Source organism: Vitis riparia, unplaced genomic scaffold (genome assembly GCF_004353265.1).
Source record: "Vitis riparia cultivar Riparia Gloire de Montpellier isolate 1030 unplaced genomic scaffold, EGFV_Vit.rip_1.0 scaffold818_pilon_pilon, whole genome shotgun sequence".
Classification (NCBI taxonomy): Eukaryota; Viridiplantae; Streptophyta; class Magnoliopsida; order Vitales; family Vitaceae; genus Vitis; species Vitis riparia.
The window spans coordinates 6,475-78,563 of record NW_023269797.1 but is presented as its reverse complement, the minus strand read 5'-3'; the positions used below and the strand labels follow the sequence as shown (position 1 = coordinate 78,563).

General features: G+C 30.5%; 2 protein-coding genes and 1 long non-coding RNA gene across 4 annotated transcripts; all 3 read right to left on the bottom strand.

Annotated features, from left to right (window-relative positions):
* Nucleotides 1-13,792: 13,792 nt before the first annotated feature.
* Nucleotides 13,793-14,427, bottom strand: LOC117910688. Its single transcript, XR_004650735.1, has 2 exons — nucleotides 14,180-14,427; nucleotides 13,793-14,061 (listed from the first exon to the last, which is right to left on the bottom strand). It is a non-coding gene; the product is annotated as an uncharacterized LOC117910688 (long non-coding RNA).
* Nucleotides 14,428-14,881: 454 nt separating this feature from the next.
* On the bottom strand, nucleotides 14,882-66,303 carry LOC117910684 (disease resistance protein RPV1-like). 2 transcript variants are annotated; one of them, XM_034824798.1, is made up of 9 exons: nucleotides 65,671-66,303; nucleotides 63,620-64,718; nucleotides 63,192-63,473; nucleotides 62,999-63,101; nucleotides 43,345-44,123; nucleotides 31,305-32,753; nucleotides 30,870-31,232; nucleotides 15,747-16,607; nucleotides 14,882-15,676 (listed from the first exon to the last, which is right to left on the bottom strand). In XM_034824798.1, the coding sequence occupies exons 1-8, from the start codon at nucleotides 66,174-66,176 to the stop codon at nucleotides 16,251-16,253; spliced, it is 4,938 nt and encodes a 1,645-aa protein (XP_034680689.1). In that variant the 5' UTR covers nucleotides 66,177-66,303; the 3' UTR covers nucleotides 14,882-15,676; nucleotides 15,747-16,250. The 2 variants fall into 2 exon arrangements, with proteins under 2 accessions (XP_034680689.1, XP_034680690.1); XM_034824799.1 differs by lacking the exons at nucleotides 14,882-15,676; nucleotides 15,747-16,607; nucleotides 30,870-31,232; nucleotides 31,305-32,753; nucleotides 43,345-44,123 and adding exons at nucleotides 54,439-55,228; nucleotides 62,141-62,919.
* On the bottom strand, nucleotides 46,445-47,438 carry LOC117910687 (TMV resistance protein N-like). The gene is made up of 2 exons (XM_034824803.1): nucleotides 46,842-47,438; nucleotides 46,445-46,458 (listed from the first exon to the last, which is right to left on the bottom strand). Exons 1-2 carry the CDS (start codon nucleotides 47,324-47,326, stop codon nucleotides 46,455-46,457), a joined length of 489 nt encoding a protein of 162 aa, XP_034680694.1. The 5' UTR covers nucleotides 47,327-47,438; the 3' UTR covers nucleotides 46,445-46,454.
* Nucleotides 66,304-72,089: the final 5,786 nt, after the last annotated feature.

Genomic DNA, 72,089 nt, shown 5'->3' with positions numbered 1-72,089 from the left:
ACTTCTTCCCTACATAGAAAGATGTCTAGACAGGTGGTTCGGGCATGCCCCTTTGAAGCTTAAGTCATAAATCAATGAGGATAACTCTAACTATTTTTTTTGTGGGAGAGAATGCACGTGTACCTTTTTCATGCTTCTTGAGGAGTTTATATAAAGTTGATGGCATTGTCGTTATAGCGTTGATTATGCACTCTTGCCTTTCTTGTATGGCGATTGCCACTAAAGTGGAAATTGAGCCTTGATAGGATAGTCAATGTCGTCATTCTTGCGTAGATTGGGTAATCATATCAAGTAAGGGTTGTTGACTGGTGTCATTTGCTGACTGTTGTGACAAAATCTGTGACCCTGTGGCTAACTATCCATTTACGCTTGCCAATGTTTGGGATTGTGTGTAACAATTGATTGACATTGCCTTTTGGGTGTAAATGATGTCTAGTTCGTTGCTCAGACATCAGGTGTGGTTAACCACGCATGTTAGAAATCCTGAGGACTTGATTGGATTGATTTTCCTATTTGAAAGGTCCAATCGGCTTGGTCTATTTATTCCATCTGGCATTGTGGAAGAAGGAAAACTTCTCACTCTGGTACCAGACGGAGCTTGTTTAAATCCAGATAGAGTGATCCCAGATGGGTTATATGTTTGCCCTAGTTGGCCAAAGGGTTTAGAGTTTGAGAAGGACATGTGAAATGTAGCTCCCCACAATGCCCCCTAATCCGTCTACCTATATCTGGTAGGGTAGTTGTCGGGTTTTATCCATTTTCAAGTTTTTGGGTGCAAAGGGGCATGTGCCACTTCGACACAGTTTTCATACGGTACTCCGGATACTGCTATTACTTGCATTCTCCATATAAGTCGAAACCATGAGGGCATATGCTTCCCAAATCATGGACAGGAATGAGAATCTCTTTGCCAACTTGGAGACGACTAAGAGTGAGGCTTCTACTGCCCAAGAGCTGGTTGAAGAAAGTGTTGGTTTATTGAGGAAGGTTGAGGAGGAGAAAGAGGTGTCTTAGACTGAAGCTCGTCGACTGGCTGAGAAAAAGACGGCTATGGCGACCGAGAAAAAAAAAGCCAAAGAAGAAGCTATCCGGTTGAGGTAGGAATTGCAAGATCCCCGGACAAGGTTTGATTCTTTGTATTTCTTTACTTTGGTCGGCTGAAGCCTAATATTTCATACTTGTAAATACAATGAATGCTCATTTTTTTTCAAGATGAATGCACCCATTATTTTAAGCATGCTTGCTTTAGTCGTTTATCTCTACTATATTATATAAGCAATTTTACTGATAATATAGTTTTAGGTTGGTCACATTCCATGGGCGAAGGAGGGGTACTTCATCTAGAGTCTGGAGGTGGTATGCCCTCGAGTCTTTTGCCTTAGTTACAACATATGGCCCTTCCCAATTAGACTACAGCTTTCCAACTAGTGCGTTTATCTTCCTGTTCTCCTCACACGGTACTCGTCTAATGACCCACTCGTCCAGCTTTTTAAGGCAACTTTCCACTATGGCGAGGTAGCAAGCCACACATTCATCCTTTGCTTCGTACTCTCATTGAATTTGTTCGACAATTAGCTGAGAGTCACTTTTGATTTCCAACTTGGTTGTTGCTAATACTAGGGCAAGATTTAGCTCGATTAGGACAACTTCATATTCTACTTCGTTATTGGAGGTAGAAAAGCTGAGACAGATAGCTTGCTCCATCGGTTCCCCAGTTGGTGATTGTAGGACCAAACCTACTCCAGATCCGGACACTCTAGATGTTTCGTCTACGTGAAGTATCCACCATTGCTCTCCACAGTGATTAGCCCAATGTGCTTGTTTTTTAGGGAGTTCAGCTATCAAGTCGACCATAACTTGTCCCTTCAATGATAACCTTGGCTAATACTTGATTTCTTACTCAACTCGATGACCCATTTCAACATTCGTCCGGATAGATCCGGTTTGTGCAGGATAACTTGGAGTGGTTGGTTTGTGAGTACGGTCACTTAATGAGCTTGGAAGGATGGGCAGAAATTCTGAGCAGCATTCTTTAGGGTTAGAGCAGTCTATTCCATTCTGGAGTACCGAGTCTCAACGTCTACCATTGCTTTGCTCACATAGTATAGACGAGTATCTATTCTTTGTCTTATATATGCCGAAATAGGATGGTACTAAATTTCCCACTTGTCATGTGACTTATGCATCAAATAGAGTCCACTAGATAAAATTTCTCTCAATGCATTTCCACATCAAATTTCTTTATTTAAAACATGTTTATGGATGTAAGTTTGCATTGATTGAATTTCAATCATAGATATGCCCTAACAATATTTAAATAAAGATGATAATGTATTTAATTTTTTAATAAAAACTGAGTTGAATTTTTCAACCAACATTTGATTTCCTTCCACTCACCTAATGTTGGCATTAAAATACAAAATAGTCATTGTCTTAGGATTTTTTTTCTTTGAGCTTATTCTCATACTTTCTTAAAAAACCAAGATTGATTATTGTTGTACTCACGTAATGCTTGTAGTAAATTACTAGAAACTTATGTTTGCATTAAAATACTAGAACGTTTATAGTCAATAAATGAAAACTGAGTAAATATTCAAAAGACTTAAAATCACAATTGATTGGAGCAAAAAAATTAGCTCATCCTATATTTATTTTTGGTCATCATACTCTTATTGAGCTTCTTAGGCACCAAATATGAAAATTCTCCATTTAAAATAAAATAAAATAAATAAGATCTTGCCAACTATAGTTTTAATTCAATCATTTCTATTTCTAGTTCCTTGATTTTTGGTACTTTGATTTCTCAAATACCACAAAATTTCATTTCAAGTGAACACTCATTAACAACATGAAATTCAAAATTACATATGCAACAACCCAACCCCAAGCTTAAGTAAGTTTGTAACTTAATTAATTAAGAAAATAAAAACTTTGTGCTATTTAAATATAATTGGATTTTAATTTTGAGTTTGGGCTTAAGTAAAAAAAAATTATGAGCCAAATAAATGAATTGGGCATTTATATTTGAACAAAAGTCTTTAGTATTAAGATTTAATTGAATTGAAAAAAAAATAGAAATGAGATAATAAAGGGAGTAGAATGGTCTTTTCACATTAGAAACCTAGGTATAAATATTCACTCTTATTTAGAAAAGTCTTTTGCACAGAGAGAAAATGTAGGGTTTGAAATCAATCTTTTAAAGCAAACATGTATAGATTCAATATTTAGTTTCATTGTTAATGGTCATACCAAAAAAAAAAAAAAATCTAGAATCATATCATGATAATTATTAAATATGATTATTAATTTTTATGAGAAAATTAAATTACACATAATTCTAATTAATTATATGGTCAACTACCATTAACCATTCTTAGTTTAAGTTTTAAAGTCTTTTTGCATTTGCATGGACATTACTATTAATAGATGCATATCCATGAATATTGTACTTAGTAATATTTTTTTTAGAATTAAATCCCATTAAAATTATATTGCATTGTGATATATATGAGTCACACCTTCAATTATTTTTATTTAACTTTGGTTCCCATAAAGTATTAAGGAAAGAAAAAAGATATTAAAGAAAATAATTTTTTATGTTTAATTGTCTTATGACAAATTCCAAAGAAAATCAAATATAATTAAAATTAGTTTAGAATTTATGCATTTTCAAATTATTTAATCTTTATGTTGATGAGTTAAAATTAATAAAATAGTTTGAAGTAGTAAATAAAAATAATTTATCACTTTAATGTTATTTTTATTTTCCTTTATTTATTTTTTTTTCTTTTACTTTTCCTCTCTGTTTTCTTTTCCTTACATTTTCCCTCAAATTTTTTGGAAACCAAACATAGTCTTAATAATTATGAGATCATATTAGTTAAAAAGTGAAGTTTCCATCACTACATAAAATAGATGCATATCCATGAATATTTTGATCTTATTGTAACAATATTTATATAAAAATGAACAAATCATTATAGTTGATATTAAAATTGATTTCCTATTGAGAAATAACAAGTTTTTGTACTTTTTATATAATAAAGTATTCTTAATCAATATTGTCAAATATAATTATTTATATTATATATATATATATATATATTTGTAAAAAATTTCCTATTATTATAATAAAATAATTTTTTTCATATTTTTCAATTAAGATATACTCTTCATAAGGACATTCCTATATTATAAAAGACTAATTAATTTCTTATATGAATATTTTATTTAATCGAGATAAACATGGAAAGAAATTGTTCTCACTTGTCCTATATTGAGAAAAATTATATATAAATTGGAAATAATTTTAAAATTAATAAAATCTAAAAGTTGTTCCACTATTTTCTAAAATTAATTTCAATTTCTTATTTTTTTTATTTTTTTTTACTTTTTAGTGTATGTTTATGTATGTATGCATGCATGTATATATGCATACATATTAAAAAATGTTGATCATTTAAGTGCCTCTAAATTAATTATTTATTTGCATGAACAAAATTATTTAAAATGAGTTGTTCATCTTTTATGAGATATAATGAAAGTCATTTGCACTAGGTCATAATGGTAATGAGTGGGAAGGTGGGTGCTGCCTTTAAAAAGAATAGAAGGGAACAACCACCCTAAAATTCATAAGTATAACATCCAAATGTACGCCTTGCGTAGATTTACACATACACATGAAACTTCCTTGAGAAAATAATAATGTTGAAATGTCAACAAGTAGTTTAAATCCTCGAGAGGTTGTTACATTAGATGATATATATATAATAAAAGATTTTGAAAGGAACAACTTAACGCGTTGGAACATTAAACAATCCCTTGGTCAAAAAACAGAAAATGTGTAGAAACATATATTGAGAATGATATCTTGTTCAAAGAGAATAATGCCTTTGTAGAAATGGGAAACATGCTCAATAAGACAATACCATATATGGTTAGGTAAAGCTATTCTCTAATCTTTTATCCTTGTTGGCTCATATGCTTGTTGAACCTCTTTCATTGAAAAATAATCCAAATGACTCACAAAATATAGTGTTTATATGGATGGTATTAAGATATAAATTAGGTCATAGTTAAAGTTAATTATAACTTTAATGTTGGAAGGAATGAGCAAAAGACTAATTTATTTTAATAATAAAAAGAAAGTTCATTTTTATGAATCCTTGAATTGAATCATAAAGAGAAACTTCACTTTTGAAGTAAACATAATTTATTTTTATTTTTAAAGAATTAACAATGCTTTAATTTGTCATGTAAGAACCAAGTATGAATAACAAGTATTCATGCATTGAGTCTCAAATTGTTGTGAAAAAAACTTATGCATGCTTATTTTTGTAGCCTTAGGAATCAATTTTATTTAATATTTTGATTTCCTTATAATTTTTGGAAGTTTTCACAACCTATTAACTTTAATTAATGATATTGTAAAAAAAAAAAAAAAATGAATACCCTAAGTAGATGTGGTGTAACAATTTGTTTACTATATTTTTTTTTTTTTTTTTTTAATTTTTCAAGAGTAGCTCCAAAGCATATTTTGGGTTTGATTGATAATTTGTGATGCATTATTTATTCATTTATTTAATTATATATTGAGATGGTTAAGACTTTATCAATTTAATTACTCAATTAATCTAACAAATGGAGTTTTGTTTGATTCAAACAACCAACATGTACATATTAAATAACGAAAAATACTAATCAAATCCTTTCATTAACAAAATTAGAATAAATGGGATGCTAAATTTAATACTATTTATCTATATGTAGTGAAAATAAATAAATAAAATAGATAGAATGTGAGCTCTTCTTCCTTCAAGGTGATGACCATATTGCCTTAATTTGAGTATGACACATAAAAATTCAATTTTTAAAAATCAAGTGGAGTTCTAGAAAATGGACTTTTATATCCAAAATATTATATATAAAAAATCGCTTTATAAAAGAGACATAAGGAGGTCTCAAAAACCAATTATTTTAAAACTAGATTCCTAATCATTTTCCTACATTATTAGTCGATCTTACATTCATTGAAAATTCTTATACAAATTAACTAATGTTGACAAGTTGCTAAATATCCATTTCTTACTCTGCATATAAATATATATATATGATATAAAAATTTCATTTTCAAGAGGAGCCCATGGGAGCTTATAAAAACCTTCTTTCAACATATTTCCACAATAGTTTCTTCATTCATCCATTTCCTTTCAATAAAAAAAAAAATAAAATCTATTACCTTAAATAACTAATTATTTTAGTAGAATTAATCATTGAAGAGGGAATGGATCACTCAAGAAAACCCTATTACTATAATGTGATGAACACCTATAATCTTGCATAATATTGCGTGTTTTCATCACTTTCTAAAAAAGCTATTTATTTTATTATTATTATTTTTTCCAAAATGGCTTAAGGTTGTAGGCTTGTAGCACATCATTCTTTTACTAAAAATATTACAAAATATCATAGGTGTGGGAGGATAATAAAGTTGGATGTCATCTTCTAAAAAATATATTGAACAAAATGTCTCTAGTAAAAAAGGAAAACACCTACAAACATTGAATAACGCAAAAAGACATATGATTAGGCAAGTTGGACCTCTCTTATATAAAAAATAAATTTTAAAATATGGTGGTAATGTGGATGATGGTAAGATGTACATTACATGACAATGAAAATAAAATATTACTCCCATTTAGTTTTATGAAAAAATCTTTTGTCTCTCATTACACCATTTATAAATATACCACAAATCAAATCTTATCCCTTTTTTTTTTCTTGAAAAATGGATACTTTGAAAATACAATTAAAATTAAACATAAATATCCCAACATCATCTAACTTTTCTTGGAAGTTTTTGGATATTGATGGAATTTAATTTTGAAAGGAAATAAAAAATTAATTATCTTGTAAGAAAGGGCTGCACAATTTAAAGTGTACACTACTAAAGCCAAATTGGGAGCTAGTGATTCTAAAAGCTCTAGAAGTCACTTTTAAAAATATAGAAAATCTCTTAAACAATCATTTGATTGATGCTTCTTTTGAATTTTGTTATTAAATATATTACGAGATATAATATCAAAATTACTTTTTTTTATTCAAATATAAATACTAAATAATGTATTTATAACGTAAATACAATCAATAAGGGGCTGCTAGTTAAAAGTAATTTTGTCATAATGACTTTTAAATAGAAGTTAAAAGTAATTTTGCTTATGAAACGCTAAAGCAAATTGTAAAAGAATTGAAACAAATACAAAATATTCGTAAAAGAATGAATAAAACTTTATTGTTTAACAATCAAATAAGAATATGAATTACTCATATTATAGACCCTAGACAATTATAAAATTTATGTTTTGTAAAAGATGTAAATTTTTTTTAATACTTTTTCATGGAATAGTACCTTTTATCATACAATAGTCATTATTTATTTTCTTAAAATCGTATTGAGGTGGGTGATAGTTAATCAATTTGATCACTTGATTTATTTATTAAAATATGTGTGCTTGTATAAAAAATGATGGCAAACACCTAATATTTTAGAATAAAAAATTAACTATATCCACTTCTAGGAATTAATTTTAGGCTAAAAAAAAGTGATAAGAGAAAACATTTCTCTTAAAAATTGGTTCCACATACACACAAATGAATTATTTAAAGATGGGATACTCTTCTTTCTACATGATGATGGATTACACATAATAATGCTTCTTTAAAACTTGAAAATGAATTCTTATCCAAAAAAATTTACATAAACTTTCACGTATAAAAAAAATGCACATGGAATCACAAAAACTAATAATCTTAAAACTTGATACCCAATCATTTTTCTCCACTAAAAATGGAAATGCATGTATTGGAAGTTACTATAAATTCATTTTCCACTTGTCATGTGACTTGTGCATCAAATAAAGCCCACTAAATAAAATTTCTCTCAACATATTTCCACATCAGATTTTTCTTTTTTTTTTTTTCTCTAATTTTTTATTTATTTTGAACATAGGCATGGATTTAAGTTTGCATTGAATAAATTTCAACCATTGATATACACTAACATTTAAATAAAGATGATAATATATTTAAATTTTTAATATAAATTGAGTTGAATATTTCAACCAACATTTGATTCCCTTTGGTCACCTAAAGTTGGCATTAAAATATAAAAAAATCATTGTCTTGAGATCTTTTTTTTTTTCCGAGCTTATCCTCAAACCTTCTTTAAAAAAATATGATTGATTCTTATTTTGCTCACCTAATGCTTGCATTAAAATACTAGAAACTTTTTCTTGTGAGCTTATCCTTACACCTTAAAAAAGGCAAGATTGATTCTTGTTGGTCGGAAGATAAGAACAAAAACTTCTAATAAATTATATTTGGTATATTGATAATTTAATGGGAAAAGACCTTAACGTTTATAAATGTAAAAGTTTAATATAGTTGGATGACACGTTTATACATATATATGAAAAGAATGTTTATAGTCAATAAATAAAAACCTAGTAAGTATTCAAAAGACTTAAAATCACAATTGATTGGAGCAAAAAAATTAGCTCATCCTATATTTATTTTTGGTCATCATACTCTTATTGAGCTTCTTAGGCATCAAATATAAAAATTCTCTATTTAAAATCAAAATAAAATAAATAAGATCTTGTCAATTACAATTTTAATTCAACTATTTTTGTTGCTAGCTAGTTCCTTTATTTTTGGTACTTCGATGTCTCAAATACTACAAAATTTCATTTGAAGGGAACACTCATTACCAACATGAACCTCAAAATTACATATGCAACATCCCAACCCCAAGCTTAAGTTAATTTGTAACTTAATTAATTAAGAAAATAAAAACTTTGGGCTATTTAACTATAATTGAATTTCAATTTTGAGCTTGGGTTTAAGCTTTTTTTTTTTTTTTTTTTTTTTTTTTTTTTATGAGCCAAAAAATTAAAACATTTTTAAAATCTCAAAATCAAATAAAATAAAACCTATCACAAAATAAAATTTGTAAAAATATACTATACAAACTACAAAAAGTTTCGATTTATTAGAAACTTTTATGATATATATTGTATTTAAATAAAATTAAACATAAAACAAACAAAATTTTTTATAAAATTTATCTAAGATAGTCATGCACCACCATTCCACCACTTGGTGATGAGATATAATAAAAAAATAAAATTGAAAATTTTGTACATGATATATATAAAGGTGGCCATATTTTAAAACTAATCCCTCACGGCCTATAGTTTTTCCTTCAAGCAAGAACCCAATTGAGACATTAAATGGAAAAAAATAACAATAGTAAACACCAAGAAGTGACATTTACCACTGTCATGAATTCTATTTTTTAAGGGAGAATTGTGTTTTGGGCCCAACTGGGCCCAAAAATTAACTTTTGGTCCTCCAACCACCCATATTTAAGCCCAAGACCCAAACAAAGTATGAAAATTAAGATGAAGGATATTGTATTTCATTAATTCCTAAAATACCCTTATCCCTTATATGCCTACAAGTGAGTGTGAATTTTAATTTTTTTTTAATGTTTTTTTTCCTTTTCTATTCCTTATTAAATATTACTCATTTCTAACTTTTTTTTTTCCTTTTTATTCCAATATATATTTCTATTTTATGTCAAATAAAAAGCAATAATATTTTTTTATTTTTCATTTTTAAAGATATTGAATCTTTTTGCTCTTATTAAAAGCAATGATAAAAATTTTGGGATTTTTCATTCAAATATTTTTTATCTTTTTGTATTTATCTTTTAGTTTAATTTTAATTTTTTATTTTAAATTTATATTACCCTTTCATCTATATTTTTCTCTTATTTTTAATTATTTTTTATATTTTCTACATTAACCATATTTAAAATTTTTTTTAAATTAACTATCACTTCACTTTATTATATATATATATATATATATATATATATATATATATATATATATATATATATATAGCTTTTTAATTTTTAATGTTTTTATTTTAAAATTTTTAAAAAGATAATTTTGTTGAAAAAAATAACTAAGATATGAAGTTCTAATATTATATTAATAATTTTTCTTATCTAGATAGATTAATGTAAAGTATTTTGACCCACTACAAGAAAATTGTCAATACAATTTTTTAATTAAACTTTAAAAATTAAGTTTCAAATAAAATATATTATATAAAATTTTATCTAAAAATTATTGAAAGCGGGTATTTAATTTTTTTATTTATTGAATTTCAAACTTATCTAATTTTTTACTTGAAAGGTAATAGAACATGTTTACAAAAAAAAAAAAAAAATTAGTTTTTCATTTTTTAAATAAATGAGTATAAATATATTAAAAGAATTAAAGATAATCTAAGTAAAAATTTTGATAAATATGATTATAATTTTAAATATAGATTTATTTGGATAAAATTTCACAAAAAAAATATATATATATAGTGAAAAGAAAGAACATTGCTAAAATTACAAAAACAAAATATGCAATTACAAAATTTTGATGATGAAATTTAAAAATAAAATTCAAAACAATTCTTGAGTGAGAGAATTTGACTGGGGGAAAAATCTTTGAGTGAAAAAAAATAGGAAAGTTTTTCAAAATCACTTGAAATCCATAACAAAAAGTAATCTTGTACACCCTTGTACAATTAATAAATTTGTTTTGTACAGTTAGTGTAATACCATTGTACAATAACTCAAATAACTCAAAATTTTATTTCTTATGTGTTAATTTTTGTAAGGAATGTCTTAATGAAATAGTTTGGTAAAAAAAAAAGAAAAAAAAAATTATCAATAATCGTCTTAATATCAAATTCAAGTTGTTTAAAAATTGTACAAAACCTATTAGGAGCCTTATACACCCTTGTACACTTAGCACATTTCCCTTGTACAATTAGTGTAATACCCTTGTACAATGACACAAATTTCATATTTGTCATAACTTAAACGTATTTTCAAAAAGAGACAATATAGAAAATAAAAATAAATAAAAATAAAAACTAGAAAAATATTTTAAAACCAAACTCAAATATAATTTATATAATTTTTAGTTATTTATTTTCATTTAAAACAAGTAAATATACCTTTCAACCCTTTTTATATAAAAATAAATAAATAAATCTCTACTATGTATTGATATAATCCACTTCTAAAATTAGGTCATATGAAACATTTTAATTGAGTACTTAAAATAAAAACTCTCCATCCATCATCATTTTAATGGAGTACTTAAAATAAAAACTCTCAATCCATCCACTTTCTTTATTTTCTTTTTCTTATTTTAATAAATTTTCAATTAATTCAAATCATTAAAAAAAAATCCTTAATAAACAAATTTGTAGCATTTCATATAACTTATTACTAAAAGTCATGTTCAAAAAGTTATTAAAATAAGGAAGGAAGAAGATTAAAAAAAAAAAAATTGAACTTTTTATTTTATAATAGTAAAAAAAAACTTTAAAATACTTTTTAGTATAAAAAAAAATTAAAATAGTGAATATATTTATTTTAAATGGTATTTTAATCATTAAATTATTTACTTCTAAAATGTAAATTATAAAAATAAATGTAAAAGATAATTTTTATTTATTTAAATTAATATTTTTTTAGAAAATATTTTCCAAAATAGTCTTTGAATCGTTAATATAATTTTTGTATATTTATAATTTAAAAATAAAAATAATGTAATTTTTCAATTATTTATAAAAAAGTTTAAAAAAATGAAAAATCCAAAAATGGTTAAATAAGAAAGAAAAATGACAAGTAGTAGAATAAAGACAAAAATAAGTCAAGTGGGTATTTTTGTCAATTACTATCTCATATCCTTGGGCTTAAATATGGGTGGTTGGAGGACCAAATGTTAATTTTTGGGCCCAGCTGAGCCCAAAACACAATTCTCCCTTTTTTTAAAGTGATATAAAAAACAGGCTCATTATACATGGGTTGGTTCTTGTTTGGGCTTTCTTAGTTTGCTGCATTTCCACTGTATTATAAATGGGCCCATGAAATATGTAGGAGGGTGCCTTTTTAGAGCGTTCAAGTGGGGCCCATGATTATGTTGATGGAGAAGGTTAAGGGAGACCTCAAGTCCATCCTCTCTATATGTAGTGTACATATTAAATTCCTTACAATGAATCAGCCTGTTTGATGGGGGGCGCAACTGCTATCGCTACAGCTGGTGATGTGTTGCTAGTTGCTGCAGGGAATGCGCTGCTGTGGCTGCTTAATTTTATTGGTGCTGCTGTTGATGTTGTTGCTTCCTCTTCAAGAATATGGGGGTACAAGGTGAGAGGAGGGCTTACCCAGATGAAACCAGAGCAATCTAAGACACAAAACTACCGTGCGGCATTTCATCAACCAGGTGGTGGGCATTATTAACTGAAAAAATATATCGACTGGAGTTTATTATTTTCTATACATTGCATAAGCTTTAAAGATATTATAGTCCGTTAACTTTGAACCTTATTTTGAAAATTAATTTATATTTATAATTTTTATAAATATAATATCAAATTTCAAATTTCAGTATAAGTTACAAATTTCAAAGGGTGTTTATGAGTGGATCAATTTTTGGTCTCAATTAAAAAATCTAATTGAAAATAATATAAATATAATATGTTTTTATTTTATTTATTTATGGTAAGGGTTATAAAATAAATTGATATTTTTTAATTTTAAATAAGAAAAACAAGTAAGATAAAAAAGAAAAAAAAATTAAAAATCAAACAATATAAAATATTGAAAGTGATTGAATAAAAATGAAAAGGCTTACAACTCAAATAAGAGCAATCTAAAAAATGCATTACATATTAAAATATCACCATTTTCTTTATTAAAATATACCTAATGGCATTTCATATTGTTAGATGGTAAAGAAGCAACTAAAAAATCATAGAACCATAGATTGTAGCACATGAACATAGGTTGATGACCTGAAGTGCATAGGTTGCTTTCAGACCATTGGGACTTGTTTAGGGTTCAAAGTTAAAAATAGGACTAATAATATTTAATCAATAATATCATCTCAAGCCTATTCCAAAATATGGCAACCGGGTAAAATTAAAAATTAACCTAATGCTTAATAATTAAAAAAAAAAACTTATTGAAAATTTTCTAAAATCAATAGATGTTGCATAATTTTTCTAAAATGAATGAGAAAAGTTATAATGGTGAAACTCTTGAAAAAGAACTTTTCAATTGTAGTCACACTAGCTTAAAAAAAAAAATAAAAATGTAAAGCTATGCGATTATATGCAGCATTTCTTGAAGAGACATGTGCCTCTCAGAACATTTGAAATTAAGATGTTTTTGTCTTCAATTTGATTGCTCTTTGTGACTTTGAGATTCACACTCCTTTTGATGTAAAAAAAAAAGAATTAAAAGAAGTAGGGCAAAATGTTAAATAGTGTGATTTTGAATTAATAAAGTTTTAATCAAAATTGGAAATTAAGGTGAAATATCTAACTTGCCTTGATCACAAAGGAAGCAAAGATTAACCAATCAAAGTTTTGAGTCTTTCACTAATCATATGATGGTTTCACTTTTAATTGTTTGAGATATTCCATATAGATATCCATCAAACCTAAGGATAAGACATTAAATTGTGTAATTTTTGTATAATGAACTAGGTCACAAAATGTTTAATGCTTCAAAAGTGATAACCTATGAAGTAGAGAATCAATCCCAATAACTTTAGTTAGCAAAATAATGTTGTAATTCTATTTTTAACTCATTTGAAATACTTCTCAAAACAATATTCCAAAGGAAAAAAAAATTGAATTTATAATGTAGTTTCCTACATAATTTGATTTCTTATTCTTGCTTCGAGAATCTATCTCTTTTTTACACCAACAAATATGTATAGTACAAAAGAAAATAAAGTGTGAGGCACCACTTTAATCAGAATTATTAATTGACATGAAATGTTTGACTTGCCTTGATTAATAAGGACTTTCATGGCTGACCTGATAGAGGTTGGGCTCTTAATGTCATCCATTCAGCAATGTATCATATCCTACCAAAGCTTGATCAAGTCGAAGGCTAAGCTGTAATTGGTTTAGCTAGGAAAAAAAAAAGAGAAGAAAAAGAAGAAAAACGAGATCATTAGAAGAATTTTCAGTCCCTTTAAATCACTTAGCCATATAATAGAAACTAAGAAGAGAAAGGATCGTAGCTCACAAAAAGCTTGAGATAAATGTTTAGTGTCTTCTGCAGCATATCCATTCAACAAATTTGCAAAAAAGCTCCAACCAGTTGTGCATATGGTCCTCTTCATCATCTTGGGCATCAACTACATTACTGTTAATATTCTGTGTCGTTGTATCCATTGGAGAATCGCTATGCTCAGTGTAGGGACCCATCCCTGATGACACGTGGCACACGATCCTATCCTGAGTATCCCCATCCGGATTTCCCCAAGAGTATACGTGGCGCGCTTCTCCTATCTGGACTCCCCAAAATAGAAGCACACGGAACTCGCAAAGCATCACATCCGGACCGCCGCCATTTCTCATCTGGCGACCTTTCATATTCTACCCGGATATGTTTGTCCGGATCATCGACCAAACTAAGCATGCCTTACTACGTCATCCTGACATCCTGTCACAAATCACATTCCGACGTCTGCAGAGTGAAAAGACAGAAGTGACAACAAGTCACTTCCCACGATCGCTGATAGTCATGGCGCCTTCCACGATCTCTGACAGCCGCCCGTAGGGTGAGGATGTCCCTGCCACCACCTAGTGGCATCATGGTAAACCAAAAAGCCTTCCATCATTTATGGAGGAGAGAGAACTTCTGATACTATATATATGAGCCTTCGCACAAAGAGGAAGGTAAGCTTGCTACACCTAGAAAAAGGCCAACTGTGCCAACTGATTATTCTCTCTAACCATGGCTGACAAAACCATCGGAGGGTGTGTCCGGACACCCTGTCCGGACGCCTTTTGCAGGAACAGCTGAACCAGGAATCTATATGGGTTGAGATCGTGCTTCCCTCCATTTAGCAACTACGTGGAGCACCAAGGACGCGAGGCCTCAACACTCAGTGCACTGTGTACAGTCAGAGCTTGTTTGTGCTTTAGAATTAGTATCTTCTGCTGCTGGTCTGGTATCACAACTTCTCTGATCATCACTGTACTCTATCATTGTCTGATGGTCGCGCTTGGTGGCTTCTCTGTTGTCACAGCTTCTCTGAGCATCAGTACTGGTATCTTCTGGGATGTTTCTGTTGATAACATCACGTGTATATATAAGATAGAACCCACACTCTTTCACTTCGACTGGTGCATTCAAGCTATGAAATGAAGCCTTCAAACATCTCCATTCGTTTGACCAATACTGGTTGTCAATAGCAACCTTGGGATAATAAGTCACACACATTTGACTCGATTCACGGCAAATTGGGCAGCAATAAAACCGGACATCATCCACGTGACAGCATCCAGATTGATCACCACAGATATTGAGTTCGCAATTCAACCCATCACAAGCAATAGGAATAAAAACAGAGTATAAAGCAAATCCTAAGAAGTCATTATTTCTGTACCAATCCATAGGAAGCTCTATTGTTATTTGAGATCCTTTTTTTTGCTGGCTTATCCACTCTGGAATTCCATTATTTCCCGAAATTACAACTCTGATTGCCTTGTTCCAATAGAAGCCGCATTCAAATTCCTGCACAGAAGTACAGTGTTAATACTCTGTGTTCATAAGGAAAAAGGGCTGAATGTTATGAAAATCATACCTCAATTGTTGATTTAAAGCATTTGAACAGAGAAAAACCAAGTAGACTTGATGGACTTGATAAAGTTTCCAAGCATGTGCAACTGTGGTCTAGAACTCGTAAACTTGGCGGAAGCTCTGGAACTTGTAGAAGCCTCTGGCAGTGACTCAAGTCAAGGACTCTCAGTTTGGAAAGTTGAATGATGCCTGCAAGTATGCTACTAAAAGAGTCCATGCTTAGATTTAGACCTGAAGCGTGCAAACGCCCTAAACATTGCAAACTCCTCAGGTTCTCGGGAAATTTCTCAAGTTTTGTACAGAAACTGACATCTAGAGTTTTGAGAGAACTCAAATTACAAATGGTCTCTGGAAGACTCACAAGGTTGCTGCAATCTGCAAGATTCAAACATTGAAGCCCTCTTAAATATTGAATAGATGCTGGTAGTTCTTCTATAGCAGTTCCAGCTAAATGAAGCTCTCTTAAATTTTCCACATCCTCAAGGATTTCTGGAAAGCTCCTTAATCGTCAACAGCCTGAGCAGAAGAGAGTTGTAAGGGATTTCAACTCACATATGCTACTGGGAAGATGCTCAAGATTTTTGCATTCTCGCAAACACAAGCTATCACGTTCTAAGGGACACTCACTAGTGGGTAGTTCATTGATGGCATTTCCCTTTAAACAAAGCTTCCGTCGGGATTGCACATCCTCTTGACATCCCCGGCAAATGGTGGGTATCATTGCTTTACCATTGTTCTTTTCATGATCATGGGCATATATAAGATGGATCCCACACTCTTCCACTTTCATTGCTTTACCACGTAAGAAGCCACAAAATGAAGCTGTCAACTGCCTCCATTTATTTGAGGGGTACTTCTTCACAATCTCCATTTTGGAATTCCACAACTTCCTGAAATAATAAGATTTACTCGGGTAAAACGTTTTTCTCCAGGATAAATCTCGCATTCAAAATTCTGCACAAAATTTAATTAACACGTAAATCCCCATGTCTCCACAAAAAAAGTTTTGTTCTATGAATATCATACCCGAATCACTGATTTGAAGCAGTTGAATAGAGAAGACCAGAGTAGACCCGAAGAAGTTTCCAGCCGTGTGCACCCATGTACATCTAAGATGCGCAAACTGGATGGAAGCGCTGGAATTTGTCGAAGCTCTTGACAGTGACCCAAGTCAAGGAGTCTCAACATAGAAAGTAGATTGACCCCAGCAGGTATGCTCCTAAAAAGATTCCCGCATAGACGTAAAAGTTGCAGAGATGATAGGTGGCAAATTTCGGTGGGGATTCCTCCTTCATCTATACTGCAGAAAGATAGATTTAACACTTCCAACGAGTACAAGCAGCAAATATCACTCAGGATTTCTCCTTGCATTAGCTTTGACCCATGTAGAATTAACGTCTTTAAGGAGCATAAACCTGACAAAGAAAGCAATTGGCAACATGTTGAATTTAAGCCAAAAGCACGGAGATGCTTCAAGCTTGGCAGCCTCCCCAGGTTTTGTGGCAATTTGTGGAGTTTTGAACAGTAACTGACATCCAGAATTTGAAGAAAGCATAAATTACAAATGCTTTCTGGAAGAGTCACAAGGTTTTTGCAGCCGTCCAGATTCAAAACTTCAAGCCTATTCAAATGTTCGATTGATGACAGGAGCTCTTTTATAGCCGTTTTGTTCAAATGAAGCACCCTTAAGTTTTCCATATTCTCCAAGATTTCTGGAAAGTACTGTAATTGTGAACAGTGAGAGCAAAAGAGAGATTTTAGGGATTTGAACTCCCAAATGCTTCTTGGCAGACTCTCAAGCTTTTTGCACTCTCGCAAACATAAGGTATCAAATTCAGAGGCACACTCAATGGGTAGTAGGCTGATTGTCTGACCCTTTAAACAAAGCTTTCGGTGTTCCACGTTCCTCTGACATTCCAAGCAGCTAGCATCCACATCCTCAGTCTGTACTACTATTGGATCTTGGGAGTATATAGGTTGGAGCCCACACTTGAGCACCTTAAAATGATTGCGAGAGTCCTTAAATACAGCCGTAAGATACATGAATGGATTGGTGTGACCGCTCCCCAGAATAGCAGCCTTGGGATAGAATATCACCCACATTTGTTCTGATACACCTCCATCATGGTAGCATTTACAAGTAGTGCGACAACAGAGATATCGCACACACAGGGAAGAAAATACATATCGTTCATTGAATGACAAATTACATCGTAACTGAGTGGAGATTGAAGATTCAGCTTCAAGTAAATCATCATCTTCATTTAGGGTGATTTACTTGGATTTTCCATGAATCTAATTTAATTTAATATATTAAGATTTTTAATTTTGTGAATTTAAACAAACTTAGTTAATCCAAATCCTTATTATATAGTTTTTCTCAAATCCTTGTTGATAATGACGATATCGAAGGAATTTTTTTCAGAATTTAAAACTGTTGTTGTTTTAATCTTTGTTTAAATAAAACTCTAACTAAATTATTGCATAAGTGGAAATTCATCTTCTCTTTTAATCTTAATTGTTATAGGTTGATCCAAATATTTTAGAAAATTTAAAATCTGGATTTCTCTATTTTATTATATTATGTTAATCTGATTATTATATGTGTTCAACTAGTGACTCACTTGAAATTTCTATACCGATTCAAAACATTTAGATTCTAGTTCTAAGGGATTAAAAGAAACAAGTCACTTTAAAGTCTTCTTTTCATGTCTTTTTTTTTTCAAATCTCCATCAAATCATCATGATTCAAATGAATTTTTCTAAAATCCCTAAACTATTGTTTTCTTTAAATCTTTGTTTAATATATTTTCATCATATCATTGTGTAATTAGTGACTTCATGTTGACTGAACATAATTTAGGTTATATTCTCTATGATTTTAAATGAGTTTTAATTATTTTTTTAACTTCAATTCGTATTCATTCTTCATTCCCCATCCATTTATAATAGCTTGATCTCATTTGAAAGTATGACAAAATCTATTGATAATTTAGTTTAGCTTTGTTTGTCCAAAAATCTTAATCTGTATTTTTTTAATTTTGACAACTTAATTAATAGTTGAATGATAGGTGGTGTTGATATACATTGATTTGTTTAGATTTGCATATTTTAGGAGTTTGTAGAGGAGAAAATCAAATCTACATCTACATCTAGTAATTGGATTTAATCGAACACTTGGAATAATCTCTTCTTGATTTAGATTGATTTTGAGTTAACATCATAAGATTTAAAATCTGGATAATGATGTTTTGAGTTTATTAATCTGGTTCCAGTATGCTTTGATTGAGAACTTGATTGATGACATTTTAGAAATATCTATTGATTGATGCCTATTGATTTATCTTGAGAATGTCAATTGTCTATTTTTTATTCAAGTTTAAAATCCTCCTAAACGTTATGGGGATTGATTGGATTGGTTTTAGATTTCATCAATCATGAGAAATTGAATGAATGATTTAATGTGAACTATGTACCATAAAAGTGATTGAATATTATGGTAGGAAATAAAGGTTTATTAAGCTGATATGTCAAGTAAAGCTAACAACTTTGGTATTAGAAGCTTGATTTTTTGAAGATAGAAAAATACAATAAGTCATAGGCAAAAGGTAGAGAAAATTTTGATCTTGAAGAGTAGAAAGAAGCGCAAAACCTTCATGAAATTTTAGGGAAGAAAGACCATGCTCAAAATTGGAAATTTAAATTCTCACAACCTTTTTGCATTTTGTAGTTGGCTTTATTATTAATAGATGCAAATAAATGAATATTGTTCTTAGTCATATTTCTTCTAAACTTAAACCCACTAATTTATAATTCATAATGGTATATACAGGTCATAAGCGTAATGAGCAATATTCCAATAGAAAATAAAGGTTTATTATGTTGATAGGTCAGGTAAAGCTATATAACGACTTTGGTATTATAAGATTGATTTTTTGAAAATAAAAAAAATATAATAAATCATATGACATATAAAAGTTCATTTTTTAAAAATCAAGTGGAACATTTTTATCTTATTGTAGACAATATTTGTATATAAAAAAAATATTATTATAAATGATATCAAAATTGATTTCTTATTAAACAATACCGAGTATTTTACACTTTTTATATATAAAAAATATTCTTAATCAATATTATCAAATAGGTTTTTACATTTTTCAATTAAAATTTATTTTTTGTAAATAATTTCTTATTATTATAATAAATAAAATAATTTTTTTTATATATATCATTCCTAACCACAATCCAATTTTTATAAAAGAGCAATTAGTTTCTTATATGAATATTTTATTTAATCAAGATAAACATGGAAAGAAATTGTTCTCACATGTTCTATATTGAGAAAAATTATATATAAATTGGAAATAATTTTAAAAATAATAAAATCTAAAAGTTGTTTCACTATTTTCTAGGTGTAATTTTAATTTCTTATAGTTTTGCTATTTTTTGTCATTTTTTTTAGTAATTATTTTAATTAATTATATATATACATATGCGTATATGTGTACATACATATTAAAAAATGTTGTTCATTTAAGTGGTTTCAAATGATTTATTTATTTGCATGACAAAAACATGGGTTGTTTGTCTTTTGAGACGTAGTAAAAGTCGTTAGTTTTAGGTCACATGGTAATGAGTTGGAAGGGTGTGGTACTTTTGGAAGACCAAAGGAGTCAACAACCCTAAAATTCAAAAGCGTTGGAATATTAAACAATGTCTTGGTCAAAAAGGGAAACGCGTTGGAACATATATCGAAAATAATGTCTTAGTAACAAAAAATAATGCCTTGGTAAAAATAGAAAATGCGTAGGAACATTGAATAAGGCAATACCATATGGTTAGGAAAGGTTATTCTCTAATCTTTTATCCTTGTTGACTCATACACTTGTTGAACCTCTTTGATAGGAAAATAATCCAAATGACTCATAAAATATAGTGTTTATATGAATGGTATTAAGATATAAATTTGGCTACTATGAAAGTTAATTAAGCTTTAATGTTGGAAGGAATAAGCAACATACTTTTTGTGAGAAAGGGCAACACTTAGAAAATCAACAAGATTAATTATCTTAATAACAGAAAGAAAGTTCATTCTTATGAATCCTCGAACTGAATCAAAGAGATAAATTTCAATTTTGAAGTAAACATAATTATTTTTCTATTTTTGTTAAAGAATTGACAACACTTAATTTATCATGTAAGAATCAAAGAAGAATAGCAACTATTCATGCAATCGATCTCATCTAGTTGTAACAAAACTTATGATTATTTTTCTTCCATGTATATGAGGTTACTATAAATTCATTTCCCACTTGTCATGTGACTTATGCATCAAATAGAACCCACTAGATAAAATTTCTCTCAACATATTTCCACATTAGAAATTTTCTTTTATTTTTTATTTTATTTTGAATTTGCATTGAATAAATTTCAACCATAGATATGCACTAACAATATTTAAATAAAGATGATAATGTATTTAAATTTTTAACAAAATTTGAGTTGAATTTTTCAACCTACATTTGATTTCCTTCTGTTCACCTAATGTTGGCATTAAAATGCATTAAAATACAAAAAAAATCATTGTCTTCGGGATTTTTTCTTGTGAGCTTATCCTCGAACTTTCTTAAAAAAATAAGTTGATTATTGTTGTCCTCACTTAATGTTTGCATTAAAATACTAGAAACTTATTCTTGTGAGCTTATCCTTACACCTTCTTAGAAAAAAACAAGATTGATTCTTATTGGTCGGAAGATAAGAACAAAAACTTCTAATAAATTACATTTGGTATATTGATAATTTAATGGGAAAAGACATTAAATTTTATAAATGTAAAAGGATAATATAGTTGGATGACACATTTATACAAACATATGAAAAGAACTATTATAGTCAATAAATGAAAACCAGGTAAACATTCAAAAGACTAAAATCACAATTGATTGGAGCAAAAAATTTAGCTCATCCTATATTTATTTTTTATCATCATACTCTTATTGAGCTTCTTAGGCATCAAATATAAAAATTCTCTATTTAAAATCAAAATAAAATAAATAAGATCTTGTCAACTGCAATTTTAATTCAACTATTTTTGTTGTTAGCTAGTTCCTTGATTTTTGGTACTTCAATTTCTCAAATAATACAAAATTTCATTTGTAGGGAGCACTCATTAACAACATGAAATTCAAAATTACATATGCAACAACCCAACACCAAGCTTAAGTAAATTTGTAATTTTATTAATTAAGAAAATAAAAAACTTTGCATAAAAATTATGCTGGGGCTCATGATTATGTTGATGGAGATGATTAAGGAAGACCTCAAGTCCACCGTCTCTATATATAGTGTACATAGTAAATTCCTTACATATGCCTTTTTGAGGGGACGCAACTGCTATTGCTACAGCTGGTGATGTGTTGCTAGTTGCTGCAGGGAATGTGCTGCTGTGGCTGTTAATGTTGTTGCTTCCTCTTCAAGAATATGGGTACAAGGTGAGACGAGGGCTAACCTAGATGAAACCAGAGCAATCCAAGAAACAAAACTACCGTGCGGCATTTCATCAACCAGGTTGTGGGCATTATCAACTGAAAAAATATACCGACCGGAGTTTATTATTTTCTATACATTGCATAAGCTTTAGAGATGTTATGGTCCGTTAACTTTGAACCTTATTTTGAAAATTAGTTTATATTCATTATTTTTATAAATGTAATATCAAATATACCGAAATGTATAAGTTACAAATTTCAAAGGTGTGTTTATGAGTGGATCAATTTTTGGTCTTAATTAAAAAAACTAACTGAAAATAATATAAATATAATATGTTTTTATTTTATTTATTTATGGTAAGGGTTATAAAATAAATTGATATTTTTTAATTTTAAATAAGATAAACAAATAAGATATAAAATAAAAAAAATAAAAAATAAAAAATCAAACAAATATAAAATATTGAAAGTGAATGAATAAAAATGAAAAAGATTACAACTCAAATAAAACCAATCTAAAAAATGCATTACATATTAAAATATCACCATTTTCTTTATTAAAATATACCTAATGACATTTCATATTGTTAGATGGTAAAGAAGCAACTAAAAAAATCATAGAACTGTAGAATATAGAATGTAGCACATGAACTTAGTTTGATGACCTGAAGTGCATAGGTTGCTTTCAGACCATTGGAACTTGTTTAGGGTTCAAAGTTAAAACTAGGACTAATAATATTTAATCAGTAATATCATCTCAAGCCTATTCCAAAATATGGCAACCGGGTAAAATTAAAAATTAACCTAATGCTTAATAATTAAAAAGAAAAAACTTATTGAATTTTTTTTTAATCACTAGATATTGCATATTTTTCTAGAATGAATGAGAAAAGTTATAAGGGTGAATCTCTTGAAAAAGAACCTTTCAATTGCAATCGCACTCTCTCTAAAAAACATTTAAACATAAAATGATTATTGTTATTAAGATATAAACTAAACTACAATGAAAGTTAATTAAACTTTAATGTTGGAAGGAATAAGCAACATACTTTTTGTGAGAAAGGGCAACACCTAGAAAGTCAACAAGATTAATTATCTTAATAATAGAAAGAAAGTTCATTCTTATGAATCCTCGAACTGAACCAAAGAGATAAATTTCAATTTTGAAGTGAACATAATTATTTTTCTATTTTTGTTAAAGAATTGACAATACTTAATTTATCATGTAAGAATCAAAGAATAATAGCAACTATTCATGCAACCGATCTCATCTAGTTGTAACAAACCTTATGATTATTTTTCTTCCATGTATATGAGGTTACTATAAATTCATGTCCCATTTGTCATGTGACTTATGCATCAAATAGAACCCACTAGCTAAAATTTCTCTCAACATATTTCCACATTAGAATTTTTATTTTATTTTTTATTTTATTGTGAATTTGCATTGAATAAATTTCAACCATAGATGTGCACTAACAATATTTAAATAAAGATGATAATGTATTAAAATTTTTAATAAAAACTAAGTTGAATTTTTCAACCTACATTTGATTTCCTTCTATTCACCTGATGTTGGCATTAAAATGCATTAAATACAAAAGAAATCATTGTCTTCAGAAAATTTTCTTGTGAGCTTATTCTCAAACTTTCTTAAAAAACCAAGACTAATTATTGTTGTGCTCACTTAATGCTTGCATTAAAATACTAGAAACTTATTCTTTTGGGCTTATCCTTTCACCTTCTTAGAAAAAAAACAAGATTGATTCTTATTGGTTGGAAGATAAGAACAAAAACTTCTAATAAATTATGTTTGGTATATTTATAATTTTATAAATGTAAAAGGATAATATAGTGGGATGACACATTTATACAAACATATGAAAAGAAAGTTTATAGTCAATAAATGAAAACCATGTAAATATTCAAAAGACTAAAATCACAATTGATTGGAGCAAAAAATTTAGCTCATCCTATATTTATTTTTTATCATCATACTCTTATTGAGCTTCTTAGACATCAAATATAAAAATTCTCTATTTAAAATCAAAATAAAATAAATAAGATCTTGTCAACTGCAATTTTAATTCAACTATTTTTGTTGCTAGCTAGTTCCTTGATTTTTGGTACTTTGATTTCTCAAACAACACAAAATTTCATTTGAAGGGAGCACTCATTAACAACATGAAATTCAAAATTACATATGCAACTGCCCAACCCCAAGCTTAAGTAAATTTGTAATTTTATTAATTAAGAAAATAAAAAACTTTGAGTAAAAATTATGTTGGGGCTCATGATTATGTTGATGGAGATGATTAACGAAGACCCAAGCTTAAGTAAATTCAAAATTACATTTGAAGGGAGCACTCATTAACAACATGAAATTCAAAATTACATATGCAACTGCCCAACCCCAAGCTTGAGCAAATTTGTAATTTTATTAATTAAGAAAATAAAAAACTTTGAGTAAAAATTATGTTGGGGCTTATGATTATGTTGATGGGGATGATTAAGAAAATAAAAAACTTCTAATAGATTACATTTGGTATATTGGTAATTTAATGGGAAAAGATGTTAAATTTTATAAATGTAAAAGGCTAATATAGTTGGATGACACATTTATACAAACATATGAAAGGAACGTTTATAGTCAATAAATGAAAACTAGGTCAATATTCAAAAGACTAAAATCACAATTGATTAGAGTAAAAAATTTAGCTTATCCTATATTTATTTTTTATCATTATAAGCTTATTGAGCTTCTTAGGCATCAAATATAAAAATTCTCTATTTAAAATCAAAATAAAATAAATAAGATCTTGTCAACCGCAATTTTAATTCAACTATTTTTGTTGCAAACTAGTTCCTTGATTTTTGGTACATCGATTTCTGAAACAACACAAAATTTCATTTGAAGGGAGCACTCATTAACAACATGAAATTCAAAATTACATATGCAACAACCCAACCCCAAGCTTAAGTAAATTTGTAATTTTATTAATTAAGAAAATAAAAACTTTGGGCTATTTAAATATAATTGGATTTTAATTTCGAGTTGGGGTTTAAGTTAAAAAAAAAAAATTAATGAGCCAAATAAATTAATTAGGCATTTATATTCAAACAATTAATCTTTAGTATTAAGATTTAATTGAATTGAAAAAAAAAATAGAAATAAGATAATAAAGGGAGTAAAATAGTCATTTCTCATTAGAAACCTAGGTATGAATATTCACTCTTCTTTACAAAAGTCTTTTTGTATAGAGAGCAAATGTAGGGTTTGAAATCAATCTTTGAAAGTAAACATGTATAGATTTAATATTTACTTTCATTTTTAATTTTCATGGGAATGATTAAATATGATTAAATTTTATGAAAAAATTAAATAACATAGAATTCTAATTAATTATAAAGTCAACTACCATTAACCATCCTTTTGATTGAATCCAAAAAATTAAAACATTTTAAAAATCTCAAAATAAAGTTAAACAAAACCCATCACTAAAACTATATAAAAATATACAATACAAACTACAGAAAGTTTCGATTTAAAAGTCTCGTGGATTCTAATTTTTAATGTGATATGAAAAACAAGCCCATTATAGGTGGGCCGGTTCTTGTCTGGGCTTTCTTAGTTTGCTGCATTGCTAGTGTATCATAAATGGGCCCAGCTTCGCCTGGTCCTCGTATCGTTGTTAGCAAAGCTTTAGAATGTCTTATTATTACATGATTGGATATTAAAATCTTTGGAAATAATTACAATATATAAAATACAACTTAATAAATCTTAAGCATAACACAAAACACAACAGCAAAATATGATAATTTAAGTTATTAAGAGCTTATTTAGTTGTGTAATTAAAAATAATTTTCTGTTTTTAAAAATAAAAAATTATTTTAACACTATTTTAATGTTATTCTTTGGAAATAATTTTTAAAAATAAAGTAAAATAGAGAATAATTTTTAAAGAACAAGTAGCTAGAAGTTGTTTTTACCAATTTTTTTTAAAAAATATATATATAAACTCATTTGACCATATTTTTTTAAACTAGTTTTTAAAAATTATTTTTAAATTAAAAAACAAAAACCAATTTTTAAAAATAAATTTAAGAAAATATGACCAACCGAACCCTAAATGATTGAGGCTTATAATATTAAAGAGAAAAAAAGTTAATTTAAGAGTTTGCATGCAGGTAGACATCGGGCCATAAAACTGGTTTACTAAGGCACCCAATTTATTTATATATTCTTCTATGTGCATGCATTGATCATGCGGTTAGGATGTGTTGCACCAAAATCTCATGATTAACTTGAAGTTCGAAATCACAAACTAGCTGTATGTATTAGAAACAGACCATATTAGGTCATGCACATTCTCCGTCATTTTCTATTTCTTAGCAACATATATGACCAAATCAAATTGTTATACCCTAATTATATTTTTTTAACTAGGTGATAAAGATAATTAAAATATTATTAGAAGAAAACAAACATATAGGTTTAAATAGAATTTCACACTTAGACGTATGATAACAAATTTTGTCAACAAAATAAATACAACTTAAAATAACAAATTAAATAAAAAAATGAATAATTAAATTTTAAAATTTTTACTCCAACAAATTCACTAATGATTAAAAATATTGCATTAAAAAAAAAATCACTTTTTGCTTTTACAGTCTGTATGACATTCCAACCTTAGATCCTATAGTTTAAGTTTGAGGCTAGATTTGAGACAACCCTGTGATACTACTTCGGTTAATTCACACCAATTCAATAGATTATTACATAACTAGTGCATGCATTATCTTGCCTAGTATAATATCTTAATATAACTTGGGTAAAATCAGAGAGAAGTTGTGTTTATTGTAGTGAGAAATCAGAGGGAAATCATTGAATGATTTCTAGGTTGTGAAATTAGGGAGAAAAAGATGAGCTTTGCTGGTGCGAAATCTAGACTGTGAAGACAATCAGAGAGTAAGATTATGAGAAGGGTAACTTGAGCCTAAAAAATATGTAAATATATAAATTTGGGATCTATGAAAGCAGTCAAGCCATAATCCAAGATGCAGCTATTATCAGCATGTAGAGTCACAACCTTTTACTTGGTTAAAGCTATGCGATTATATGCAACATTTCTTATAGTGGCAATAATTTTATCTTTAACTCATAATAGGGAGAGACATGTACCTCTCAGAACATTTGAAGTTATGATGTTCTTGTCCTCTTCAATTTGATTGCTCTTCATGACTTTGAGATTCACATTCCTTTTGATGTAAAAGAAAAAAAAAAGAATTAATAGTAGAGCAAAAAATTAAATAATATGAGTTTGAATTAATAAAGTCTTAATCAAAATTGGAAATTAAGGTGAAACATCTAACTTGCCTTGATCACCAAGGATGCAAAGATTGACTAATTGAGTTTCAAACCTTTGACTAATCATCTAATGATTTCACTTTTAATTGCTTGAGATACTCCATATGGATATCCATCAAACCCAAGGATAAGACATTAAATTGTGTAATTTTTCCATAATAAATTAGTTCGCAAAATGCTTAATGCTTCAAAAGTGATAACTTACAAAGTAAATAATCAATCCCAACAACTTTAGCTAGCAAAACAATGTCATAATTCTATTTTTAACTCATTTAAAATACTTCTCAAAACAATATTCCAAAGGAAAAAAAGAATTGAATTTATAATGTTGTTCCCTGCATAATTTGATTTCTTATACTTGTTTCGAGAATCTCTCTTTTTTATACCAACAAATATGTATAATACAAAATAAAATAAAGTGTGAGGCACCACTTTAATCAGAATTATTAATTGACAGGAAATGTTTGACTTGCCTTGATTAATAAGGACTTTCATGACTTACCTGATAGAGGTTGGGCCCTTAACGTTATCCATTCAGTATTGTATATATCATGCCCTTCCAAAGCTTGATCAAGTCATAGGCTAAGGTGTAATTTCCTGCATTAACTTATTTAAAAAAAAATTAATACTGCGGTCAAGCTCGTAGTACTTATGCTCTAAAATCAACTATGTAATTTTCTGCACTCAGTTATTTAATAAAAATGGTTTTTGAGTAAAACAGATTTGGATTTTGGCCTACGGAGGCCTATGGACTTTCAAAACGGGGTTCACTAGGAAAAAAAAAAAGAGAAGAAAAAGAAGAAAAAATGAGATGATTAGAAGAATTTTCAGCCCCTATAAATCACTTAGCCATATAATAGAAACTAAGAAGAAGAGAAAGGATCGTAGCTCACAAAAAGCTTGAGATAAATGTTTAGTATCTTCTGCAGCATATCCATCCAACAAATTTGCAAAGAAGCTCCAACCAGTTGTGCATATGGTCCTCTTCATCATCTTGGGCATCGACAACATTACTGTTAATATCCTGTGTCGTTGTATCCATTGGAGAATCGCTATGCTCAGTGCACTGTGTACAGTCATAGCTTGTTTGTGCGTTAGAATTAGTATCTTCTGCTGCTGATCTGGTATCACAACTTCTCTGCTCATCACTGTACTCTGTCATTGTCTGATGGTCGCGCTTGGTGGCTTCTGTGTTGTCACAGCTTCTCTGAGCATCAGTACTGGTATCTTCTGGGATGTTTCTGTTGATAACATCACCTGTATATATAAGATAGTACCCACACTCTTTCACTTCGACTGGTGCATCCAAGCTATGAAATGAAGCCTTCAAACGTCTCCATTCGTTTGACCAATACTGGTTGTCAATAGCAACCTTGGGATAATAAGTCACACACATTTGACTTGATTCACCGCAAATTCGGCAGCAATAAAACCGGACATCATCCACGTGACAGCATTCAGATTGATCACCACAGATATTGAGTTCGCAATTCAACCCAACACAAGCCATTGGAATAAAAACAGAGTATAAAGCAAATCCTAAGAAGTCATCTTTTCTGTACCAATCCATAGGAAGCTCTATTGTTATTTGAGATCCTTTTTTTTGCTGGCTTATCCACTCTGGAATTCCATTATTTCCCGAAATAACAACTCTGATTGCTTTGTCCCAATAGGAGCCGCATTCAAATTCCTGCACAGAAGTACAGGTGTCAATACTCTGTTCATAAGGAAAAATGGCTGAATGTTATGAAAATCATACCTCAATTGTTGATTTAAAGCATTTGAACAGAGAAACACCAAGTTGACTTGATGGACTTGATAAAGTTTCCAAGCATGTGCAACTGTGGACATCTAGAACTCGTAAACTTGGTGGAAGTTCTGGAACTTGTAGAAGCCTCTGGCAGTGACTCAAGTCAAGGATTCTCAGTTTAGAAAGTTGAATGATGCCTGCAAGTATGCTACTAAAACAGTCCATGCTTAGATTTAGACCTGATGCATACAAACGCTTTAAACATTGCAAACTCCTGAGGTTCTCGGGAAATTTCTTAAGTTTTGTACAGAAACTGACATCTAGAGTTATGAGAGAACTCAAATTACAAATGCTTTCTGGAAGACTCACAAGGCTGTCGCAACGTGCCAGGTTCAAACATTGAAGCCCTTGTAGATGCTCAAATGATGATGGTAGTTCTTCTATAGCAGTTCCTGATGTGTTTGTACGCTTTAAACATTGCAAACTCCTGAGGTTCTCGGAAAATTTCTCAAGTTTTGTACAGAAACTGACATCTAGAGTTATGAGAGAACTCAAATTACAAATGCTTTCTGGAAGACTCACAAGGCTGTCACAACGTACCAGGTTCAAACATTGAAGCCCTTGTAGATGCTCAAATGATGATGGTAGTTCTTCTATAGCAGTTCCTGATGCGGACAAACGCTTTAAACATTGCAAACTCCCCAGGTTTTCGGGAAATTTCGCAAGTTTTGTACAGAAACTGACGTTTAGACTTTTGAGAGAACTCAAATTACAAATGCTTTCTGGAAGACTCACAAGGTTGCTGCAATCTGCAAGATTCAAATATCGAAGCCCTCTTAAATATTGAATTGATGCTGGTAGTTCTTCTATAGCAGTTCCTGATGCATACAAACGCTTTAAACATTGCAAACTCCTCAGGTTTTCGGGAAATTTGGCAAGTTTTGTACAGAAACTGACATTTAGACTTTTGAGAGAACTCAAATTACAAATGCTTTCTGGAAGACTCACAAGGTTGCTGCAATCTGCAAGATTCAAATATCGAAGCCCTCTTAAATATTGAATTGATGCTGGTAGTTCTTCTATAGCAGTTCCATCTAAATGAAGCTCTATTAAATTTTCCACATCCTCAAGGATTTTGGGAAAGCTCCTTAATTGTGAACAGCCTGAGCAGTCGAGAGTTGTAAGGGATTTCAACTCACATATGCTACTGGGAAGACGCTCAAGGTTTTTGCATTCTTGCAAACATAACCTATCAAGTTCTAAGGGACACTCAATAGTGGGTAGTTCATTGATGGCATTTCCCTTTAAACAAAGTTTCCGTCCGGATTTCCTATCCACTTGACAATCCCGGCAAATGGCGGGGATCATTGCTTTACCATTGTTCTTTTCATGATCATGGGCATATATAAGATGGATCCCACACTCTTCCACTTTCATTGTTTTACCACGTAAGAAGCCACAAAATGAAGCCGTCAACTGCCTCCATTTATTTGAGGGGTACTTCTTCACAATCTCCACCTTCGGATAATAAATCATCCACATTTTTGGTACAACATCATAGCAGTGACACGAGGGATAAAACTGGAGTTCATCCACAAACTGAATTTCATGACCACGCAAAGTCAAGCCATACTGGAAGTAAGTTGCATCATTCTCCAGTGTCTCCTCAGATTCATTATCAAGTGGATCATAGACACAGTACAAAACAAAACCCAACAAGTCGTTATTTTTATACCAATTTTGAGGAAGCTTTGCTACTACTTCAGCTCCCTTTTTGTGATGGCTTATCCATTTTGGAATTCCACTACTTCCTGAAATTATAAGGTTTACTCGGGCAAAACGTTTTTCTCTAGGATAAATCTCGCATTCAAGATCCTGCACAAAATTTAATTAACACGTAAATCCCCATGTCTCCACAAAAAAAGTTTTGTTCTATGAATATCATACCTGAATCACTGATTTGAAGCAGTTGAGTAGAGAAGACCAGAGTAGACCCCAAGAAGTTTCCAGCCGTGTGCACCCATGTACATCTAAGACACGCAAACTGGATGGAAGCGCTGGAATTTGTCGAAGCTCTTGACAGTGACCCAAGTCAAGGAGTCTCAGCATAGAAAGTAGATTGACCCCAGGTATGCTCCTAAAAAGATTCCCAGTTAGAAGTAATTGTTGCAGAGATGATAGGTGGCAAATTTCAGTGGGGATTCCTCCTTCATCTATACTGCAGAAAGATAGATCTAACACTTCCAACGAGTACAAGCGGCAAATATCACTCAGGATTTCTCCTTGCATTAGCTTTGACTCATATAGAATTAACGTCTCTAAGGAGAATAAACCTGATAAAGAAAGCAATTGGCAACATGTTGAATTTAAGCCACAAGCAACGAAATGCCTCAATCTTTGCAGCCTCCCCAGGTTTTGTGGCAATTTGTGGAGTTTTGAACAGTAACTGACATCGAGAACTTCAAGAAAGCATAAATTACAAATGCTTTCTGGAAGAGTCACAAGGTTTTTGCAGCCGTCCAGATTCAAAACTTCAAGCCTATTCAAATGTTCGATTGATGACGGGAGCTCTTTTATAGCCGTTTTGTTCAAATGAAGCACCCTTAAGTTTTCCATATTCTCCAAGATTTCTGGAAAGTACTGTAATTGTGAACAGTGAGAGCAAAAGAGAGATTTTAGGGATTTGAACTCCCAAATGTTTGTTGGCAGACTCTCAAGGTGTTTGCACTCTCGCAAACATAAGGTATCAAATTCAGAGCCACACTCAATGGGTAGTAGGCTGATTGTCTGACCCTTTAAACAAAGCTTTCGGTGTTCCACGCTCCTCTGACATTCCAAGCAGCTAGCATCCACATCCTCAGTCTGTACTATTGGATCTTGGGCGTATATAGGTTGGAGCCCACACTTGAGCACCTTAAAATGATTGCGAGAGCCTATAAATAGAGCCTCAAGAAATGTGAATTGATTGGTGTGACAGCTCTCCAGAATAGCAGCCTTGGGATAGAATATCACCCACATTTGTTCTGATACACCTCCATCATGGTAGCATTTACAAGTAGTGCGAAAACTGAGATGTCGCACACACAGGGAAGAAAATCCATATCCTTCATTCAATGACAATTGACATTCTAACTCAGTGGAGAATGAAGATTCAGCTTCAAGTAAATAGTCACATTCATCGAGTGGAGCATAAACAAAGCATATAGCAATTCCCAAGAAGTCATTATTTTCAAAACAATACTGAGGAAGCTCCATTGTGATCTGATATCCCTCTTTCTGATTCCTTATCCACTTGGGAATTCCACTGCTTCCCGGAACTACAATACAGATTCCATGGCCAATGTAGTGAGAATCAGCCAGAAATACTCCATTTGAATTGCTCTCGTGTTTCAAATCCTGCACAAAAGGACAATGTAAATCCAGTGGGTCTGCCATTATGTGAGATTTTATGAGAGAGTTTGTTATCAGTTTTCGATAAATTGATTCCCAGTTTTAACTTTCTTTGATCTATGCTCCTGAATCTACTTAATATCCCTTTTAGATGACAGATAATCAATCAACATGAAAGTGAGTGACAAGATTAAGTGTGGAAACTGGAAGTGAGTAGAATAAGCATATCTATTCTTCACTTGCAGTAGCTTCTTCTCCATACAGATTCAGAGATCTTAGAATTGTAGCTTCAACTTAACTCTCAGAATCTTAAACACAAAGTTCGCTCAAGTTTCAAAAACTCAGAAAAATTTCTCATCATGTTTCTCTTAATCCGATGAGGCGAGAGACAACACACACTTATTGGCTTTTTTCCATGCAAGTTTCAAGGTGGAGCGTCTAATGAACTAAAACATTCCCTCAAATCCTAGTGGAAATTCACACTAGAAATTTCAGAATTTGCTTAAGGAAAGTATAATTCATTTTATCCATGAATAAAAAAGCATGTGAGGGCATTTTAACTTCCTAATAATTTTTATATTAAACTATAATTCTCATTATTTAAACTCATGATCCTTCACTTTAGCACCACATTCTGAAGAGATTTTCGTCATCTCTTCTATGAATTAATTGATGTTTAAGGAGGTATAATAAACTTTTAATTGAATTTAATATTACTTCTATGCTTATACACATCTTAAACAATTTTTTTATACTCTTGTAAAAATAAATAAAAACTTAACAAAAAAAAATAAAGATTTCAAAACAAACTTTATAAAGTTATCAACACTTATTTACATCATTCTTTAAAAAAGAAATTTACAATTAAAAAAAAATGTGATTTAAAAATTATAAAGAATAAAATTTTTAGATAAATGTAGTAGTTATTTGAAATAAAATATAAGGGAACTCAAAATTCTTAGTAAATGAATCATTGAAAAATTGTAATAGCTATGAAAATGAGAAGAAAAAAAAATTATCTATGTCAAGAATGAGACTTTTTTTTTTGTTTTTTGTAAATTTGTTTATTCTTATTTTATGTATTCATTATAATTTTTAAATTAATAAATAAAGTTTTTATCACAAAATTTTAAAATGGCATGTATACTTCAAAATTTATATATTGTTATTAGATTTTTATAAATTTCATTTATATCTTCAAAATTAGAATTATTAAACTCACATTTTCAAATAAGATATCAAATAGTTATTTTTTCATCCTTTAGCAATATCAAACGTTTTTTGTACTTTAATAAAAAAACAAAATTTTCTAATTAATGACTATTTTGTATAATATTTGTATAAATTATTTAATATATAAATATTACTTATTTAATAGTTTATTTTTTAAATTTATTAGAGAAAGAGTGGTACATATATAATTCAAATAAAATGTAATTTCATATTGCTAAAAAGTTTGTGGAAAAAGGAAATTTGAACAAGGATTGAAATTTATAGGAACCATATTGGACACCTAGTTTTAGGTTTGTCCCTTTCCAACAATCATGACTTCGTAGTAGCCTAATCTCAAACCTAACTTTGTCAAGCCCTTCCTTTACTAAGTTGATCAAACAAGTTGTTAACAAGTAGAATAAGGTATTTTTCATTTTCACCTTGTTGAGTCTTCGATAATCTATACACATTCAAAGGGATCCATTATGTTTCTTTTAGAATAATATTGGTGTGGCATATGAAGCTTTAGTTTGTTGGATGTATCCCATGTTGAGCAACTCCTTAAGTTGTTTCCTTAGTTCTTCTAAATTAGGTATTGCCATCCTATGGGACCTCCATGGCAAGAGGCTTAGCTCCTGGCTCTAAGTCAATCTTGTGCTCCTCTTCCCTTATTTGTGTGAGTTTCCTATGTAACTTTAATGGCATCTAAGGATGGCAAAGTTTGATACAATTTGTCAATCAGACTCTAACGCAAGGCGTTTTTAGTGGGTTTGGGTTGAGTATAATCATGTTTAGGTCAAATTTGTGTAAACCTAAATAACTTGTTTAATAAATAGGTTGTTTTTTAGTCAAACTACATAATACAAATTTCACCTAAATTGAGTTGTGTAATAATCATGTTAGTTAACTAGATTATAACCATAACCTATTTAACCCACATTTGACTCATTTAAAACTTGATTTTGAATAAGTAGGTTAATTGAGTTATAAACATGTCAGATTGGGAAGTTAATCATATTAACTTAAACAAGATCTAACTTGACTTTAATATTAAATAGGACATTATTATTAAATGGACTGTATGACATGTTACTTATTTAATAATTAGGTTATTCTTGAGTTCATTCTTTTAACCTAATTATTATTTTTTGTGTCATGTTTGAGTTTATTTATTTAGTCAAGTGTCTTTGCTTTGACACATTGTGAACATGATCCACCAACATGAATTGTCACTTCTAGTGGCATCACAACTCTTCAAGTACCATCTCAATTACCTTACGAATGAGTTCCCTTATTTTATCTTTCTTTTCCTCCTTTAATGTAGCCAAGTAGGTCATTTGCTTATTCTTCAATCCCTTCTTTACTTGCATAGTTGATAGCAAGAGAATCTTAGGTGTACCTTTATTGTTTGTGAGGACTACACATAGCAAGTTGAATTACATTAAAATTTGAAAGATCAAGAAAGGGTTAAATGAGGACATGAGTGAGTCAAGACTCTTAGACTATGTGGAAAGGCAAGATGAGGTTATGATGAGTTTGGAAGATGAGGATTGATCATTATAAATTAAGAAAGAAGGCATACAAACATGGACAATGAGGCATAAAGCAAATTCATAAAGTGGGATGGAAATTTGGAACTTAAAATCTAGTGGCATCATGTACTTTGAATTTGAGGTCAAATTTAAAGCATTTCTTGAAGTCCATTTTTAGCAAACTATAAATCTTTCGAAGCTCTGGAAGTCAAGAATCCAACGCTTCAAATGGTGCATAAATCAGAGTTGAAACGAGGAAATTATACGCGTTTGAAGCAAACTAGTCAGAGAAGAATGTTGATTTTGAAATTCACTGTGCATTTCGAACTCAACCCCTTGATTTTGAATTGGATCTCCTCCTTCCACTTATGAGATTGAAATTGACTAGGAGCTCACCCAAATTTTGAACTCAGCCACTAGTTATCGAGTTTGAGGCTTGAGACATGTTGAAACGAGTTTGAAATGCCTCCATCAAACTCGAAATGCATTATACTCATTCAGAACTTGTAATATTTGAAGCTTTTTAGGTTGTTTATGACTTTTCCTTGTAATAAGTGGTCAATGAGAGTATACTACATGTTAGGTCATTGATAATACTATATGAATTCTCTTAGTTCTAGGGTTTAGAGATCTTTTTCTAGGAGTTAGACATTTTGTGGTGGAAAAAGACAACAACTTTGGTTTGTTTCTCTTCTTCGTAAGTGAATATATTGTTTTTTAGTTTCTTTTGATTCAACTTATGGAATTTTACTCTTTTATGAAGTGTGATTATGGCATCACCCCCATGAGGCTAAAAGCCAACTTAGGGCTTGAATCATGAAAACCTAAGGGCTAAAAAACTTATAGGGATAATGAGTAAATCATTATAACAATGAGATTAATTATTAGTTGAGTCACAATTTATCAGTTTTATTTTTACCCTATCCTTGTGAGTTAGTTTAGGGAATAATATAATAAGCTATTACTTGATACTAGTGATTTTTGACAACTCTTGATCAATAGTTATCCTGGTCTTCCCTATCGTTATCTACCCCATAACAAAGTTATAAGGAGTACGAAGAGTTAAAAAGACAAGTCTTAAATTAGTAATTCATCTCATTTATTTGATGGTTTTAGGAATTTGTTTTAATAAGGAAAATTAGGTTTCAGATGCAATTTTGAGTTTTAGAGCTTGGATTGATCGCGAGCGGCTAAGGATCCTAGAACCTCAAGATCATGTTACTTAAAGACCTCTGTTATCTCTGTTTCTATACCTTAAGTTGGATTGAGGAAAGCCTCAGACTTGAATCAATTGATTAAAAATCAATATTCATTTTGCTATTAATTTAGTTTCTTTTACTTAGTTTTACTAAATAAAAGTTCATTCACATATTGTTTTTCACTTTAGGATTTAAATAAAAGTGATTCATTCATCCTAGTATTCAAAAATTCCATAGCCAGCCCCAAAAGATGATACTCGGAGTACAATAAAAGTTGTAGTGACTCTTTCTCTTGTTTTTTTTTATCACAGTTACTACATAAAAAGACTTAGTATTTGAACAATAGAGAAGAATGGTCAGAATTCAAGTAAAATGGAATGATCAATGTTAATAATTTTTACCATAATAAAGAATGATACTTGATTCTAGACTACTTAGGTATGGATCAAAAGATTTAACATTAGAGATAATAACTCATGTATATTAAAGCATTTTGGTGCTAAGTTCTTTTTATCCTTGATCTTTTATAAGAACTCAGCCAATAAGTCTTACACTTAAAAATTTAATGTGTTTGAAACACTCCTCTAAGATCCATCATTCAAATATTAGAAAACAAGTAAAGTATTTTTCATATGTTGATTAATATACCCAAGGTAGTTCTTGAATTATCCCAACACAAACATCTTTCAAGTCTTAATTTTATCAAATCAATATATATCTTTAGATTTCTAAAGAAACTACTATAATGATGTACATTCATCCATGAGTTTGGTAGATTTTATCTTTTGAAAGAGTTCAAAGATAGTGCAAACAAAATTCATTGTACAATTAATATCTCTCAATAGTATGTTATTAAACTAAAACTAGTAATGTCTTATGCTAATGGATGTAGTTTTATAATGTAAAATTAGATCTTTAATATATTAATAGCTCTCATGTTATGATAAGGCATAATTATGATTTATCACTCACACCATAATCCTTTTAACATACGTTTTATCGAAAGTAATTGCTTGGTTTATTAGCTTCTTATTAAGCTAGGCAACTGAGCAATTAAAATATAGAAACATCCCCTATAAGTGTTCTTCCCATCTTTAGACCTTCCATCCCTAGTCAACATTTTTATGAAAAATGTTGTCTACAAATATATTGGTGTAATACCACAATCCAAGTTTATAAGTACCAACCATAAATATAAGGATTCTATTAACAACTCCAAGGTGTGATTTCTTAGGAAGATTGTTATCAAGCATAAAATCCTGTGCTATAGGTTTATCCAGCCTAAATGTCATTAGATAAAGAAGGCGTCCAACCATTGATCTACAGGTGGATAGATTTACAAACTTACCACTCCCATCTCTTGTAAAAATTTTCCTACAACTTTTTTATTGTTGTGACCAAGCTAAGTTCATCCATTTTAATTTAGCTTCTAGAAAGGACCCAATCGTTAACATTTCCAATCACATTGTTGATAAGATGATCACTAGTTTCTCTTATTTTGCTCCATGTGGATGTTTGCTTGATTTTCAACATTGAGTTCATTCACATTCTCAATCATTGAACCATTTTTTCCTCGCCTAAATCTAGAATGTTTGATGAAATATACTTAAGAAAAACACATTATTTTCTTTACTTCCTAAGTCATCTATCACAACATTGATCGATTCAATTACAACTCTTTAATTATTAAAGAAGATCTTAAAGGCTTTAATCCAAGTTGAGTATCTAACAAAAATTCTTTCAACACGCTTTGATTCAAACATCCCTAATTTTTTAGAATTCTTTAGATAAAACATTGTTTCTAAAAACTATATTTTACATTAAGCTTCCTACTTGTCTAAATATCATAGCAAGTCCTTTTGGTTCTAATGTATAGGCGGACTCGATTAGAAGTATAAGATGTTTTGTTTATGGATTCAACTAACAAGTTGTTAGAGCCTTTGGATTAACCCATTCTAAGCCTAGGATCGTTGGGGTGTATGCAAAAACTATCTTAGGAATCTCTAGATCTACGCAACAAAAGCATATACATGAAAAACTATCGATCCATGTGCTTAAAAAAATACACCTGCAATCTTGATGTTTCCAAAATGATTTTAGTTGATGAAGAAGCTAGTGCAAATCTCAAAAACCAAGACATCTTTTGCTCGATGGCTCTCTTTCCTGGATCGAGGCACTTGTAGATGGTGGAATCCTCATAGAAGGGTGGAGGCCAGGGTTTCTCTCTCTAAATTCTAAAAAAATGGAAGAAGAATAAAAAAGTCCTAACCCCTAAATGGGTTTATATAGGATTCCCTATAGGCTTAAGTGACTTGAGCCTATCTTAGGCTTAGGGGTCACTAAAATAAGCCCACTTGGATCTTAATTAATTAATTAGCTCTATTAGGGTCCAATTAATTAATTATACCAATCCAAAAACATCATTCATAAGATCTAAAACAATTTTGCATTTTACCAAAACACCCTTATGCACACGTATGAATAAATAACCCATATATCCCTTAAGTAATGTGTCACATAAAAGTATGAACTCGAGTAGGGACCATTAGGATTCGTAGGAAAATAGTGGCTCCCGTATAATCTAATTCTAAAGTTGATTTAACATCCCACTACAAAGAATCAACTTCACTCTAATATCCTATGATATTACATTAATATAAAATACATGGGCCTGTGACCTACTAACTACTAAAAGCAAGCTCCCCATGAACTAATGTTCATAATATAATGATTTGAACGTTATTAATTTTTTAAGATTACCTTTCCAATCCTTGAGTTATAGATCTTCCCATTAAGTAATAAATTGACATACTCTAACTCACAACGAACATATGTTAAATTCCACTAAACGAATTACTGCAACCATAGATTTCATGATCATATGTCCTTAATATAACCCAAGGGGACACACTATCTTAATCCCATAAGATATTATGATGCGTATCTTATGCATATCTATTGCCACTTACCTTAATCAACAATGGCGCAATCCATAGGAAATATGTGACCATCCTACGGTCTCACCCATAAATCAAATTTACTAAAAACTTTAACATTAACTCAATATTTTCTCAAGGTTGAGAGTGCATCCGATATAGTAGCTTGGTGAATCATGACTACCTCAATAGCTAATGTCATGATTCATTGTAAATTTTGTCTAATGTGTAATCATATATATCAATACACTGACCTTAGAAACCTCATCCCCATGACTAAGACAAGTCATCCCTCCAATTAGAAGGTAGTGCACTATAACCTTAAATGCATTGGCTAAATCCATCAACAAACTATGAACAAATCATAAATCTTGCAAGGAACCCATGACTTAAATCTTCTACGTAACTCCTAATGCACTTAAGTCATGTACAATACCACTAATGTACACATGAATACTCAAATCAATATCAATGTGAACAAGGATAAATTAGTGGAAACTCAAGCCTAACTTTGTTACATCATGTCTTGCTTGCAAGGACTTTATTTTAACACAAATAACCAAGTAGGTTCTTGAAATACAATATAATATGTGCTATCCCTTGGAGCACCTTATTTTTCCTTTCAATAACTTCATTTTTCCATGGAGTTTTAGATGTTAAAAGCTCTTCTTTAATTTCCTTCTCCTCACAAAAACTCTAGAAGTCAGAATTATAAACTCCTTTCCTCTATTATTTCTGATTTTTCTTGTTGAAAATTCATTTTTATTCATCATTTGAAAGCATAACACTTTGAATCTTAGGATGTAATTCTTTCTTCCTAGGAATTGCACTCTCATAGGACCGGTTAAATCCATATGTAACATCTCTAAGATCATAGAAGAAGAGAAAATCATTTTTTTCTCTCACTCGTGAAATCATTTTCCTAGATAGGACAAATAGGAATTTTAGGCTTTCCTAAATGGGAATTGCTTTAATTAGTTCTTTATTTGTAATCCTAGACAAATCATTAGAGTTTAAATGCACTATCATACAATGCTACATGTCTTTAAATGTAAATTTCACATTTTACAACTATGTGCACTATATGATGAGGAAGAAGTAGAGAGGTGTACAAAGGCATAACAAAAAATATCAAAATTTCTATTTCTTACCAACACACATCCTTGAATAGACATTGATTTTGAGTAAAATGAACAAAGCACATACAGTCACAAATTTAACTTGTGTTAATTAAGTTTGCTTTCAATCCCTCAATATATAGTAACTTCTTGAGTATAGGTAAATTTGGACCTTCTATGGTACCTTTTGCTTTCAGAAAGATCTAAGTTCTCTATCATACAACTAGAGTAGCCACTCTCAAAATCCAAAACGTGTTTTTCTCTAGCTCTTAGGCCCTATGGTAAACTAAGGCTTTTTAGTTCTTCTTAACCTAGATTTTCTTTCCAATGGGCGATTTAAGGCCTATTTAAGAATTGCTTTTAAAATAAATTTTTTAGTTCTTAAAAATAGAAACCTATTTTCTAGACTACAACCATGTTTGGCAACTTTTTGACATTCTATTGTTTTTTGAGAACTTGTTATGAAAATAAGGTTTCTCCTAATAACATTTTTTAATTGCTTTCAATTGTTTTCATTTATTTTGTAGGGTTGTTTTAAGAAAATAATGGTAAAAATATAAAGAATGATGAAAAGTAAAGAATTAAAAATAAAAGTTATTTTTAAGAAATATATGGAAAGACAAAAAATATATTAAAAACGTTCTAAGTTTCTAAATAGACTTTTATTATAGAAAAAATTAGACAAACTATTTTTGAAAACTTTTTTCAATAATGGTTTTTTAAGAATTATTTTCAAAAAAATTCCCAAACAAACCCTTACCCTTTGAGGATCTAACACTTTGCACTAAGTTTGATGTTTTATTGTTGGATTTTCTTAGTCTTGCAAGCTTTATGATGATCTTGCAATAGTTTCTTTAATTTACTTTTCATTTTTCCTGAGCATTCAGTTTGGCTAAGTATTGAAGAATAACTTTGGCTTACATTCAACTTCTTTTATGGACAAAGGAATGGAGCTAGATCAGATTTACTTTAGAAAATGTTTTTGTTGTGATCATTTGAAATTCATTCCTTCACCTATCCCAACTTTACATAGTTTTTCCTACCTTAGTGGATATATATCCCATCTCTATTTAGAACCATATCAGGATATCAACCAAATTGAACATAACTCCAATATTTTTTAGACTTCATTTTCAGGAAGTATATTAGTTTTACCTTGGTATGAGCAGAATTATCGCCTTTGAAGTATGGAGGTCTACCTATAGAGGTTCCTTCTCTTAGAATTTCCATCTTAAGAGAATAGAGTTTATCCATATTGAGAACATGAGCAAACATGTTTTGATACAATTTATGAGTTTTTAAGAGAGTATGCAGTGAACTTGAGATCTCTTTTAGATGATCAAATAACATATGCACATGAATGTGATTGAGTGGTTAACACAAGGTCACAGACTAAAATATCTCTAATGAAATCTCAGCAAACAAGCACACAAATATTTCACAAGATATAACATAAAATATCTCCAAGCGGGAAAAGAAAAAAAATACAATGGGTGCCTTTGTTGTTGCAAATTCACTATGAGTATGAATTCAGTTTTGCCTGCAAGTCCTCTAAGATCAATCACCAATCTCCTTAAGGAATCCTCAGCGTGATTATTTCTTCAATCCACACCTCTTTTTGATATGCTTCAATATGGCTCATCATGTGCTCACCACCAATCTCTCACCATAGCCTCCTTCAACTCTCTTCAATTACAACGAGCTCTCTTCTCCTCCACTAATTACATTGCAACAGAATCACCTTCATTATCTCATTGAAGTGATCTCCAAAAACTAGAAAATAAAAATTCTATTTGCAAAGCAACTTCTTCTTCATATAGATTCAGAGAACCAAAATAAGAAGATGCTTTCACTTGTAGCAACATCTTCATGTAGATTTAGAGAACTCAAATTGTAACTTCAAATTCACTCTTAGAATCTCAATTAAGGTAAAGCTCCCTCACATTTCAAAATCTCCCACCAAGAGTTTCTCTTACTCTTCATTTTTCAAATGAGAGTAGAACCAACTCAGTGCCAAGGGACATAAAGCACACCCTTATTGGCCTATTGTCATGCAAATTTCAAGGTGGAGGAGCATCCAACTAACTCAACAAATGTTTTTTCGCTTCCGGCCATTTGTTTCCATGGTCTAGAAAAATGTCCTAGATGATTCCCATTGTTTCAACTCTTTCATGAAAAATGCTTCTCAAATCACTCCGGTCTTTCACTCACATTACATGTGACCTCCAATCTGCACTAGTGAAATCCTATTAACTAGCAACCTGGAACAAGTAGCTTATCCTTTCAATCCCATTTTCAAGCTCAATTCCCTCCACCACTGAAAACAAATGGTCTTATATGATCAACTCCATTCACTCCAGGGCTATAAAGGAAACACTTGTGAGCTGGCAGGCAGTAGCTCCTCCCGACTCACCATATTTTCAACCCCATTTGCTCCATCAAATTCATAAGAAGCTAACAAAACAACTAGCATTATATATCATACAATATCTATGCTAGTTAATTTACATGGAAAAGACAATTTCTAGCCAAAATATGCCAACATACAGGAATACATACAATTTATACAAACATTGTACGCTAACAGAAGAAAATCATACCTGACTTGCTGATTTGAGGCAATTCACCAGAGAATGCATAGGTGGCAATGAGGTCCCAATTGAGCTGTGCATATCTAACAGTCGCAGACTTGAAGGAAGCTCTGGAATTTGTGAAAGCTTCTTGCAGTGACTCAAGTCAAGGGCTCTAAGGTTAGAGAGTTGACTGATACCCACAAGTATGTCACTGAGGGTTCCTCCTTCCTCTGGATTGCACCGACTTAGATTTAATACTTCCAGTGAGGATAGATGGAAAATACAATGGAAGACTCCTCCATTTAGATTGCAGTTTCTTAGACTTAATTCTTTCAATGCGTTCAAGCAGTTATCACTCTTTATTACTCCTGGTGTCAGATTGCATTGATCTAACTGTAGTTTCCTTAAGAGAGATAAACCTGACAAAGAAGGCAATTGACAACTGAGCGAATTTAAAGAAAGAACCTCTAGACATGGCATTCTCTCCAGGTCCTGCGGGAATCTGTCAAGTTTTGAGCAACCTTCAAGACTTAGAACTTCAAGAAATCTCAACTTACAAATGCTGTTCGGGAGACCCTCAAGGTTTTTACAATTATCCAAATACAAGTTGCGTAGACCTTCTAGAAGTTCAATCGATGATGGTAGCTCTTTTATAGCTGTTTTATCTAAACTAAGCTTCTCTAGTTTTCCAATACTGTGCTTGATTTTTGGAAAATTAGTTAGTTTTGAACAGCCACTGCAATGAAGATTTAAAAGGTGTTTCAACTTATGAATGTCCCCAGGAAGACTCTCAAGGCTTACACACCCTATAAAGTTCAAGGGAAAAAAAAAGTTAGTTTAATAACACTCTTATATTTGTGTGAACATTAAGTAAAATAATACAACCTGAAAGAATTAGTTCCTCCAAATTTGGCACATTTGAGAAATTTGGTAGTTCAATAAGCTGTTGTGAATCTCTGAGATCGATGTACCTTAAATTTCCAAGACACTGGAACAAAATAGAATTTCTATTAATAAATCAATTTTAAAAAACTTTAAAATATTGTAAAATAAAAGCATAAATAAAAAATAATCATACCATGTTTCCTTTCCAAAGTAGTTTTATGTTACTATTGCTCAAACTGAGGGAAACAAGATTGTTTGCATGAAAGTTTGATGGTAGAGATTCTAAAGAATATCTATCCCATCTAAGGCATGTCAAGTCATCAGACGGAAATACAAAATCTTTAGAAAGTTGTACGCGATTGTGGGAGACGAAAAGCAATCTAAGTCTATGCATCCTTTCGAAAGCTTCGGATGTAAACTGTATCTGTTCTGATTTGTCCACATCAAGGGATATCCCTTCAATTTTTTCAGTCCCCTAGATAATAAGAGTATAAAATTAGAAAAGCACAATACATATAAATCCTTACTAAGGCAATATAGATAAATAACTTCTTGAACAAAGTGTCTATATTTATATTTATATATACGTATATGTATCTTACCGTATTTTTGTTTAATACTCGATAAATATCTGTATGTCTCCATAATCTACTCCTCTCTCCTGGCTCATTAGGACATTCTTCATCAACAATGCCCTTGCCCATTTGGGCTAACAAATCATGCATATCTATTGTCTTGTCCTTTGAAATGGTTATGAAACACCTATCAACGAGAGCATTTATTCCACTTTCCGCATTGAATTCAGAAGCATCCAATATTCTTGAAACTAATTGCACATCACTTCCTTTAAAGAAACATGCAATGTCGAGAAATATCATCCTTTGTGTATAATCCAATCCATCAAAACTTATTTTAAGCACTTTTACAATTTCCATGTTAGGCACCCTTTTCAACTTCCGCAATTCGTTTTTCCAATTTGGTAGTCTCTTTCCAAATAATAGAGAACCCAAAACTTTAAGTGCTAATGGAAGACCATCAGCAAATTGTACTACTTGATGAGAGAGATCTCCATAACCTTCCTTTGGATGATGTTGTTTAAAGGCATAACGACAAAAAAGTTGAAGAGATTCGTGAAAATTGAATTTCTCAACTTCATACATATCATTCACTTCATGCCTAGTTAGCAAATCTTTTTTCCTAGTGGTAATGATGATTCTACTTCCTGGACCAAACCAATTATGCTTTCCAATCAAGTGTTCTAATTGTGTCAGCTCATCTACATCATCCAGAAAAACAAGAACCTTTTTTGAGGAAAGCTTGTCCCTTATTTCTTTGATACCTTCATGAACATTCCTTAAAACTATTTTCTTCCTTGTCCTTAGAGTATCATTAAGAAGTTGTTGTTGTAACTTAAGAAGACCAGAATTTTCTGTGGATTCTTTTCTGACATCTGTGAGCAAGCTAACACTTTCAAATTGATATGAGATTTTGTTATAAAGAGCATTGATGATGGTGGTCTTGCCGATACCACCAAACCCATAAACCCCGACCATGCGAACATCATTCAACTCAATCTTTAACAATGATATTAGTCTTTCCAAACGAGAATCCATTCCAACAATGTTCTCGTTAACATCTAAAGTCTTAGGGAAGCTTCTAGGGACGTTCTCAATAATTTCATCAATAAGCTCTGATTCATACCTGCCAATTGCAAAGCATAATGGGACATGTGTACTGGCGCATTAGGATGAGTTGCAAAAAACAATAAATTATATGAAATAAATTTAATGGTGCCTAGTTTTCCAACTATAACTTAGTAGGGCTAAAAGGAATTTAAATAAAATAAAATAAGCCACATCTATCAAATTACATATGAGTACAGTTTCATTATTTTATATAATTGCTCATATATATAATAGCAATAAGGAAAGAAAATGTAAAATATGAATTGCATTATCAAAAGTGAAAAATAAACTATAATATTTTTGTGTTAATTAGCTTATACTATTCAATCTTTTGGAAGGTTCAAAATAAAGTTGACTTGTCTAGAACATTACTACCCTATTTTGATAAGGGATTCCATCATAGGATCAACTGCTAGTCTGCATCCAAGCTTTTTAATCTAATAATTTTACTACTGATTAGATGGTCAACATTACTATCTTCTATACTTGCATGACTTTCTCTCACCGTTTATTTAGATAAATGTGCCTTGTTGTTCCATAAGTTGTATTTTGCATTTATTTTTGTCTCTAGCTGTATGAACAAAAATTTTTGAAAACCATTTAATCAAAAAATAACTCTTATTAATTAATTAAACATATTTTATTTATAATTTTAATTCTATTGCATGAATGAATTAAGAGAAAAAAAATTATATCAATTTTAACCTAGAAAAATTTAATATATTCTTTATGAATCAATAAAATAGAATTTTGATTTTAAGAAATTGTAATATTATGGTATCAAGTTTAAAATTTTAACGAACAGATCTTTATTTTATAAATAATAAAAATGAATAAAAAATTATAAAAAATATTATGGTATCAAATACATCTATACTAAACAAATATTTTTTATATCAGCAGAGGGAAAAAGGAGAGTACTTCAAATGACAAATGAAGAGAAGTTACAATTACCTGTTCTTCGCATCATATCCGGCTAGATTGCTTGCTTGCCTCAGGGCAGTCTTCCATTTCCTTATCTTTTCCTTTCTCTCCTCATCTGCATTCTTCTCATGATGGGTAAATGCTTCTCCGTAAATCTCAGTTTGGTTCCGCACTTCAGACGGATCCACATGATAAAAAATTGGGATAACTACCATTTGCTCCCTTTCCTCTTTGCATTTCATGATCTTGACAAGCTCTTCCAGACACCATTTGGAACGAGCATAGGTTTCTGAGAAGACAACAATGGCACTCCTTGATTCCTCAATAGCTGTTAAGAGCTCTTGTGCAATCTCTTCACCCCTACGAACTTCTTCATCATCTCTAAAGGTTCTAAAACCGCTATGAATCAAAGCCTTGTAGAGATGATCAGTGAAGTTTCTGCGAGTATCTTCACCTCTAAAATTCAAAAACACATCATAGCTCCACCGAGAGTGAGAAGTGGAAGAAGAGGCCATGGTTGAACAGAAATTGAAAGAAAAATAAGGGTCTTTGGGTATTTAGTGGGTTGATTCCCTTAGCCTTATAGAAGTATGGATGTTGGTGGTGGGATGTTGCCTTTTCTTTCTCAATTGTTTTTATTCTTAGCTGTATCCCTCTAGCTGGTTCACATGACTCAAGACCCTACCTCAATTATTAAAAAATGTTGATCATTTAAATGGCTCTAAATTAATTATTTATTTGCATGAAAAAAATTTATTTATAATAAAAGTCATTTGCACTAGGTCATAATGGTAATGAGTGGGAAGGTGGGTGCCAGCCTTTAAAAAGAATAGAAGGGAACAACCATCCTAAAATTCGGAAGTATAACATACAAAAGTACCTTGCGTTGATGTACACATACACATGAAACTTCCTTGAGAAAATAGTAATGTTGAAATGTCAAGAAAGTAGTTTAAATCCTAAATAGGTTGTGTTATATATATATGTGTGTGTGTGTGTGTGTGTTAAAAGATTTTGAAAGGAGCGTTGTTAAACAATCCCTTGGTCAAAAAACAGAAAACATATAGAAATATATATTGATAATAATATCTTATTAAAGAAGAATAGTGTCATGGTGGGAATGAGAAACGCGTGAGAACATTGAATATGACAATACCTCATATGGTTAGGCAAGGTTATTCTCTAATGTTTTATCCTTGTTGGCTCATATACTTGTTGAACCTCTTTCATTGAAAAATAATCCAAATGAATCATAAAATATAGTGTTTATATGGATGGTATTAAGATATAAATTAGGCTACAATGAAAGTTAATTATAACTTTAATGTTGGAAGGAATGAGCAACTTCTTGTGAGAAAGGGCAACACCTAGAAAGTCAACAAGATTAATCATCTTAATAATAGAAAGAAAGTTCATTTTTATGAAATTGAATCAAAGAGATAAATTTCAATTTTGGAGTAAACATAATTATTTTTCTATTTTTGTTAAAGAATTAACAAAATTTATCATGCAAGAATCAAAGAAGAATAGCAACTATTCATGCAACTGGTCTCATCTTATTGTAACAAAACTTATGATTATTTTGCTTCTATGTATTGGAAGTTACCATAAATTAATTTCCCACTTGTCATGTGACTAATGCATCAAATATAGGCCACTAGATAAAATTTATGTTGACGTATTTCCACATCAAATTTCTTTATTTTAAACATGTTTATGGATGTAAGTTTGCATTGAATAAATTTCAACCATAGATATGAGCTAACAATATTTAAATAAAGATGATAATGTATTTAAATTTTTAATAAAAACTAAGTTGAATTTTTCAACCAACATTTGGTTTCCTTCTGCTCACCTATTGTTGGCATTAAAATACAAAAAAAGCTCACCTAATGCCTGCATTAAAATACTAGAAACTTATGATCTTGTGAGCTTATCATTGCACCTTCTTAGAAAAAAAAACAAGATTGATTAATCTTATTGGTCGGAAGATAAGAACAAAAACTTCTAATAAATTATATTTGTTATAAACTCGTCAATCATCACATAAAAAAACAATTTCTCCAGAGGGCACTGACCCATCAACCCCCATAAGCTAACCAAGCAGCTCGACCCTAACATCCTAAGCAAAACGCAACAATACCGATTCAAGTTTCACAATCCAACACCAATAAAGACAAGAACAATTGACACTCAAAAAAATTTTATTTCTTTTAACTTTTTCCTTTTAAGTTGAATTTGATTTTTAAATGGTGTTATCTCATTAATTATTTTAATAAATAAATAAATAAATAAATAAATATATATATATATATATATATATATATATATATATATATATATATATATATATATATGTTATATCTTAAAATTGGTTAGTAAATTATATTACGGTTATCAAAGATATTACCATATATAAAATACAACTTAATAAATCTTAAGCATAACACAAAGCACAACAAAAAGATATATTAATTTAATTACTAAGAGCTTATTTAGTTGTGTGATTTAAAAATAGTTTTCTATTTTTAAAAATAAAAAATTCTTTTTAAAAATTTTTAACACTATTTTAATGTTGTTCTATGGAAACAATGTTTAAAGACAGTAAAATAGAGAACAATTTTTAAAGAACAAGGAGTTGTTTTCACTCGTTTTTAAAAAACAAAAAATATATAAACTCATTTGACCATGTTTTTTGAAACTTGTTTTAAAAAAATAAATAAATTAAAAAATAAAAAATAATTTTTAAAAATAAATTTCAGAAAATATGACCAACCGACCCTAAATAGTTAGAGTTTATGATATTAATGAGAAAAAAAAGTTAATTTAAGAGTTTGCATACAGGTATAGATCAGGCTGTAAAACTGGTTTACTAAGGCGCCCATTTTATTTATATATTCTTCGATGTGCATGCATTGACCATGTGGTTAGGATGAATTTTTTTATAAGAGTACGACAGTTTTTAAAAATAATGCCTAAATTACCGTGGTAAAAAAAATAATTCCAAATCTACGTAGTTTTGTCTAGCAAGGAGAGAGAAAAAATTTGTAAGTGAGAAATCGTCCTTATCAGATATATAAATCTACATAGATTTGGAATTATTTTTTTTACCACGGTAATTTAGGCATTATTTTTAAAAATTGTCGTACTCTTATCAAAAATCCTGGTTAGGATGTGTTGCACCAAAATCTCATGATTAACTTGTAGTTCAAAATCACAAACTAGCTGTATTTATTAGAAACAGACCATATTGGGTCATGCACATTCTTAGTCATTTTCTATTTCTTAGCAACATATATGATCAAATGAAATTGTTATATACTAATTATATTTTTTAATTAGGCGATAAATGAATGGACTCCTTTTAAAAATAATAATTGAGATATTAGGGATGATTAAAATATTATTAGAAGAAAACAACCACTATCTTCCGGATTAATCATGGCTTAATAAATGTAAATAAATTAATCTGACCATACATTTTTCTTTATTTGTTTTGGTTTCTTTATAAGAATGTTTCTTTATGTATTCTTGTTGAATCTATAAAATATCATCTATAGACATTCTTTTTGAATGATTAAGAATCAAGATTTCTAACCAGTCGATTATTATTTTAAATGATGATTATTTTTATTTATAAAGAATCGAAATTTATTTTATCATTTATCGTATGAATATCATATAGATTTAAAAAGAATTTCACACTTAGACATGTACCTCTCAGAACATTTGAAGTTAAGATGTTCTTGTCTTCTTCAATTTGATTGCTCATTATGACTTTGAAATTCACATTCCTTATGATGTAAAAAAAAAAAAAAGAATTAAAAGAAGCAGAGCAAAAAATTAAATAGTGTGAGTTGGAATGAATAAAGTTTTAATCAGATTTGGAAATTAAGGTGATAACTTGCCTCAATCATAAAGGACACAAAGATTGACTAATCAAGTTTCAATCCTTTGACTAATTGTATGATGGTTTCACTTTTAATTGCTTGAGATATTCCATATAGATATCCATGAAACCAAAGGATAAGACATTAAAATTTGTAATTTTTCTGTAATGAACTAGTTCGCAAGATATTTAATGCTTGAAAAGTGATAACTTACGAAGTAAAGAATCAATCCCAACAACTTTAGTTAGTAAAACAATGTCATAATTCTATTTTTAACTCATTTAAAATACTTCTCAAAACAATATTCCAAAGGAAAAAAAAAATTGAATTTATAATGTTGTTCCCAGCAAAATTTGATTTCTTATACTTGCTTTGAGAATTATTAATAAGAATTATTGATTGACATGTTATGTTCGACTTGCCTTGATTAATAAGGACTTTCATGGCTTACCTGATAGAGGTTGGGCCCTTAACGTTATCCACTCAGCAGTGTATCATGCCCTTCCAAAGCTTAATCAAGTCAAAGGCAAAGGTGTAATATCCTGCATTAACTTACTTAAAAAAAAAAATGTTTAGTACTGCAGTAAAGCTCGTACTACATATGCTCTAAAATCAACTATGTAATTTTCTGCACTGAGTTATTTAATAAAAATGGTTTTTGAGTAAAACAGATTTGGATTTTGGCCTATGGAGGCCTATGGACTCTCAAAACAGGGGTTCACTGGGAAAAAAAAGAGAAGAAAAAGAAGAAAAATGAGATCACTGGAAGAATTTTCAGCCCCTTTAAATCACTTAGCCATATAATAGAAACTAAGAAGAAGAGAAAGGATCGTAGCTCACAAAAAGCTTGAGATAAATGCTTAGTATCTTCTGCAGCATATCCATCCAACAAATTTGCAAAGAAGCTCCAACCAGTTGTGCATATGGTCCTCTTCGTCATCATGGGCATCAACAACATTACTGTTTATATTCTGTGTCGTTGTATCCATTGGAGAATCGCTATGCTCAGTGCACTGTGTACAATCATAGCTTGTTTGTGCATTAGAATTAGTATCTTCTGCTGCTGATCTGGTATCACAACTTCTCTGCTCATCATTGTACTCTATCATTGTCTGATGGTCGCGCTTGGTGGCTTCTGTGTTGTCACAGCTTCTCTGAGTATCAGTACTGGTATCTTCTGGGATGTTTCTGTTGATAACATCACCTGTATATATAAGATAGTACCCACACTCCTTCGCTTCGACTTGTGCATCCAAGCTATGAAATGAAGCCTTCAAACGTCTCCATTCGTTTGACCAATACTGGTTGTCAATAGCCACCTTGGGATAATAAGTCACACACATTTGACTCGATTCACGGCAAATTGGGCAGCAATAAAACTGGACATCATCCACGTGACAGCATTCAGATTGATCACCACAGATATTGAGTTCTCAATTCAACCCATCACAAGCCATAGGAATAAAAACAGAGTATAAAGCAAATCCTAAGAAGTCATCTTTCCTGTACCAATCCATAGGAAGCTCTATTGTTATTTGAGATCCTTTTTTTTTGCTGATTTATCCACTCTGGAATTCCATTATTTCCCGAAATAACAACTCTGATTGCTTTGTTCCAATAGGAGCCGCATTCAAATTCCTGCACCGAAGTACAGGTGTTAATACTCTGTTCATAAGGAAAAATGGCTGAATGTTATGAAAATCATACCTCAATCATTGATTTGAAGCATTTGAACAGAGAAAAACCAAGTTGGCTTGATGGACTTGATAAAGTTTCCAAGCATGTCAAACTGTGGACATCTAGATATCGTAAACTTGGCGGAAGCTTGGGAACTTGTAGAAGCCCCTGGCAGTGACTCAAGTCAAGGACTCTCAGTTTAGAAAGTTGAATGATGCCTGCAAGTATGCTACTAAAACAGTCCATGCTTAGATTTAGACCTGAAGCGGACAAATCCTCTAAACATTGCAAACTCCTCAGGTTCTCAGGAAATTTATCTAGTTTTGTACAGAAACTGACATTTAGAATTTCGAGAGAACTCAAATTACAAATGCTTTCTGGAAGACTCACAAGGTTGCTGCAATCTGCAAGATTCAAATATTGAAGCCCTCTTAAATATTGAATTGATGCTGGTAGTTCTTCTATAGCAGTTCCATCTAAATGAAGCTCTCTCAAATTTTCCACATCCTCAAGGATTTCCGGAAAGCTCCTTAATCGTGAACAGCCTGAGCAGAAGAGAGTTGTGAGGGATTTCAACTCACATATGCTACTGGGAAGATGCTCAAGGTTTTTGCATTCTCGCAAACATAAGCTATCCAGTTCTAAGGGACACTCAATAGTGGGTAGTTCATTGATGGCATTTCCCTTTAAACAAAGCTTCCGTCGGGATTGCATATCCTCTTGACATTCCCGACAAATGGTGGGTATCATTGCTTTACCATGGTTCTTTTCATGATCATGGGCATATATAAGATGGATCCCACACTCTTCCACTTTCATTTTTTTACCATGTAAGAAGCCACAAAATGAAGCCGTCAACTGCCTCCCTTTATTTGAGTGATACTTCTTCCCAATCTCCACCTTCCGATAATAAATCATCCACATTTTTGGTACAACATCATAGCAGTCACACGAGGGATAAAACTGGAGTTCATCCACAAACTGAATTTCATGACCACGCAAAGTCAAGCCATACTGGAAGTAAGTTGCATCATTCTCCAGTGTCTCCTCAGATTCATTATCAAGTGGATTATAGACACAGTACAAAACAAAACCCAACAAGTTGTTATTTTTATACCAATTTTGAGGAAGCTTTGCTACTACTTCAGCTCCCTTTTTGTGATGGCTTATCCATTTTGGAATTCCACTACTTCCTGAAATTATAAGATTTACTCGGGCAAAACATTTTTCTCTAGGATAAATCTCGCATTCAAATCCTGCACAAAATTTAATTAACACGTAAATCCCCATGTCTCCACAAAAAAAGTTTTGTTCTATGAATATCATACCTGAATCACTGATTTGAAGCAGTTGAATAGAGAAGACCAGAGTAGACCTGAAGAAGTTTCCAGCCGTGTGCACTCATGTACATCTAGGACACGCAAACTGGATGGAAGCGCTGGAATTTGTCGAAGCTCTTGACAGTGACCCAAGTCAAGGAGTCTCAGCATAGAAAGTTGATTGACCCCAGCAGGTATGCTCCTAAAAAGATTCCCGGTTAGAAGTAATTGTTGCAGAGATGATAGGTGGCAAATTTCAGTGGGGATTCCTCCTTCATCTATACTGCAGAAAGATAGATTTAACACTTCCAACGAGTACAAGCAGCAAATATCACTCAGGATTTCTCCTTGCATTAGCTTTGACCCATGTAGAATTAACTTCTCTAAGGAGCATAAACCCGACAAAGAAAGCAATTGGCAACATGTTGAATTTAAGCCAAAAGCATGGAGATGCTTCAAGCTTTGCAGCCTCCCCAGGTTTTGTGGCAATTTGTGGAGTTTTGAACAGTAACTGACATCGAGAACTTCAAGAAAGCATAAATCACAAATGCTTTCTGGAAGAGTCACAAGGTTTTCGCAGCCGTCCAGATTCAAAACTTCAAGCCTATTCAAATGTTTGATTGATGATGGGAGCTCTTTTATAGCCGTTTTGTTCAAATGAAGCACCCTTAGGTTTTCCATATTCTCCAAGATTTCTGGAAAGTACTGTAATTGTGAACAGTTAGAGCAAAAGAGAGATTTTAGGGATTTGAACTCCCAAATGCTTGTTGGCAGACTCTCAAGGTTTTTGCACTCTCGCAAACATAATGTATCAAATTCAGAGGCACGCTCAATGGGTAGTAGGCTTATTGTCTGACCCTTTAAACAAAGCTTTCGGTGTTCCACGTTCCTCTGACATTCCAAGCATAGCATCCACATCCTCAGTGTGTACTATTGGATCTTGGGAGTATACAGGTTGGAGCCCACACTTGAGCACCTTAAAATGACTGCCAGAGTCCTTAAATACAGCATCAAGATGCATGAGTTGATTGGTGTGACAGCTCTCCAGAAGAGCAGCCTTGGGATAGAATATCACCCACATTTGTTCTGATACACCTCCATTATGGTAGCATTTACAAGAAGTGCGAAAACTGAGATGTCGCACATGTAGGAAAGAAAATCCATGTACTTCATACAATGACAATTGACATTTTAACTCAGTGGAGATTGAAGATTCAGCTTCAAGTAAATCATCATATTCATTTACGGCTTCGTCACCAGATTCATTCTTGGATGTATGTGCCAAATCATTTTCTGGTATGTCCTCACATTCATCGAGTGGAGCATAAACAAAGCATATAGCAAATCCCAAGAAGTCATCATTTTCATAACAATTCTGAGGGAGCTCCATTCTGATGTGATATCCCTTTCTCTGATTCCTTATCCACTTGGGAATTCCACTGCTTCCCGGAACAACAATACAGATTCCATGGCCAATGTAGTGAGAATCAGCGAGAAATACTCCATTTGAATTGCTCTCGTGTTTCAAATCCTGCACAAAAGGTCAATGTAAATCCAGTGGGTCTGCTATTATGTGAGTTTTTATGAGAGAGTTTGTTATCAGTTTTCGATAAATTGAATCTACTTAATATCCCTTTTAGATGACGGATAATCAATCAACATGAAAGTGAGTGACAAGATTAAGTGTGGAAACTGGAAGTGAGGGGAAACTGAAACCGTAAGTGAGTAGAATAAGCAGATCTCTTCTTCACTTGTAGTAGCTTCTTCTCCATACAGATTCAGAGATCTTAGAATTGTAGCTTCAACTTAACTCTCAGAATCTTAAAGACAAAGTTCGCTCAAGTTTCAAAAACTCACAGAAAAATTTCTCCTCATGTTTCTCTTAATCCCATGAGGCGAGAGACATGTAGCACACACTTATTGGCTTTTTTCCATGCAAGTTTCAAGGTGGAGCGTCTAATGAACTAAAACATTCCCTCAAATCCTAGTGGAAATTCACACTAGAAATTTCAGAATTTGCTAAAGAAAGGTTTAATTCATTTTATCCATGAATATAAAAGCATGTGAGGGCATTTTAACTTCCTAATAATTATTATATTAAACTATAATTCTCATTATTTAAACTCATGATCCTTAATTTTATCATCACAATTTGAAGAGACTTTCGTCATCTCTTCCATGAATTAATTGATGTTTAAGGAGGTATAATAAACTTTTATTGAACTTAACATTATTTCTATCCTTATACTCATCTTAAACTATTATTATTTTTTTATACTCTTATCAAAATAAATAAAAACTTAACAAAAAAAAAAAATTCAATACAAACTTTATAAAGTTATCAACACTTATTTACATCCTTCTTTTTTTTAAAAAAAAAATTATAATTAAAAAAAATGTAATTTAAAAATTATAAAGAATAAAATATTTAAAAAAATGTACTAGTTATTTGAAATAAAATATAAGGGAAATCAAAATTCTTAGTAAATGAATCATCAAAAAAACTATAATAGCTATACAAATGAGAAAAAAAAAATTAAAAGTAAAAAAAAATTATCAATGTCAAGAATGAGAAACAATTTTTTTCTTTTTTCTTTTTTTGTAAATTTTTTTTATTCTTATTTTATGTATTCATTACAATTTTTAAATTAATAAATAAATTTTTATCACAAAATTTTAAAATGGTATGTATGCTTTAAAATTTATATGTTATTCTTAGATTTTTATAAATTTTGTTTATATCTTTCAAATTAGAATTATTAAACTCACATTTTAAAATAAGATATCAAATAGTTATTTTTTCATCCTTTAGCAATATCAAATGTTTTTTGTACTTTAATAAAAAAAAAACTATTTTTCTATAATTAATGACTATTTTGTATAGTATTTGGATAAATTATTTAATATATAAGTATTACTTATTTAATAGTTTATTTTTTAAATTTATTAGAGAAAGAGTGGTGCATATATAATTCAAATAAAAGGTAATTTCGTATTGCAAGAAAGTTTGTGGAAAAAGGAAATTTGAACAAGGATTGAAATTTATAGGAACCATATTGGACACCTAGTTTTAGGTTTGTTCCATTCGAACAATCATGACTTGGTAGTAGCCTAATCTCAAATCTAACTTTGTCAGGCCCTTCCTTTACTAAGTTGATCAAACAAGTTGTTAACAAGCAGAATAAGATATTTTTCACTTTCACCTTGTTGAGTCTTCGATAATCTATACACATTCAGAGGGATCCATTATGTTTCTTTTAGAATAATATTGGTGTGGCATGTGAAGCTTTAGTTTGTTGGATGTATCCCATGTTAAGCAACTCCTTAAGTTGTTTCCTTAGTTCTTCTAAATTAGGCAGTGCCATCCTATGGGACCCCTATGGCAAGGGGCTTAGCTCCTGGCTCTAAGTCAATTTTGTGCTCCCATTCCCTTATTTATGTGAGTTTCTTATGTAACTTTAATAGCATCTAAGGACGGCAAAGTTTGATACAATTTGTCAACCAGACTTGAACCCGAGGCGTTTTTAGTGGGTTTGGGTTGAGTATAATCATGTTTAGGTCAAATTTGTGTAAACCTAAATAACTTGTTTAATAAATAGGTTGTTTTTTTTAGTCAAATTACATAATACAAATTTCACCTAAATTGAGGTGTGTAATAATGATGTTAAGTAACTAGATTATAACCATAACCTATTTAACCCACATTTGACTCATTTAAAACTTGATTTTGAATAAGTAGGTTAATTAAGTTATAAACATGTCAGATTGGGAAGTTAATCATATTAATTTAAACAAGATCTAACTTGACATTATTATTAAATAGGACATTATTATTAAATGGACTATATGACATGTTACTTATTTAATAATTAGGTTATGCCCGAGTTCATTCTTTTAACCTAATTATTATTTTTGTGTTATGTTTGAATTGATTTATTTAATCAAGTGTCTTTGCTTTAACACATTGTGAACATGATCCACCAACATGAATTGTCACTTCTAGTGACATCACATACTAGAACTCTTCAAGTACCACCTCAATTACCTTGCGAATGAGTTCCTTTATTGTATCATTCTTTTCCTCCTTTAATATAGCCAAGTAGGTCATTTGCTTATTCTTCAATACCTTCTTTACTTGCATAGTTGATAGCAAGAGGATCTCAAGTGCACCTCAATAGCTAATGTCATGATTCATTGTAAATTTTGTCTAATGTATAATCATATATACTAATGCACTCACCTTAAAAACCTCATCCCAATGACTAAGACAAATCATCCCTCCAATTAGAAGGTAGTGTACTATAATCTCAAATGGATTGTCTAAATCCATCAACCAACTATGAACAAATCATAAATCTTGCAAGGAACCCATAACTTAAATCTTCCGCGTAACTTCTAATGCATTTTAGTCATGTACAATACCACTAATGCATGCATGAATACTCAAATCAATATCAATGTGAACAAAGATAAATTAGTGAAAACTCAAGCCTAAATTTGTTACATCATGTCTTGCTTGCAAGGGCTATATTTTAACACAAATAACCAAATAGGTTCTTGAAATACAATATAACATGTGCTATCTCTCGGAGCACTTTATATTTCGTTTCAATAACTTCATTTTTCTATGAAGTTTTAGATGTTGAAAGCTCTTCTTTAATTTCCTTCTCCTCACAAAAACTCTAGAAGTCAGAATTATAAACTCCTTTCCTCTATTATTTTTTATTGAAAATCCATTTTTATTCATCATTTGAAAGCATAACACTTTGAATCTTAGGATGTACTTCTTTCTTCCTAGGCATTGCACTCTCATAGGACCCATTAAATCCACATGCAACATCTCTAAGATCCTAGAAGAGAAAATCGTCTTTTTCTCTCACTCATGTGAATTCATTTTCCTAGATAGAATAAATAGGATTTTTAGGCTTTCCTAAATGGGAATTGCTTTAATTTGTTCTTTATTTGTAATCCTAGACAAATCATTAGAGTTTAAATGCACTATCATACAATGCTATATGTCCTTGGATGTAAATTTCACATTTTACAACTATGTGCAATAGATGATGAGGAAGAAGTAGAGAGGCGTACAAAGGCATAACAAAAAATATCAAAAATTCTATTTCTTACCAACACACATCCTTGAATAGACACTAATTTTGAGTAAAATGAACAAAGCACATACAATCACAAATTTAACTTGCGTTAATTAAGTTTTTCAATCCCTCAATATATAGTAACTCCTTGAGGATAGGTAAATTTGGACCTTCTATGGTACCTTTTGGTTTCAAGTTGGTTATATGTAATCCAACCATCCCCAAATACAACCAAAATTCCCTTTATAGGTTCAAATGTGGAGAAAGACTCTAAGTTCATTGTTGCTTTTACCATTCCCAAATACAACCAACTCCTTCTACGAGTTCAAAAGTCAAGGAAGATCTAAGTTCTGTGTCATACAACTAGAGTAGCCACTCTCAAAATCCAAAACGTGTTTTTCTCTAGCTCTTAGGCCCTATGGTTAATTAAGGTTTTTTGGTTCTCCTTCTTTACCCAGTTTTTCTTTCCAATGGGCGACTTTTTTCAATAATGGTTTTTTAAGAATTATTTTTTTCAAAAAAAAAAATCCTAAACAAAGCCTTAATCTTTGAGGATCTAAAACTTTGCACTAAGTTTGGTGTTTTATTGTTGGATTTTCTTAGTCTTGCAAGCTTTATGATGATCTTGCAATATTTTCTTTAATTTACATTTCATTTTACCTGAGCATTCAGTTTGGCTAAGTATTGAAGAATAACTTTGGCTTACATTCAACTTTTTTTATGGACAAAGGAATGGAGCTAGATCAGATTTCTTTCAATTTAGTCAATTTTGATTTACGTGGCTCATAATTAGATTGTAAGACATTCAAATTTTTTAACAAGGTACCATGCTCATTTTCAAGGAAAGGGATTTTTTTCAAGCAAGGAAGTCTTCTCTCGTACTTCTTTTATTCTCATCCAACTTTCACAATTTTCATCTTAAGGCATTGATCATACAAGGCTTCCTTGGCAATCTCAAATGACAACTTTTCTTCCAAATATGTTGTATCATGAGACGAACCTTCAAAAATTTCAGATTCAAGATCAGTTTCAAATTTAACATTTTTCTTTTCATTGAAAAGTGATATAGAAGGTAGCAAGTATATTAACAATTTCCTCAGGCTTATCATGCTCAAAAGACACAAATATCATCAACGTCATGTGACAATAAATCATAATTATGTTTATGCATGTTCCCAGCAAATTAATGCAATAAAATTTCTACATTCTTCATCAAAATCATACCAAATTACTTCTATGACCTTATCCTTTTGACATTCAAGAAAGTGACCTTTCTTGACACAGTAGAAGAAACTTTGAATCAACTAGATCTTTTTAGTGTTTTTTATCTTTTTATCACATTTCTTTTCCCTTGTTTGTGGTCTCGAATAGGTTATCCTTTGTTTCTTGAAGCTTTTTGAACTTTTTGAAAGGTTATCAAGCCTATAAATTTCAAATATTGGTCATTTTTTATTCCTATTCTGATTCAGATGCATGTTCATCTACTTTTAGTGCAATGTTAATGTTTCTTCTTCTTAGGAACACTTGGGGTCATCTCCAATTGAAGGGAGCCAACTATCTCATCTAGCTTAATTGAATCAACAGTGTTCCATTCCTCTAGTGTTATGACCTCAGGTCTAAAATGATCAGAGGGGATCTTAACAGTTTTCAGGTAACCTTGGAATCAGGTATATTCAGGGATCTTACATAGATTGAAAATCAGCATTCACAATGTCCATGATTTCAATAATATATTTAGAAAATGTTTTTGTTGTGATCATTTGAAATTCATTCCTTTACCTATCCCAACTTTACATAGTTTTTCCTACCCTAGCACCATATCAGGATATCAACCAAATTGAACAGAACTCCAATCTCTGTCAGACTTCATTTTCAGGAAGTATATCCGTTTTACCTTGGAATGAGCATAATTATCTCCTTTGAAGTATGGAGGTCTACCTATAAAGGTTCCTTCTCGGTGAATTTCCATCTTAAGAGAATATAGTTTATCCATATTGAGAACATAAGCAAACATGTTTCGATATGATTTATGAGTTTTTAAGAGAGTATGCTATGAACTTGAGATCTTTTTTAGATGATCAAATAACATATGCACATGAATGTGATTGAGTGATTAGCACAAGGTCACAGGCTAAAATGTCTCTAATGAAATCTCAGCAAACAAGCACACAAATATTGCACAAGACATAACATAAAAAATCTCTAAGTGGAGAAAGGAAATAAATAAATAAATAACAATGGGTGCCTTTGTTGTTGCAAATCCACTATGAATATAAATCCAGTTTTGCCTACAAGTCCTCCCAGATCAATCACCAATCCCCTTAAGGAATCCTCAGAGTGACTATTTCTTCAATCCACACCTCTTTTTGATATGCTTCAATATGGCTCATCATGTGCTCACCACCAATCTCTCGCCATAGCCTCCTTCAACTATCTTCAATTACCACGAGTTCTCTTCTCCTCCACTAATTACATTACAACAGAATCACCTTCATTATCTCATTGAAGTGATCTCCAAAAACTATAAAACAAAAATTCTATTTGCAAAGCAACTTCTTCTTCATATAGATTCAGAGAACCAAAATAAGAAGATGTTTTCACTTGTAGCAACATCTTCATGTAGATTTAGAGAACTGAAATTGTAACTTCAAATTCACTCTTAGAATCTCAATTAAGGTAAAGCTCTCTCACATTTCAAAATCTCCCACCAAGAGTTTCTCTTACTCTTCATTTTGGAAATGAGAGTAGAACCAACTTAGTGCCGAGGGACAAAAGGCACACCCTTATGGGCCTATTGTCATGCAAATTTCAAGGTGGAGGAGCATCCAACTAACTCAACAAATGTTTTTTCGCTTCCAGCCATTTGTTTCCATGGTCTAGAAAAATATGTCCTAGATGATTCCCATTGTTTCAACTCTTTCATGAAAAATGCTTCTCAAATCACTCCGGTCTTTCACTCACATTACATGTGAACTCCAATCTGCAGTAGTGAAACCCTATTAACGAGCAACCTGGAACAATTAGCTTATCCTTTCAATCCCATTTTCAAGCTCAATTCCCTCCACCAGTGAAAACAAATGGTCTTATATGATCAACTCCATTCACTCCAGGGCTATAAAGGAAACACTTGTGAGCTGGCAGGCAGTAGCTCCTCCCGACTCACCATATTTCCAACCCCATTTGCTCCATCAAATTCATAAGAAGCTAACAAAACAACTAGCATTATATATCATACAATATCTATGCTAGTTAATTTACATGGAAAAGACAATTTCTAGCCAAAATATGCCAACATACAGGAATACATACAATTTATACAAACATTGTATGCTAACACAAGAAAATCATACCTGACTTGCTGATTTGAGGCAATTCACCAGAGAATGCATAGGTGGCAATGAGGTCCCAATTGAGCTGTGCATATCTAACAGTCGCAGACTTGAAGGAAGCTCTGGAATTTGTGAAAGCTTCTTGCAGTGACTCAAGTCAAGGGCTCTAAGGTTAGAGAGTTGACTGATACCCACAAGGATGTCACTGAGGGTTCCTCCTTCCTCTGGATTGCACCGACTTAGATCTAATACTTCCAGTGAGGATAGATGGAAAATACAATGGAAGACTCCTCCATTTAGATTGCAGTTTCTTAGACTTAATTCTTTCAATGCGTTCAAGCAGTTATCACTCTTTATTACTCCTGGTGTTAGATTGCATTGATCTAAATATAGTTCCCTTAAGAGAGATAAACCTGACAAAGAAGGCAATTGACAACTGAGAGAATTTAAGGAAAGAAACTCTAGACATGGCATTCTCTCCAGGTCCTCCGGCAATCTGTCAAGTTTTGAGCAGCCTTCAAGACTTAGAACTACAAGAAATCTCAAATTACAAATGCTGTTCGGGAGACCCTCAAGGTTTTTACAATTGTCCAAATACAAGTTGCGAAGACCTTCTAGAAGTTCAATCGATGATGGTAGCTCTTTAATAGCTGTTTCATCTAAACTAAGCACCTCTAGTTTTCCAATGTTGCACTTGATTTTTGGAAAACTAGTTAGTTTTGAACAGCCACTGCAACGAAGAGTTAAAAGGTGTTCCAACTTATGAATGTCCCCAGGAAGACTCTCGAGGCTTACACACCCTATAAAATTCAAGGAAAAAAAAAAGTTAGTTTTATGACACTCTTATATGTGTGTGAACCTTAAGTAAAATTATACAACCTGAAAGAATAAGTTCCTCCAAATTTGGCACGTTTGAGAAATTTGGTAATTCAATAAGTTGTTGCGAATGACTGAGATCGATGTACCTTAAATTTCTAAGACACTGGAACAAAATAGAATTTCTATTAATAAATCAATTTTTAAAAATTTAAAAATATTATGAAACAAAAGCATAAATAAATAATAATCATACCATGTCTCCTTTCCAAAGTAGTTTTATGTCACTATTGCTCAATTTGAGGAGAGCAAGATCATTTGGATGAAAGTTTGATGGTAGAGATTCTAAAGAATATCCATCCCAACTGAGACATGTTAAGTCATCAGACGAAAATACAAAATCTTCAGGAAGTTGTATGCGATTGTGGGAGACGGCAAGCAATCTAAGTCTATTCATCCTTTTGAAAGCTTTGCATGTAAACTGTATCTGTTCTGATTTGTCCACATCAAGGAATATCCCTTCAATTTTTTCAGTCCCCTAGATAATAAGAGTAAAAAATTAGAAAAGCACAATACATATAAATCCTTACTAAGGTGATAAAGATAAATAACTTCTTGAACAAAACATATTTTCTATATATATATATATATATATATATATATATATATATATATATATCTTACCGTATTTCTTTTTAATACTCGATAAATATCTGTATGTCTCCATAATCTGCTCCTCTCTCCTGGCTCATTAGGACATTCTTGATCAACAATGCCCTTGCCCATTTGAGCTAACAAATCATGCATATCTATTGTGTTGTCCTTTGAAATGGTTATGAAACACCTATCAACGAGAGCATGTATTCCACTTTCAGCATTGAATTTGGAAGCATCCAATATTCTTGAAACTTTTTTCACATCACATCCTTTAAAGAAACATGCAATGTCGAGAAATATCATCCTTTGTGTATAATCCAATCCATCAAAACTTATTTGAAGCACATGTATAATTTCTATGTTAGGCACCCTTTCCAGCTTCCGCAATTCACTTTTCCAATTTGGTAGTCTCTTTCCAAATAATAGAGAACCCAAAACTTTTAGTGCTAATGGAAGACCATCAGCATATCGTACCACTTGATGAGAGAGATCTCCATAACCTTCCTTCAGATGATGTTTTTTAAAGGCATAACGACAAAAAAGTTGAAGAGCTTCATGAAAATTTAATTTCTCAACTTCATACATATCATTCACTTGGTGCCTAGTTAGCAAATCTTTTTTCCTAGTAGTAATGATGATTCTACTTCCTAAACCAAACCAATTATGCTTTCCAATCAAGTGTTCTAATTGTGTCGGCTCATCTACATCATCCAGAAAAACAAGAACCTTTTTTGAGGAAAGCTTATCCCTTATTATTTTGATACCTTCATAAACATTCTTTAAAACTATTTGCCCTCTTGTCCTTAGAGTATCATCAAGAAGCTTTTGTTGTAACTTAAGAAGACCAGAATTTTCTGTGGATTCTTTCCTAACATTTGTGAGCAAGCTAACACTTTCGAATTGATGTGAGATTCGGTTATAAAGAGCATTGATGATGGTAGTCTTACCAATTCCACCAAGACCATAAACCCCGACCATGCGAACATCATTCGACTCAATCTTTAACAATGATATTAGTTTTTCCAAACGAGAATCCATTCCAACAATGTTCTCGTTAACACCTAAAATCTTAGGTAAGTTTCCATGAACGTTCTCAATAATTTCATCAATAAGCGTTGACTCATACCTGCCAATTGCAAAGCATAATAGATCATGTACTCATGCAATAGAATGAGTAGCAAAAGACAATAAATTATATGAAATAAATTTAATGATGCCTACTTTTCCAACTATAACTTAGTAGGGCTAAAAATAATTTAAATTAAAATAAAATAAACCACATCTATCAAACTACTTATGGGTACGATTGTACTTTTCCAACTATAACTTAGTAGGGCTAAAAATAATTTAAATTAAAATAAAATAAACCACATCTATCAAACTACTTATGGGTAGGATTGCATTATTCTATATAGTTGCTCGTGTGATAGAAATGAGGGAAGAAAATGCAGAATATGATTTGCATTATCAAAAGTGGAAAAAAGAAATTGAAATATTTTTGTGTTAACTTATCTACTCAATCTTTTGGAAGGCTCAAAATAAAGTTGACTTGTTTGGAATATTACTACCCTATTTTGATAGGGGATTTCATCACAGAATCAACCACTAATCTGCATCCAAGCTTTTTAACCTAATAATTTTACTACAGATTAGACTATCAACATTACCATCTTTTGTACTTGCATAACTTTCTCTCAACATTCATTTAGATAATGGTTCCCCTAGTTGTTCTTTATTATTATTATTATTATTATTATTTATAAATTTTTATAAAAATTTTTGAAAACCCTTTAATCAAAATATAACTTTTATAAATTAATTAAACATATTTTATTTATAATTTTAATTATTTTGTCCAAAGGAATTAAAAAAAATTATTTTAAAAGAATATCAATTTTAACTTAAAATAATTTAGTATATTCTTTATCAAGTGTAAACTTTTAATGAACAGATTTTTATTTTATAAAAAATAAAAATTTTAAAATTTTAAAACTCACATAGCTTTAAATATTTTTTATATCAGCAGACAGAGAAAAGGAGAGTAATTCAAGTGAAAAATGAAAAGAAGTTACAATCACCTGTTCTCCGCAACATGTCCGGCTAGATTGCCTGCTTGCTCCATGGCAGTCCTCCATTTCCTAATCTTTTCCTTTCTCTCCTCGTCTGCATTTTCCTCATGACGGGTAAATGCTTCTCCACAAATCCCAGTTTGCTTCCGAACTTCAGACGGATCCACATTATAGAAAATTGGGATAACTATTTGTTCCCTTTCCTCTTTGCATTCCATGATCTTGACAAGCTCTTCCAGACACCATTTGGAATGAGCATAGGTTTTTGAGAAAACAATAATGGCAATCCTTGATTCTTCAATAGCTTTTAAGAGCTCTGGTGCAATCTCTTCTCCCCTTGGAAGCTCTTCATCATCTCTGAAGGTTCCAATATTGTTACGAATCAAAGCCGAGTAGAGGTGATCAGTAAAGCTTTTGCGAGTATCTTCACCTCTAAAACTCAAAAACACATCGTAGCTCCACTGAGAGTGAGAAGTGGAAGAAGAAGAGGGTCTCTGGATGCTGGGGGAAGCCATGGTTGAACAGAAATTGGAGGAAAAATAAGGGTCTTTGGGTATTGAGTGACTTAATTCCCTTAGCCTTAGGTGAAGTTAGGATGTTGGTGGTGGGATCGATGTGCTTTTTCTTTCTCAATTCTTTCTGCTTAGCCGTATCCCTCTAGCTTTGAACTTTCGCTTTTCTCCTTTTTGGTAGTCAACAATGGCCGGCCCTCTTGTCCGTGCAATTTACAGCTGTTCTTTTCTTTTATTTCCAATTAATTTCTAAAATATAAAAAATAAAAAATTATCAAGTCCATGTGATCTTGTTATTAGATCGTGTGAACTCACACGTACATTAAATTAAAGTTATTCCAGTAGAAAATAAAGGTTTATTAAGTTGATGGGTCAGGTAAAGCTTGACTTTTTGAAAATAAAAAATATAATAATTCATATGACACATAAAAGTTCATTTTTTTTTAAATCAAGTGCAACATTTTTAGACAATATTTATATATAAAAAAAAGCATATCATTATAAATGATATCAAAATTGATTTTTTATTGAGCAATACTAAGTGTTTTACACTTTTTAGATATAAAAAATATTTTTAATCAATATTATCAAATAATTTTTTTTATATTTTTCTTTTAAAATATATATTTTTTAAAAATATATTTTTTATAAATAATTTCTTATTATATAATAAATAAAATAGTTTTTTTTTTTGTATTTTCCTATTAAGATATATTATTCCTAAGGAACAACCAATTTTAATAAAAGAGTAATTAGTTTCTTATATGAATATTTTATTTAATCAAGATAAACATGGAAAGAAATTGTTCTCACATGTCCTCTACTGAGAAAAATTATATATAAATTGGAAATAATTTTAAAAATAATAAAATCTAAATGTTGTTTCACTATTTTCTAAAATTATTTGCAATTTCTTAAAGTTTTGCTTTTTTTATTTTTTAATAATTATTTTAATTTTATATATACATATTATAGAAATAGAAAATTTTGAGAGAAGTATCTAAACTTGTTGGAATATTAAACAATGCCTTGGTCAAAATGGGAAAACATGTTGGAACACGTATAAAAAATAACATCTTGGTAAAAAAGAATATTGTCTTGGTAAAAATAGAATATGTGTAGGAACATTGAATAAGGCAATACCATATAGTTAGATAAGGTTATTCTCTAGTCTTTTATCTTTGTTGGTTCATATGCTTGTTGAACCTCTTTAATTGAAAAATAATCCAAATAACTCGTAAAATATAGTGTTTATATGGATGGTATTAAGATATAAATTAGGTTACAATGAGAGTTAATTATAGTTTTAATGTGGGAAGGAATGAACAACGTACTTTTTGTGAAAGAGGGTAACACCTAGAAAGTCAACAAGATTAATTATCTTAGTACTAGAAAGAAAGTGCATTCTTATGAATCCTCAAAATGAATGAAAGAGATAATATTCAATTTTGAAGTAAACATAATTATTTTTCTATTTTTGTTAAAGAATTAACAATACTTAATTTATCATGTTAGAATAAAAGAACAACAACAACTAATCATGCAACCGGTCTCATCTTATTGTAACAAAACTTATGATTATTTTTCTTCCATGTATATGAAGTGATCATAAATTTATTTCCCACTTGTCATATGACTTATGCATCAAATAGAGCCCCCACTAAATAAAATTTTTCTCATCGTATTTCCACATCAAATTTCTTTATTTTGAACATGGGAATGGATGTAAGTTTGCATTGAATAAAATTTCAACCGTAGATACACTGAGAATATTTAAATAAAGATGATAATGTATTTAATTTTTTAATAAAAACTAAGTTGAATTTTTCAACCAACATTTGATTTCTTTCTGCTCACCTAATGTTGGCATTAAGATGCATTAAAATACAAAAAAGTCATTGTCTTGAAATTTTTTTCTTGTGACCTTATCTCTAACCTTCTTAAAAAAATAAGACCGATTCTTGTTGTGCTCACCTAATGCTTGCATTAAAATACTAGAAACTTTTTCTTATGAGCTTATTCTTGCACCTTCTTAGAAAAAACGAGATTGATTCTTGTTGGTTGGAAGATAAAGAACAAAAACTTATAATAAATTATATTTGGTATATTGATAATTTAATGGGAAAAGACCTTAAATTTTATAAATGTAAAAGGATAATATAGTTGGATGACACATTTACACAAATATATGAAAAGAACGTTGATATTCAATAAATGAAAAGTGAGTAAATATTCAAAAGACTTAAAATCACAATTGATTGGACCAAAAAATTTAACTCATGCTATATTTATTTTTGGTCATCATACTCTTATTAAGCTTCTTAGGCATCAAATATAAAAATTCTCTATTTAAAATCAAAATAAAACAATTAAGATCTTGCTCACAAAATTTCATTTGAAGGGAACACTCATTAACAACATGAAATTCAAATTACATGTGCAATAGCCCAACCCCAAACTTAAGTAAGTTTATAACTTAATTAATTAAGAAAATAAAAACTTTCGCCTATTTAAATATAATTGGATTTTAATTTTGAGTTTGGGTTTAAGTTAAAAAAATTATGACCCAAATAAATTAATTGGGCATTTATATTTAAACAATTAGTCTTTAGTATTAAGATTTAATTGAATTGGAAAAAGAAAAATAGAACTAAGATAATAAAGGGAGTAGGATGGTCTTTGCCCATAGAAACCTAGGTATAAATTTTCACTCTTCTTTGCAAAAGTCTTTTGCATAGAGAGAAGATGTAGGGTTTGAAATCAATCTTTTAAAGTAAATATGTATAGATTCAATATTTAGTTTCGTTTTAAATGGTCATAAAAAAAATAATGATCTAGAATCATATCATGATAATTATTAAATATGATTAAATTTTATGAGAAAATTAAATAACACATAATTCTAATTAATTATACAGTCAACTACCATTAACCATTCTTAGGTAAAGTTTTAAATTCTTTTTGCATGTGCAATGGAGATTACTATTAATAGATGCATATCCATGAATATCGTACTTAGTAATATTTCTTTTAGAACTAAATCCCATTAAAATTATATTGCATTGTGATATATATAAGTCCATCCTTCAATTATTTTTATTTAACTTTGGTTCCCATAAAGTACTAAGGAAAGAAAAAAGATATTAAAGAAAATAATTTTTCATGTTTGATTGTTTTACGAAAAATTTCAAAGAAAATAAAATATAATTAAAATTAATTAAGAACTTATGCATTTTCAAATTACTTATTCTTTATGTTGATGAGTTAAAATAAATAAAATGAATTTGAAGTAGCAAATGAAAATAATTTATCGACTTTAACCTTTTTTTTTTCCTTCACTTTTTATATTCTTTTATTTTTACTCTCTGTTTTCTTTCTCTTACATTTTTCCCTCAAATTTTTTGGAAATCAAACATAGCTTTAATGATTATGAGATCACATTAGTTAAAAAGTGAAGTTTCTATCACTACATATAATAGATGCATATCCATGAATATTTCGATCTTATTGTAGACAATATTTATATAAAAATGAACAACTCATTATAAATGATTTTAAAATTAACTTCCTATTGAGAAATAACAAGTGTTTTTCACTTTTTATATATAAAAAATATTCTTAATCAATATTGTCAAATAACTTTTTACATTTTTCTATTAAAATATATTCTTCATAAGGACATTCCTATTATTATAAAAGAGTAATTAATTTCTTATATTAATATTTTATTTAATCAAGATCAACATGGAAAGAAATTGTTCTCACATGTCCTATATTGAGAAAAATTATATATAAATTGGAAATATTTTTAAAATTAATAAAATCTAAAAGTTGTTTCACTATTTTCTAAAATTAATTTCAATTTCTTATTTTTTATTTTTTATTTTTAATAATTATTTTAATTAGTGTATGTTTATGTATGTATGTATGTATGCATGCATGTATATATATATATATATGCATACATATTAAAAAATATTGGTCATTTAAGGGGCTCTAAATTAATTATTTATTTGCATGAAAAATATTATTTAAAATGAGTTGTTCATCTTTGATGAGATATAATAAAGTTCATTTGCACTATGTCATAATGGTAATGAGTGGAAAGATGGGTGCTAGCCTTTAAAAAGAATAGAAAGGAACAACCACCCTAAAATTTAAAAAAAATTCAAAAGTATAAAGTACCTTTCATTGATGTACACATACAAATGAAACTTCCTTGAGAAAATAGTAATGTTGAAATGTCAACAAAGTAGTTTACATCCTTGATAGGTTGTCACATTAGATGATATATACATAATAAAAGATTTTGAAAGGAACATCTTAACGCATTGGAACATTAAACAATCCCTTGGTCAAAAAATGGAAAACATATAGAAATATATATTGAGAATAATATCTTATTAAAAAAGAATAATGTCTTGGTAGGAATGGGAAACACGTAAGAACATTGAATATGACAATACCACATATGGTTAGGTAAGGCTATTCTTTAATCTTTTATCCTTCTTGGCTCATATGCTTGTTGAACCTCTTTCATTGAAAAATAATCCAAATGACTCATAAAATATAGTGTTTATATGGATGGTATTAAGATATAAATTAGGCTACAATGAAAGTTAATTATAACTTTAATGTTGGAAGGAATGAACAACTTTTTGTGAGAAAGGGCAACACCTAGAAAGTCAACAAGATTAATTATCTTCATAATAGAAAAAAAGTTCATTCCTATGAATCCTCAAACTAAATCAAAGAGATAAATTTCAATTTTGAAGTAAACATAATTATTTTTCTATTTTTGTTAAAGAATTAACAAAATAAGCAACCGATCTCATCTTGTTGTAACAAAACTTATGATTATTTTTCTTCCATGTATTGGAAGTTACTATAAATTAAGTTCCCACCTGTCATGTGACTAATGCATCAAATAGAGCCCACTAGATAAAGTTATTGTTGACGTATCTCCACATCAAATTTCTTTATTTTAAACATGTTTATGGATGTAAGTTTGCATTGAATAAATTTCAACCATAGATATGCACTAACAATATTTAAATAAAGATGATAATGTATTTAAATTTTTAACAAAAAACTAATTTGAATTTTTCAATCAACATTTGATTTCCTTCTACTTACCGAATGTTGGCATTAAAATACAAAAAAGCTCACCTAATGCTTGCATTAAAATACTAGAAACTTGTTCTTGTGAGCTTATCCTTGCACCTTCTTAGAAAAAAAAAAAAAAACAAGATTGAGTCTTACTGGTTGGAAGATAAGAACATAAACTTCTAATAAATTATATTTGATATGTTGATAATTTAATAGGAAAAGACCTTACATTTTAAATGACACATTTATGCAAATATATGAAAAGAACATTTGTAGTCAATAAATGAAAACCGAGTAAATATTCAAAAAACTAAAATCACAATTGATTGGAGCAAAATATTTAGCTCATCCTATATTTATTTTTTATCATCATACTCTTATTGAACTTCTTAGGCATCAAATATAAAAATTCTCTATTTAAAATCAAAAAAAAAAAAAAAAGATATTGTTAATTGCAATTTTAATTCAACTATTTTTGTTGTTAGCTAGTTCCTTGATTTTGGTACTTCGATTTCTCAAATAACACAAAATTTCATTTGAAGGGAACACTCATTAACAACATGAAATTCAAAATTACATATGCAACTGCCCAACCCCAAGCTTAAGTAAATTTGTAATTTTATTAATTAAGAAAATAAAAAACTTTGCATAAAAATTATGTTGGGGTTCATGATTATGTTGATGGAGATGATTAAGGAAGACCTCAAGTCCATCATCTCTATATATAGTGTACATAGTAAATTCCTTACATATGAATCAGCGTTTTTGAGGGGGCGTAACTGCTATCGCTACAACTGGTGATGTGTT

Coding starts and splice junctions, on each gene's coding strand:
- LOC117910687 (XM_034824803.1), bottom strand. CDS start 47,326: ATGGCCTCTTCTTCCACTTCTCACTCTCGGTGGAGCTATGATGTGTTT.
- LOC117910684 (XM_034824798.1), bottom strand. CDS start 66,176: ATGGCTTCCCCCAGCATCCAGAGACCCTCTTCTTCTTCCACTTCTCAC. Junction 64,719..65,670: donor GGACATGTTGCGGAGAACAG/GTGATTGTAACT, acceptor TGCAATTGGCAG/GTATGAGTCAACGCTTATTG. Junction 63,102..63,191: donor TACTTTGGAAAGGAGACATG/GTATGATTATTA, acceptor ATTTTGTTCCAG/TGTCTTAGAAATTTAAGGTA.